Source organism: Corvus hawaiiensis, chromosome 26 (genome assembly GCF_020740725.1).
Source record: "Corvus hawaiiensis isolate bCorHaw1 chromosome 26, bCorHaw1.pri.cur, whole genome shotgun sequence".
Classification (NCBI taxonomy): domain Eukaryota; kingdom Metazoa; phylum Chordata; class Aves; order Passeriformes; family Corvidae; genus Corvus; species Corvus hawaiiensis.
In genome coordinates, this window is record NC_063238.1 from 8970437 (window position 1) to 9042525 (window position 72089).

Sequence of the window (72089 nt, forward strand, 5' to 3'; positions counted from 1 at the left end):
TGCTGACCCTGAAGGCAAATGGAATAATACAGTTTGCACCTCTATGCCCAAACTCTTCCCTATCCAAAATGAGGTGGCCCATCCACACTGCTTATTGAGAATCATTGCCACCTGCCAAGAGATGCTAGACATTCACTGCAAGAAACATGTTCCATGCAGTGACCTCAGTGAGAAGGATGAAGGATCCCTTTTTTGTCTAAAACATAATAGATGACAAAATGGATCTTTTTTTTGTCCATCCTGTGCAAAAGGCATTTTATTTTCTGCCTTAAGTTGATTTTAAAGAATTTCTACTTTGGCATAAACAAAAATAAAATACGTGCTTGTAACCCAAAACCCAAAATTACCTCCTTAGGCAATTACTGAATCTTGGCCTTTCATTCCCCTAAAATATTTTAAGTGAACATAAATTTGGTAAATCTCCATAGGAATTCCCACTCATTGGGAAAGATGAGTAGCAGAGTAAAGAGTGCTCTTCAGAAGAGCAGACTTCGATTTATTCAAGCATCTTATAGGTAGGATCCCGTGAGAGCTCTGAAGGCTAAAGTAGCTCAGAAAGGTGGCAGGTCTTTAAGGACAGTATCCTCTGAGAACAATACTCAGGGAAAAAGAAAGGAGATGTATTAGGACACAGGCTTGGCTAAACAGGGAACGTATGACAGAGCTCCAAAGCATAAAGGCAGTACATGAGAGGCAGAATCTAAGACAGACTACAAAGGAGAAATGTATGTATGTTGCCTGCACATGTAGGGATGACATCAGGAAAGCCAAAGCTCCCCTAAAGTTGGCCTTCCTGAGGGATGTGAAGGCAACCAGATGTCCTGCCATTGTGTTATAGTAATAGAAGGCTGAACAAGGAAAACATGAGTCTCTTTCTAAATGAAGCAGGTGATTTCATGTCAGTTGACACACAGGAGGGGCTGTTTCAGCCTCCCCCAAGGAACAAAGTCTTCAGGAACCCCAGACCTGTTTGAGAAAAGCCAGAACAAGGAAGACTCATTCTTGGTGGAGGAGGAACAGGTTAGGGAACACTGAAACACATTAAACATACACAGTGAATCCTGCAAGAACTGGATGATTTCATCACAAGGTCACTCTTGATTATCTTTGCAAGGTCATGTCATGTAGGTGAAGTTCCTGAAGAATGGAAAAAGCAAGCCTTACTCTTATCTTCAAGGAGGACAAGAGCAAAGAGCTGGGGAACTACAGGCTGGTCAACCTCATCTCAGTCACTGAGAAGATGATGAAAATTTTCCTGGAAACCCCTTTCAAAGAAGAAAGTAATTGGAAGTAGTGAGCACAGATTTATGAAGGGGAAATCATGTTTAACCAGTGAGATGGCCTTCCATAATGAGACGGCTGGTTGGTGGATGGCGGAAGAGAAGTTGTTGTTGTTGTTGTCTACCTTGATTTTAGTAAGGCTTTTGACACTGTCTCATTCTCATCATCACATTATGTTAATAACATAAAAGTTAGGTAAGTGGAAAGTGAGATGGATTGGAAATTGAGTAAATAACTGGGGCCAGAGAGTTATGATTGGCAGCATAAATTCATTTGTGGTCAAATTATTAGTGGTATACCACAGGCTACACCACACTGGTGCCAATACTGTTCAGCCTCACTACTGACCTGGACACTGGAAGAGAGTGCACTCATCAGGTTCACAGATGACAAAAAACTGTGAAGAGTGTCTCATACACCAGAGTGTTACCATTCAGAGGGACCTGGACAGGCTGGAAAATTGGGCAGAGAGGAAATTATTGAAGTTCAACAAGGAGAAACACCAATTCTTGTACCTAGGAAGGAATAAGCCCAGGGACCAGCATATGCTGGGGACAACCATCAGGAAAGCAACTCTGTAGAGAAGGATCTTGGGGTCCCTGGACAGCAAACTGAGTATGAGTCACCAGTGAAACAAAACAAAGCCAATACTATCCTGGACTGCATTAGGAAAAGTGTTGGCAGTAGGTTGAAGGAGATGATCTTTCTCCTCCACTGAACACTGGTGAGACACATGTGTAGCAGTTTGTCCATATCTGAGCTCCCCAATTACAGGAGAGAGATGAACTTACTGGAGTGAATCCAGGGCCGGGTGAACAAAGATGATTAAGGGTCTAGAGCATCTCCCGTGTGATGAGGGGCTGAAAGAGCTAAGACTGTCAGTCTGGAGTAGAGAAGGCTCAGGGGGGGATCTTATCAACTTTTATAAATACCTGATGGAAAAAAACAAAGAGGGAACCAGACTCATTTCAGCAATAGCCACAGACAGGGCAAGAGGCAATGGTTATAAATTGAAAACATGAAATTCCATCTAAACACAAAGAAAGCTCACACATTTTTTACTGTGAGGCTGGTCAAACATTGAAATAGTTTGCCCAGAGAGGTTGTGGAGTCTCCATCTGTGAGGATACTCAGAAGGCAACGGGAAATGGTCCCAGGCAACCTCCTATAACAGACCCTGCTTGAGCAGGGAGTTTGGACCTGATGACCTCCAGAGGTCATTTCCAACCTCAACCATTGTCTGATTTGCAAGTTTCAATAGCTAGCAACAGACACTGAATACACTGCATTTAGAATTTGCATAAAATGTTAATGGTGAGGATAATTAGACTTTGCTGAAATTTTTCAGTTACTCTGATACCTTCCCAGCAGCTGAAACCTCTGAATTAAGTGAAAATGTGAGCTTGAAAAAGCTGCTTTAGATCACACAGGAATTATATGTTATTTCTAACAAGTACAGAAAAGGAAATCTGCAGTCTAAGTCATGCAAAAGTTAGATCAACGTATACAGCTTCAGTAATCAATGTCTGGCTGCTTCTCTTTGCTTCTTGCACTGAACCTGTTCTAAAATCCTCATAGACCAACATAGATTAAATTATGATAATGGTGTTTTCTGCTTTTAAAGTCTGTGAGTAGCTGAACATCAGTTCTCTGGTCTGCAATGCATATTTAAATATAACTTCTAGCATATTTGAAGTGCACATGCAAATCCTTGTAGATATAGCAGGTGCATTTAAATGAATATGAATTCCCTGGCAAAATGTAGATGAGGGTTACGTTGCAAGACATTTTGTGTACAAGAACTTTGGAAAAGTTGACAAAGAGACTTGCTCTATGCTATAGTGAGTAAAATACTGGAAAAGTTCAAGATTACTAAAACTATGGCAATATCCTGCCCACATCATCTTAAACAAAATTACTGAGCTAATGGTAACTGTCAGCTTGACAAAGAAAGAGGGATAGTTTTACTAAGGGAAAAAATGGCCAGACATTTGAACGCTGTTCCAAGTGCAATTCGGGGTCTACTGAAAACTTTGGATACATAAACAAGGAATATCAAGCAGGGGAGACGAGCCTGGTATTCAGACTCAGGACTGAAACAGCCAGTCAACTACTGATTCCCTGAAGGAGTGCAGTTGGAGCACAGTGTCCAGTTCTGCTGCTCCTCCTCAAGAAGGCAGCTAACAATACAGAAAGGGCTCAGCAACTAACCAGAATCCCTGAGGTGTGTTTTATTATGACAAACTGAAGGGTTTCACTTTAACAAGTGGGAAGTTGACAACTCAGTAAACATTAGTAAGAATGATCTTCAGTCTGGCCAAGAGAGGTGCAGTATTGCAATGCTAAGGAGTTGAAACTAACCGGGTTCAAACCAGGAAAAAGTCACATGTTTTAAAAAGTGAGAACAGCTATCATTGGAGCAATTTATCTAAGGTTATGCTGCATTAACAGAGAAATCGAAACATTAGGATTTTCTTTTCCACATACATGATCTAGTTTAAACAAATTAATTCACTGCAGTCTTATGCATTGCACAGGAGGTCCAATTAAATGCTTGCAGTTGTTCCTTTGGGCATTTTAACTGTAATCTGTACTTTGTGACTCTCCTGCCCTCCCCAGGACTGTCGTATGCATGTAAATACTGCTCACACAAGTGCACATGCCTGCCACAGCTACAGGAGGATGAATTGCACACTCCCTCCATGGCACTGTAACCCACATGTTTTATGCTTCAGCATTTGACTTTGGCCCAAAGAAAGAGAGAACAGCTGTTGTTTAGACTCATTAAGAGCCAAGGAGCCCAACAGAGGTCTGTTCCACGCATTGGCTGTGCGTGAGCGGATCGGTGCGGCACTACGGGAGCACAACCCAACAGTTGTTTCCAAAAGGCATGTGCCAGCACCATCTACAACACAGTTCCCCACACCTTCCCTTAGACAGCACACACCATCACCATCTTCATCATTTTCCTATGGTTAACACGGCAAAGACCTTCAAATACTTGCAAATGAGCTATTAACTTAATTAACAGAATCGATGCTGAATTAGAGTTGCATATTTGTCATTTCAAACTCTGGGTCTACCCTGACACAGCCTTTTCCTGACTGTGCTGTATTTTGGGACTCGGTCAACTCTACCTGCTGGTCGTTGCCTGAAAATGTCTTGTGCAAAACAATTGACTTAATGCCTCTTGTCTGCTCTCCTCTTGGCAGAGCATGTGTCCATCTGGATTTACAACCTCCTATGACCACCAGGCTACCTCTCATGACACAACCAATATCCTCACATACACACAGACTGTTTTTATGAAGTGGTGGCAGCTCCTAGGGCATTCTGGTTTTGCCTTATCTCCCTCTTTTATTTTTTCAAGTATCAATCTCTCTTGGTTTATAGCAGATTTTTCTGTGTTGTTCTTGCAAGCAAAATCTAAGGTTGCATTAACCCTGTTTCATTGCCACTATTCTGTAATAGAAGTAGTAAACATAGTAATAAAATGACTCAGTAGCCCTTTTTTTATCAATAGGTATTTATTATTTGAGTGATAGTTTACAACAAATGGACTGAAGAAGAAGGGTGCTCACCTAAACCTGCATTCCACTGCAAACTGATAAAGCCATGTCCACATAGCTGAGACTCTAAACTGTGCCTGCTGTTCCAGACAAAGCAGCAAAAATTACCTGAAATACCAAAATCTCCTGTTTAGTTGTAGCAAGGCTGTCTCAGAGATGTGAGAACAGGGAGGTTTCTCAAACACTTCAGTGAATAATCTGTGTCAAGTTTGGTCTAAAGGGATAAATCTCTGCACCAGCTGTGTCACCTATGGGGATAGTCTTTATGTCCTTTTGCTTTAATTATTCTGCATGTTTTGTAGAAATTCCTTAACTGTTTGAACACTCACAATTTGTTTGCAGCCATTGAAACATCCCTCTCGTCTTTCTCCTGGATTTTCCAGTTCCGAGATTATTTCTTCTGCGGTTTTTTCTTCTATTTTTGATAGACCTTTTTCTGTAACTGCTTAAGAATCACAATACAGGCTGAAATAAAATCCTGTGAAATTGTGAATTAAATATTGTGAATATTGTGAAATAAAATGCGTCCTGTTCTGGTCCCTTCCTTCAACTGACAATAATTTTTGTAAATAAGCTGTTCTGACTACTCTATGCTAATACCCTTCCTTTTTTCTTCCAGGGTTGCATTCCAGCAGCAGTTCTGGCAGCTGTTGTCCACCTTCCATTTGCAATTGGATTGATTTCTGTTTTTCTGACAGCATAACATAAACATGATCTAGCACTAGACTTTGTTACACTGCATTTCTATTAGCTACTGAACCTCAGTCAGGTTTGTATTCAAACCACAGCATCACTGATTTGGAGATGAAAGAACAATTTCTAAAATCCCAAAGTAGAAGCTGCCAGATCCTTCTTAGTGATGACAGTAAGTGGTGCATGGTCAGTTTCTGATTATCATTGATTGGAAAGGTGAAAAAAACAATAAATCCAAGGGCTGAAACCAATTACATTGAGTCCCTCTTTGTCCCTAAATTTGCTGACCCTCTATACTGTCTGGTTTGCCCAGTTCAGTAGAACAAAGTTTCCTTCATCATTTCACATCTTGAGGAAATTGTGCAACCTTCACTAGTCAGCTGAGATTATCCCAGTGATGAAGGCTCAAGTTTTAGGCTATATCTGCACTCTTAAGTAAAGGGAGTGGGAGTCCCTAGTCCCCAAGACAAAGTGGCACAGACTGGTGGATACCCACACTGCTAAGGCCAAACCCACCTTCAATAGAATGGCTTCACCCAGAGCCCTGAGCACATGGCCTCTGTCTCCTCAAGCCTTTAAGATGTAATTGCTAGTTTGTGTTTCTTTTGCTGGTTTACAATACCCAAAATAATATGACAGGTGTGGTATAGGCATCACACACAGCACGTGCACCACTACCCTAAGAAAGAAACAGAGCATGCTGATGGGTTTGGCATCTGGAAACACAAAGCCTTCCAGGATGGTCTGAGATCACCATCCAGCATGAAGGGAGCCAAACCTCTCTGCAGGCCATATTACCCTTTGGGCAGGAACTGGCAGGAACTACTGTAGGACCCTTAGAACCACAGATTAGTTTGGGTCAGAAGAGACCTCTAAAGATCAGCTAATCCAACCCTCTCTGCCTCAGACAGGGACATCTTTCACTAGATCAGATTGCTTGAAAGCTCATTGAACCTGGCCTTAAACACTTCCAGAGACATCCACAAAAGCTCTGGGAAACCTGTTCCAATGTCTCATCACACTCTTCACAAAAATTCTTACTTATGCCCTATCTAAATCTACCTTCTTTAACTTTCAACCTGCTGGACACACCTCTTGTGATAAAGCCCAAGCTATAGCTGCTTCCTGGGGCTCAAGTGCTATTTCTCAAGTCCTGTCCACCAGGATCCCAAGTACTTCTCCACAGGGTGGTTCTCAAACCCTTCGTTCCCCAGTCTGCACTGATATTCCAGATTGCCCTGACCCAGGTGCAAGAGCTTGCATTTGGCCTTGTTGAACTTCATGAGCTTTACATGGGCCCATGTTGGGGTCCCTCCCCCGCCATGTAGCCCTGGGAGAGGGGCCCTGAGGGCACAGACACGGGGCTTCCCTGCCCCTGCTCAGCCTCGTTCCCATTGGTTGGTTTGTGTTCCCTGCGCGGGCAGAAGGACCCTTGGTCCCGTGACTGGGACAGTTCCTGGGCAGAGCCCCGGCCATGCGGCTGGAGAAATAAACATCTCTGAAACAGCTATCAAGAATCTGTCTGTCCATATATATTTCCTTTCCACGGGACTCCTGGTTTGATATATGCGTGTTGCAGTATCCCCACTGCAACAAATGGTGGAGATTTGTGAGCAGAACGATCCCCGATCCCTAAGCGACTGATTTGTGTGAGTAAACCCTGGAAACTTTGGATTCCTCTTCTTGGTTTTGCTTTGCTATTCCGTATCTAAACTATGGAGGAACGTGGGAAGACTCTTGGCTCTCAGAGCCGCATATGGACATTTATCTTAAACTTAAAATGATTCTTGAACAACGATTTGTAAATTTTAGCTTGATTCAAGCTCAAAAAGAACTGAAACACTTCCTGGCATGGTTGTTTAAGAACTTTTTCTATGTTTCTTGGGATTTAATTCTTACCAAGGGCTTTTGGAAAACCGTTTGGACACAGTTAATACTGGAGTCAAAATATATGCCGATGGAAGAATATTTTCGTGAATATTATTTAGTTACCGAGACTGTTGAGCAATGTCAGCTGTGTCCTGGCGAAGGGAAGCCTGGCGCAGGGACCGTGCGGCCCAGGCCACGTGCACTGAGCGCCCTGCAAGCAGCAGCGAGGCAGTTCCCGCGCGCGGGCGGAGCCACGCGAGCCGCAGTGTCGGTGGCGGAGCGAGGCGCGGCGGGAGCGGCGGGACCCGGCGGTGCCCGAATGGCCCCGTGCAGCGCGTGGTGGAGCGAGCCCCGGGAACGCCCGACCGAGAGGGGCGGCACGCGGGCGGCGGCTGGCGGCGATGGCGGTGGAACGGAGCCGCGCCCAGCCGAGACGCGCGCTGGAGCAGGGCGCGGGGGAGTCATCGCTCGGGGGCCTGGCCGAGACGTGGGTGCAGCGCCCGACATCGGCAGCGAAGCTGCGACCAGAGGAGGCGACGCACGGAGAACTGAGCGGCGCGGCCCGGCCCGGCCTGCACAGCCCCGAACGCGACCCCGGGAAGAGCGTGCAGGCACCAGCAGCCCCGACAATTCCAACACGGGAGCGACCGAAGGAGAGAGCAAAGACGCAGCGAGACAGAAAACAGCAGCCACTCGGAAAAAGGAAAAGATCATAGCAACTAAGACCTTAGGGATAGTAAAATGGTATAATGTTAAGCAAAATTATGGTTTTATAACAAGGTGTGACAACCAGCAAGACATATTCGTGCATAGAACTGCTATTAAAAAGAATAACCCTGAAAAATGCATCCCAAGCTTGGGAGATGGAGAGGTGGTGGAATTTAATATTGTACTAGGGAGAAAAGGGTTACAAGCATCGCAGGTCACTGGGCCTGATGGTGTTCCTGTAAAAGGCAGTATATATGCAAAAAAAATCGTAGTCATGTTAGACAGTATCTCCATTGTAAGCCCCCCCTACAGTTTCCCTTTCCTAATCCCACCTTTCCCTTTTACCCTATGTCCTATTACCCCCAGTGTATTCCCAATCCGTTTTTTCATCCATGGTTTCCCTCACAAAACCATGCTTTTGCCAATTGTTTCCCCAAAAATCCCTTTCCAATGCCGAGTGGGGGATGAAAAGGGGGAGGGAAGAAGTTAAACCCTCTCCTGCCTCAGTTTCCCCACAAAGCATGCTCAGAGAGTCGTGTCTCCCTTCTGTCAGCCCTAAGATGTTCCACAGAATCTGTTTGGACATTTAAAGACTCAGGAGGGTGGCTTGTTTTGTTTTGAAACTGTTCTTGTTATGTTTATCCAGTTGTTTTCATTCTCCTTTTATTAAAATAAAACGGGTGAGGTGTTGGGGTCCCTCCCCTGCTGTGTAGCCCTGGGAGAGGGGCCCTGAGGGCACAGACACGAGGCTTCCCTGCCCCTGCTCAGCCTCGTTCCCATTGGTTGGTTTGTGTTCCCTGCGCGGGCAGAAGGACCCTTGGTCCCGTGACTGGAGCAGTTCCTGGGCAGAGCTCCGGCCATGCGGCTGGAGGAATAAACATCTCTGAAACAGCTATCAAGAATCTGTCTGTCCATATATATTTCCTTTCCACGGGACTCCTGGTTTGATATATGCGTGTTGCAGGATCCCCACTGCAACAGGCCCACACCTCAAACCTGTCTCTTCCCAAACTGGTTTGGAAGTGGCCATCTGGAGTGGTTGACAGCAGAAGCAGGGTATGTACTAGCAACTACATTGTATGCACAGCCCAGGCTCACTGTCTGCCTTTTATTTTCTTTTTCCTAAAAGCATGGTTGGTCTGCTGAATGTCTAATGAACCTACCTCTTACTTCTTACATGTATTAACATCTTTCCCTTACAAAACAAATGTAAAAAAAACCCAAAAGGCACATTATTTATAGTAATATTAGGCCTTTTATGTGAAAGCTCTTTAGGTCCTGTGATCTATCATTTTCAAATCATCTTTGAGAACAATGTAGTAGGAGCCCCCCCAGGCTGTCTGCAGCCACTAGGATTTCCCATCTGGCCCACCATCTTTCCTGAAGCAGACGGAGACCAGATGTTTGAGGAATTAAATTCAGTGGGACAGCTGAATTCCAGCATGAGAGTCTTCGGAGCCCAGCTCAGAGAGAAGCACACCACCATTGTGCCCATAAAAGATCGGGCAAGGACAGGAGGGCCGATAATATTGTATCTGCCCATGGCCAGGTTTGTTTGTCAGACAAACAAAATGTTAAATCTGCTCCTTGATTTCTGATTGGGCTTCTAGGCACACAGGCAAGTTATCATGAGACAGAGTGCAAATCACCTCTTGAGTGTCCCCTGGTCCTCATTGAAGCTCCTGATCCCAAACTGCATAGGGAGCTATTTAGCAAGCCCACATTTAGTATAGGAGGAGGGTCTGTAGCTACAGCCTGTACAGAACTGAAAGGATTCAAATGTTTAAATGTTTTTTCCATACAATGTATTTTACTTTATGGTCTATTTGCCTCCTGCTAAGTAGTTGCCCATTTAGGGCTTTAGGATTTTTTCAGCTCCTGTTGCTGCTGCTGTTCTTCTTGTCAAATTATCTTTGAACTCAATGCACATCCCTCCTCTGCTCAGCTTGCTGTGTGGTCTGACTTGTCTCCAAAGGAACGGTCCTAGTCAGGCTTCTCTCTCTGCTAATAAAAAGCCAGTAACATGTTTAAGGGCTTCAAAAGCAAAACACTATGATTTATAAGGTTTGGTGCTGTCTGCCTCCCTTTCTCCTGCCACCTACTGTCTGCAAATATAGAGTTTAACCTTCTGCAGCTGCCTTGGGAAGAGTTTCAGCTCTTAACCAGTTTTCTGCCTGACTCAAGGTCCTAGGTTTGCCAAGGCTGCCATAATCATGTCATAACCATGTTGCAGGGGGCTGCCAGAACTCCGCTCCTCTCAGGGCTTTGCTCCAACTGCTCCTCATTCCATGCACTGAGAACCACTGTGAAGGACAGCCACAGGCTACCCCAGGTTTGTGCCAGGGCCTTTAGAGACATGTTCCTTTTGCAGAGAGGCATGGATTTTGGATGGAGTGCTTTGTGTACAGACAGGAGGGCAGGGTAAAATAGGTTAAAAGGCTCAGAGATATTCAGAAAACAAACAGTGAGGCAGGTGCGATGTGTGTCTAATAGCCATTTCTAAAAAATCCCTATCTGGGGTGAACTTCTTGGTGAATTAATCCAGCAATTGCAAGGCACAGTTTCCTGGACTCCTGGATGTCATGTCCTACCCAAACAGCAAAGTGGAGCTACATCTCCTGCTGCAGGCCCCCGGATAAGGATGTTGGACGTGGACACCCTTGGTCCATCCTAGAAGAAATTTGATAATGGACAAATCGCAAATGCAATAAATTACACTTCATATGAAGGAAATGCTGCCAGAGCTTTAACTGAATGACATTGAGGATAACAAAGTTTACTAGAAAGGCTCAGAAAATGTACTTGAAGGGTAAAAAATGAAGTGGGTTAGTGTAAGACTCTGATGTGGTTCCCCAGGGCCATTTGCCCATCCCACAGTCTTACACCCTGGGATTGTACCAGTGCCATCAAGTTCAGCCGCTGGCACCAGCTGAACAAGCACTGTTTATGCCAGTTTCCTGGTGGGAGTGATTGATTAGAACTGGTTGAGCTTGGTCTGTCCAGAGCAGGTGTGGAGCAAATTTGCCCTGACTCAGTCAATTAACTTTATCAGAGAATCAGAATCAACAGCATGAATATGATAACAATGTGTTGCAGGGTCCATGCTTCTCACTGTGCCCAGTCTCATGCTGATGGCATAATTCTGAGTTTATCACCAAAAATGGTGCCCAAGCCTTGTGATGTGTGAGCACTTGGGTCCAGATTCATCCCATGCATGTGCTTCTGCTATTACACTGGATAATTCCTGCAAAATTTCCTATGGCCACAGTTAAGAGAGGGAGGCAAGGAATGTCCCACGACCTATTTGGTAATCTCAAAAATGTGTCTCAGGGAACCTCTGGCAGTTCAAGCACACACATGTCCAGGTCTGATGGCCAATCAGACTGGTGTAAGGTTGACCTCAGTGAACTGACCTCTCAGAAAAACCATTCTTCACTACACTCTTTAATTCAGGGTTATTGACAAGAAGTAGGGAAGCAACCACTACATTGATGGTGGTTTTTTTTTCTGTGCTAACATGGTCTGATGTTATATGTGGGTGTGTACACGTGTGTGTGTGTGACGCCCTTTCCCTGACAGTGCCTCAGCTCACAAGTTCCCAGAAGTAATCTTACATGTTTTGTAGATCAGATGCACCTAGTCTTGCCTCCAGCCTTACCACTTGTTTTCATGCCCATTTAAACTCAAATAAATCTGTTGTCCAAGTGGTTCACCAGTGAGAGAAATGGGACAACTATGAAGTAAATCAGTTTGAAATATGTTCAGTTCTCCATGCAAACGTGCCTTTGCACAACTGACTGTCACCTTGGTGGATTCAGCCTGCAGGTGTGTGGAATTCCTTGCCTCCAGCAGTCCTCTCCTGGAATAATCAAATTACTCTGAAAAGGAAGCATTGGTAAGTCTCTGTGACAGCCTAAGACAGGACTAAGGATGCTAAAAGCTTTTGTCAGCCCTCAAGCATTCTGTGGTCACTCAACCTTACCCTCAAGAAGGAAGTTGTGTGTAAGCTTAGTGGTACCTGGACTGTTCTTGGCAACTGAGACTGTGTTGCAAAATACTCTGAAAGCCAAGTTCCTCACAAAACTGAACTGTATGGGGTTTTTCTCCTTGGATAGCATATGGCCTCTGTCTTTACCCCACCTTGGTATCTGGCTCAGCTCTTCAGTGGGTGTGCCATGCCTGGGTTTGAATAAAGGACTAACTGAGCAACACCAAGGCTGCCCCAGATGTCAGAGTTCAGCAGCTGGACCTCTCAGGAGCTCAGCAGGGTCTGCACCTCACCTGCTGATGCTTCCCTGATTTTTCTTCCCTGGTCCTTGATGATGCAGTGAAGTAGACTCCTTTAGCTTGCACCAGCCGGCCTCTGCCCACACAGTCAATGAAGTGCTGGGACCACAGCTGGCAGCATTCTCCTCTCTGGATGGAAAAACAAGTTCAAACTCTGTTGCAATGGTCTGGCTCAAAAATATTGTGAGTGTCACAGTGCTAATCAGAGCTAGGCACTGTTACAAGGAGCTTTCCTGTCGGTCATGATCATTTTTGTCATTAAAGGATCCTGTCACTTTTAAAATGAAGCAAGGCCATATGGTATATGAAGCAAGAAAGCAAGCAACCAAGCAACCAAAAGTAAGAAAGCAAGAGAAAGAGAAAAAAAAGATAATAAAGAAAAAGACAGAAAGAAAGCCAGCAAGCCAGGCAGCCAATGAGAAAGAGAGGAAAAGAGAAAAATGAAAGAGAGAGAGAGAGAGAGAAAGGAAGAAAGGAAAGGAAGGGAAGGAAGGGAAGGAAGGGAAGGAAGGGAGGAAGGGGAGGAAGGGGAGGAAGGGGAGGAAGGGAGGGAGGGAGGGAGGAAGGGAAGGAAGGGGAGGAAGGGAAGGAAGGGAGGGAGGAAGGAAGGAAGGAAGGAAGGAAGGAAGGAAGGAAGGAAGGAAGGAAGGAAGGAAGGAAGGAAGGAAGGAAGGAAGGAAGGAAGGAAGGAATTCGGAAGGAAGGAAGGAAGGAAGGAAGGAAGGAATTTGGAAGGAAGGAAGGAAGGAAGGGAGGAAGGGAGGGAGGAAAAAGAAAAAGAAAGAAAGAAAGAAAGAAAGAAAGAAAGAAAGAAAGAAAGAAAGAAAGAAAGAAAGAAAGAAAGAAAGAAAGAAAGAAAGAAAGAAAGAAAGAAAGAAAGAAAGAAAGAAAGAAAGAAAGAAAGAAAGAAAGAAAGAAAAGAAAGATTACTTCCCCTTTTTTATTACAAGCTGTTTCCCCAGAGCCAGTCTGTAGTCAGTATGGTATTGTACTTCAGTGAAGGCAAAGAGAAATAATGCCCAGGAGAAAAAAAAAAGTGATCTAAAAATGGGGAAAGTTCTCCTACCTTGTATTATGTGCAATTCCAGGCACTGTAACAGTGAAACATGAGCTGATATCTCTGTTTCTCTGAACATGCTATGTTTTAGAGGATGTTACTCTCAGAGCTTCTAAACTTTGTGACATAAACAGCAAACCTAATTCTGAAAAAAGCACCTACCACACCTGATTACCATAACCAGGATCACACACCTTTAAATCAAAAGTCAGTTGAGTTGGAAAAGGTTTAAGTTTTTTCAATAAATTACTTTTTATAATGACTATAAAAGTTATATAGTACACAGAGGCTTGCTAGAGGTAGATACTTTACTGTACCTGAATTGCTGGGAATACTTGCTGAGACATAAAGCTGACAATCAGACATCTGAGTGTGTTTGAAAAACATCATCTACCGAAAGATTAAAGTATGAATTTAGCAAAGTAATCCAGGAAGGAAATTCCTTGTTCTTTCTTGTTACTTATCATGGCAACTAAAGGGATACAATGGGAAATGAGCTTACAATTTACTTCAGAAATATTTTAAATATAGGAAGAGTTTGAGAACAAAATAATTTTTCCCTGTTAAATATACGGATTTTGACTCTTACTGAACTGTATTTCAACACACTTTTTATTTTATGCCCTTGATAAGTTATTAAACATATAAAATTGCCTTATTTATAGTGTATAAGAGCATTGCAAGTCATAGTGCCTCCATTTTTCAATGTAGCAACTACTTAGATGTGCATAGATACTAAATGATCTTTTAATTATGAGAGGAAGAAGGGAATTGCTAGGAATAAAAGAGATTTGTTATTCTACAAAAAAGGGGGGAAAAGGAGCAATGATTCTAAATTAACAAAAGAACTATTTGCAATTTTTATGAAAAAGGAAGTCCAGTTAGGCAAAACAACTTCGTAGTCAGGATTGTTGAGAGAATGTCATAGGGAAGGTTGAGGGAGAGAAAAATAAGATGTGAAACTGAGCATATCCTTCTGACGCACAGCATGGGGAAGAAAGGGAATTTACTAATGAGTGCATCCAAAATACTGACAATATTTTAGTGTTCCTGGAGAATTAGTGAGCTCTAAGATGTCTGAAAAGAGGAGCAGGTTACTGATCTTTTAAAATGGCAGGGGAAGAGGAAGAGAAAGAGTGAACCTGTCATCTACCATCTGGTAAGCCTAACTTCAGTCTGCAGTAATATAGTGGAAAAAATATTAAAAGGTAAAAATCTTAAGCACTTAGGGGAGAATGGATCCACAAGCAATAAACAGCATGGATTTATAAGGAATGGAAAGAAAGCACGCAAAAGTATTTTTTTCTTCCTGTAATTGCAAAGTGGTGACTGAAGGGAATACAGTAGGTATAATATACGTGCCTACTAACATACAGATTTGTATGTATGGGCTTCAGTAAATTAAATAGGATCTACCAGTGTGACCAAAAAAAAATCCAATGTAATTTTTGGGCTTCTAACACAGAGGCATTGTGTCATGTACCTGGGAAATGATAGATGTCTCTCTCAGTATACAATACTGATGAGATAGCATCTCGACTACTGCTTTCAGATTTAAGTACTTTCAGTACCAATAAAAGTGAACTGGATGGAGTTCAAGAAGCATGAAAGGAAAAGCAAAAGCCTATAGAAACTGTTTGGTGATGAAATATTAACTGAAAATAGACATCTGTAGCCTAGTCAAACAAGGGTGGGAAGAATAAGCTCAGTGGCATGTTCCTTACAGTGGAAGGTTTCCAGTACAAAGAAAATAGGGTCAGGACTGAAATGGAAAGCTGGGCATGTAGTAAATATTAACTGTACATGGCCAGAGCTTTGGCCCCTGCTCCTGCTGAAACTCAGCCAGACATTTATTGGGGTGCGGAAGTGTAGAATGGGGGATTGTGTTCATGAGGAGGGCAATGGCTTTGAGGGCCTAAGGGAGCTCCTCTGGGGACAGGACAGAAAAGAAGAAAAGCAATGAGGGGAAGGGAAAGAAAAAAAGAGGGGGTGGAGGAGGGGAGGGAGGGAGGGAAGGAAGGAAGGAAGGAAGGAAGGAAGGAAGGAAGGAAGGAAGGAAGGAAGGAAGGAAGGAAGGAAGGAAGGAAGGAAGGAAGGAAGGAAGGAAGGAAGGAAGGAAGGAAGGAAGGAAGGAAGGAAGGAAGGAAGGAAGGAAGGAAGGAAGGAAGGGAGGAAGGGAGGAAGGGAGGAAGGGAGGAAGGGAGGAAGGGAGGAAGGAAGGAAGGAAGGAAGGAAGGAAGGAAGGAAGGAAGGAAGGAAGGAAGGAAGGAAGGAAGGAAGGAAGGAAGGAAGGAAGGAAGGAAGGAAGGAAGGAAGGAAGGATGGATCAATCTCCAACGTCCCCAAACGAAAGCAGAGCATCTTGTGTTAAGGTAGGATCTTCCTGTCTTTCTCCACAAGACTCAGTGTAATGACTCAGTGAGCTTGTCACTGCCTATATACCCTGTGTTATCCCTGAAAATGCAACAGCATCAGACTCTTCCATCCTTAATCGGTTTCAAGTACATGGATTTCCTAGTGTGTCTATGCAATTGAATAGAAAACCCCTCCTGAGAGCCTCCTGACTCCTGTCCAAGCACAAATATCAGCCCACCGGTTTCAGCTTCAAAAGGGACACCAAAGGAATAATTAGTTATCTCCCCATGCCAAAACATGCTTAAGGGGTATTTTACGTTTCAATGTAATTTCTTTTTACATTTTCATGTAGTTTTCTATGGCTTCATCCCTTCCCTCCACCACTGCCACCAGCTCCGCCGCCTCCGAGGAGGGCCATGCACTTCTCCCGATGCCCAGCAGATGGTGCTGTGGATTTTGGATCGGGAGCTCAGCGACCGAGGCTGGGGCCGGGGCCGATAGGTCCCCGCGGAGCCCGAAGGAGACCCCGCGGACACCTGGAGGGTCTCCGCGGGAATCTTCAGGTGCCCTTGATCTCTCTGCAGCCCTCCAGAACTTCCTTTACACCTCCAGCGGTTGCCCCAGAGGCGCAGGGCCGGGATATCAGGGTGGCATTCCTCACCCCAAGAAGCCTCAATTCCGCTGCGCTGGGGGTCAAGTTCACCAACGCCGTTTTTGTCCCCCCGCTAAGGACCAGGAGCGGAGGGAGTGCTTGCCTCCGTTTTGCAGCCCCTCGTCACACTAAAGTCCCCCAAGCCCGGCTGTACACGCGCACCCACCACGTCCCCCCGCCCTGCCCGCTCCCCCTGGCACCAGGGAGCAGGATGCTGCGCCGGGCGCCCCGGGGACTGAGAGCATCGCCCCCTTCTCATCCCCTACAGGCCTCCTCCCCGCAACCCGGAGCCCCCGGCGCCCTGCCGGGCCCCTGCCTGCAGCTGGGAACAGCTCCCAGGCTTGGAGTCCACCGGCCTCCTGGGGCTGCCTCTGAGCAGACACACCTCTGAGGATGTTTGCACTAGGAGCGGATGCAGTGGGGAGGGTAATTTTATTTATTTTTACTGTGTTTTTTCTACACCTTGAACTTAAATAAAGTTTTCTTCACAGAGAAGACAACACAGCTGCAGTTACGGCGAACGAAAGCGCTCTCTGAAGCTTGACTTAGTGCTGGAAAAGCCGGGAAGACCTTGAATGGGGGGCTGCCCCTGCTGCACTCGGCGATCGGCTCTGATCTCCACCAGGCTCAGCGTGTCGGAGGCAGAAGAGACGTGGGGCTCAACCACTGGAAGAAGGACCGGGAAGTTGCAGAAGATCCCAAGCCCTCCTCTTGCTTCGGGGCCGTCCTGCTGCAGCAGGCACACGCCGTACCTCTGCTCAGAGCAGGCAGGGAGAGGCTAACTTCGCCTGACTAAAACCTGTCTGCATTCAGCTCTTGGGCGTCTGACGGGAAAAACTGGAAAGTGTCTTTTATCAAGGAAACTTTTCTGCAAATCCAACCCTGGGGAGAGGGAAAAGGGTATTTTACTTCTCTCACAGGTGGGGAGCGGAACAAAATAACTCTCGAGCAGATCTTGCAAGAGACGCCACAGAAAATCAGCAATCGCCGTGCTGTCCGCTCTCATCTGTATCCTGGGACCTTCCAGCGTCCTTGCCCCCCTGTCCCTGCTTCCCGCCCCTCCCGGGACGGCCCGTGCCCGGCCGCTCACAGCGGAGCCTGGGGGATGCTCCGGGGCGGCCGGCGCAGCCCTTCTGCAGCTCGGCTCCGTGCTGCTCATTTCCCGAAATAATGACCCAAGTGTGGAGGAGCTGGTGGCAGAGGGCTGCGGTACAATTAAACCAGGTAACGAGACGCTGGGCAGATGTGTTTTCATTGCGCTGTAAGATAAACGCAGTGTTAAATGCCTGACAACTTCCCAGAAGCAATCAGCAAAAGTTTACGAGTGCATAAACCTCAAAGACCATTCCTCGGTATTTTTATAAGCGCCGCATTTAAAGCTTCTATAAATTCTTCTGCTTGCTTCCAAACTAAAGTTCCCATAGACTATTAAACAGCCACTTCTTCGTGAGGTGGGGAGAGGTAGATCACAACAGGCGGGTCCAGGGAAGGCGAGAGGGGCTCTCTTTTAGCCTCCTCCACTTTGCTCTCCCAGCTCCCTCCCACACCTCCCACAAAGTAAAGTTTGAAAGAAAGTTGGCATCTTTAGAGATTGACAAGTCACAGATGAGCGCATCAGGAAGATGAAGGGATACATTCATGTCTCAAGAATAGGGGACAGACCCAGAAAGAAAGGGGAAGGAAAGAATGAAAAGCAATAAAAGGAAAAGAGAGGTGGTTGAAAAGACGGGCTGAAGCAGGTGCAAGCATACGAACAGATCCAGGGGCAGATCATGCAGACTGACCGGTGGACAGGGAAGAGCAGAAAAAGCTTAGACGGAGAGGGAGATTTCAGGAGCAGAGGGCAAATCTGAGCGAACGCAGCCGAGGAGGAAAGGAGGCTGCCGCGGAAGTCGCCGCGGTGCCCCCGTCCCCCCGCCCCGACGGCGCGGCCTGGCAGCACCCCTCGCCTCTCGGGGCAACCGCGGCGGCCGCAGCCCCGGGGCAAGGGGCCCCGCTGCCCGCGGAGAGGCAGTGTACATCGTCTCCGAAGCTGCAGAAAAAACAAGGGAGACAGTGCTAGTGAACCCACAGATCAGCGGGAGACATCAAGCCGGAGCCCTCTGTTTTCGGAAGAAATGAAGGGAATGAAATGTTCTCACTAGCCATCAAATTATAATAACAGTATCCGTCATCCTTAAGTGACCACACGAGTTTTACAAGTTGGATATTAAACAGATTAAATAATAATAATAAAGAAAACCCAAACCCCTGTCGCGAATATAAAGCCCTTTGTTTATGATCCCGGGGAAAATGAAGTTGCTAATTGAAAAACAATAAACCTAAAATGCCTTTGGATTAATAATGATAGAGGTTAACGGTGACATCCCTCCCTTGGAAAGAGGGAGGGGAGCGAGGCGCTCGGTGACTGTGCGCTTGGACGGCGACCAGGGACAAGCGCAGCAGCCAAATGGGGCTGGGGGGCGGGGGGTGAGACCCTCCCTCTTCGGAGGGCTCGGCTTGTATGTTCGCCTCTGATCCGGAGACACGAGGTGAGGAAGGTCTGTATTGTAGTCATGTCCTCGCTGATGAAATCTCAGTCAATTACTCTGAAATCTGCAGCTTGGCTTCTTTTCATTCTTTCCAGGTGAAAATTCAAACGTTTTCTGTTGTCGCCTGGTCCTTTCTTTCCTGAAACAAGGCACCCAACTGTTCTGATATTACCATTCAAAAACGGGTTCTGTGGCAAACCTCATTTGTGAATCTATTACAGAGATTAATAGATTATTTCTCCTTTTTCAACTAATTCTCAGTGGGGAAATTTAACCATATGGTAAGGAGAGAATTAGAATTTCATCACATTAGAGCAAAATGTAATGAAAAGAGTCCAACACCTGGGGCCAACTCCGAAAGACACAATTAAAAGGTTTTTAATGAAACCAGAGAAACCAAAAAATTTCATAGCCTTCAGTAATCCTGCCACATAAGAATGATTTGGAAGTGTTGGGAAATATTGTTTTTACTGATGTCATAAGAATGAAAACCTGCCACTAAATACTCTGAGTGCTAACAGAAAGGCGAGAGCGAGCTGCTCGCCTCAAGCATAAGAGGAGTAGTGGGACAAAATTCAGACCGACCCTTGGGTTTCCACTTCAGCTTTTGGAAGAGTGCAGAGGAGAGTGTGCCCGGCTCCGAGGAGAAGCCCCGGGAGAGGAGCAGGGGGTCGGGGTAACCGGATGGCTGAGGCCGCCTCGCCCTGACACCGGCGGCGGCATCCCGGCGTTGGGGAGAAGAGCGGGGGTGCTCCCGCCGAGTGGGGCTCGCTGGAGGGAGGCAGGAGAGCACGGACCTGCAAAGAGTTGGTCAGTCACAATAAAAAATCAATTTTAAAAAGTTTGGTGGGTTTTGCCCTTTCTCTTCCCACCCTCTCTCCTCTCCAGATCCGTTCATTTTCAAGGTAACTGATGGGGCTTTATGTTTTTTATAGGGACACGGGGGATAATCACTCGCAAGCAGCAATCTGCTGCTTGAAAAGGGATAAGGGAAGGAGGAGGGGAACCTCCCCGTAGTTTGGTCTCCGTTTGTTGGATGGGGGGTGGGGAGAGGGAGGACTGGGGACCACCCGCCTCCCAAGGAAGCAAGGTGGACTTTGGCGGTGGGCAGGAGTGGGCACGACGGCTGGGGCTGCTCCGGGGGTTTTTAATTTTGTTTTTTCTTTCCCAGGCGATGCTTTTCGGGAAGACGGGTGGGGGTGGGAGGGAGCTATAAGTTAATGTAAATGCAGGGGGTGGGTGGGCTGGGGTGGGGGGAGAGGGTGTCACTCCTGACTCCACGGCTAAGTTAGCAGAAGTCTGCTGGCAGCACTCGGAAGGAGAAGTGTTGAAGTGGGCTTTTCTGCAGTGCAGGGCTGTAATTTGCTGAAGGAGGCAAAGAACATCCTTCGATCTAAGTAGGGCTTTTAGTGTGCTCATTGATGAGTGAAAGTCGCCACACATGTCAAGCTAAAGGCAGTTGTTGGGTTACTAACAGGACACAACGTCTTGCAAACATATGCGTTAAGCTGTGTATACAGATGGCAGGGAGAATAATGGAGCAGGCGCCTCTTATAAAGCTCTAGCTGCTGCCTGTCTTCAGACCTGGGAAAAGAAACTATTCAGACTCAGGGCCAGATAGCGCCTGGGATTGTTTGTTACCGTTTTAATCCTATTAATTAAAACGTTAACCTGATTGGGTAGAAAGCTCTGTCCCAACAGGCGAGTCTTCTTCATAATAACCTACTCTCAGAGATAATGATGTAAAAGACTCCCCCGTCTGCGGCGGCTGCTGGTTGATGGGTCCGGAAATCTCTTGAAGGTGAATCCAAGCAAGATAAACGGTGGAAGCGGCTCCACTGGCAGCGCACAATGCCCCAGCGCGGCGCCTGCTGAGGGCGAGCCGGAGCCGCAGCCGGAGCCACAGCCACAGCCCGAGCCACAGCCGCTGCCGGAGCCGCCGCCCGCGCCGGAGCCACAGCCGGAGCCACAGCCGGAGCCGCAGTCCGAGCCGCCGCCGGAGCCAGAGAAGGGGCAGCCGCGGCGCCGGGTACGGCGCAGCCCCGGCGGGAGCCGGGGAACGATTTCTGCCAGCGGGACGCCGGGGAGCCGCCCGCCGCGGCGCGGAGCCTTGGAGGAGCGGGCCGAGAGCTGAGGGGGGCGGAGGAGGCGGAGGCGAGCGGGGCGCCGATGGAGCGGGCGCTGGGGCTGCCCGCAGAAGAGGACCTCTTCCACAAGAGCCTCGCCGCCTCGACCAAGCGCATGGAGTCCGCCTTCCGCTCGCCCCCGGGGCTCGACCTCTCCCACCCCCGCGACCGCCAGCCCTCGCCGCTCGCCTGCTACGAGGCGTCGGAGCCCGAGGCGCTGCTGCAGCCCGGAGTCGGCGGCGACCCGCTGGCGCTGCCGCCGGGTTCCGTCTGCGTCAAGTACGGCGAGAGCGCCAGCCGCAGCTCGGTGGCCGAGAGCAGCGGCGGCGAGCAGAGCCCCGACGACGACAGCGACGGCCGCTGCGAGCTGGTGCTGCGCGGCGCCGGGGGGGACCCGCGCGTCGCCTCGCCGGCGGCGGGCGGCGGCGGAGGGGGGGGCGGGGGGCTGAAGGCGGCCGAGGGCAGCTGCTCCAACAGCCACGGGCACGGCGGCAGCAAGAAGTCCAAGGAGCAGAAGGCGCTGCGGCTCAACATCAACGCGCGGGAGCGGCGGCGGATGCACGACCTGAACGACGCGCTGGACGAGCTGCGGGCGGTCATCCCCTACGCGCACAGTCCCTCGGTGCGGAAGCTCTCCAAGATCGCCACGCTCCTCCTGGCCAAGAACTACATCCTGATGCAGGCGCAGGCCCTAGAGGAGATGCGGCGCCTGGTGGCTTATCTCAACCAGGGCCAGGCCATCTCGGCCGCCTCCCTGCCCAGCTCCGCCGCGGCGGCGGCTGCAGCGGCGGCGGCGCTGCACCCCGCCCTCGGCGCCTACGAGCAGGCGGCCGGTTACCCCTTCAGCGCCGGGCTGCCCCCCGCCACCTCCTGCCCGGAGAAATGTGCCATCTTCAACAGCGTCTCCTCCAGCCTCTGCAAACAGTGCACGGAGAAGCCTTAAGCGCCGCCGCCGCGGCCGCCCCCCGCCGCCGCCGCGGACCCGGGGAGCGGCGACAGCCGGCGGTCCGGTCCCGGGCCGGGGGGCGCGGAGGCGGCGGAGGGACTGACCGCTGCCCGGCCCCCGCCGCCCTCCGCCCGGACTCGCCTCGCCTCGCTCTTCTCCTCGGGTGCCGCCGAGACGAGACGGCGACGGGAGCCAGCGTGCGTGCGGCGGCGGGGACGGGGCGAGGGGCCGGGGGTGCCGCGGGGAGGAAGGAAGGCCCGGCCCGGGGGGGGCCGGGGGGGCTCGCTGCGCGTCCGGACAAAGGAGAGGCCGGGAAATAGCAGGCCGGGCTGGGAGCCGGGGCTATCGCCGGGGACAAATCAGAGAGGGCACTTGAACATAGATTTTTTTTTTTTTTTAATTAATTATTATTAGCAGTATTATTATTATTATTATTCTGAGCCAGGAAACAAACAAACTTGAAGTGTAAACTTATTATTTAAGTGACTCGCAGAAACAAAGAGACTGGACCATTGCTATGGAAGACTTTGTATTTTTTATGGTCTCTAAACTTTGATCCTGTGAAAATGCGCAAAGTTTGGTGAGAGTGATTTAAAAAAAAAAGAGAGAGCTAAAAAAAGAAAAAAGAAAAAAAAAACCGATCAAAACCCTTACTCCGTGTGGCTGAAAGTATCGCATTTTTAAAAGATATATTTATGTGCACCTTGTTTCTTTCCACTTTGCAATGATGTATAAACAAGACATGCTATTTATTTGTTATTCTTTAAAATGACCCTTCCACGCCAACGATATTTATCATGTGTTGAGGTCATGGGTCTTATGTGCAGTTACTTTAAATGCTTCTAAAATTCTGTTTATGGATTAACTTAAACTGTGTGCCAAGTGTTTAAAACATTTATTTGCCAACAACATATAACCAGAAATGTTGATGTATCCGAGCTGCTTAGGTTTATGAAAGGTCATCTGGATTTTAAGTTGCATCATCCCTGTATTTAAATTGAGCTTTAATAAATTGCTTCAGTCCAAAAATTACAGGAAAAGTGTATTCTTAATTGCTCAACCAACTGATTTTTGAAAGGGTATTCTTTGCATTATAACAGGTAATAACTATTTACTTTTACAAGGCATCAGAGCAATAGCTGCTACAAGAACACTTGCCAAGCCAATGTTTTCCCAGGCGCTGTGTTTTCAAAGGTATAATTTAAACCGCTTTTAATGTGTATGTAAATTATTCTGACTGTGGATGATTCTTTAAGTTGAAATACTTTAAAATACTTTAGGCTGATTTACAGACGCGCGGAATTCTTCTCTTCCTTTTTCAGGGGATGTGGGAGGTGGGTTTTTGGTTTGAGGTTTTGTTTGGGTTTTTTGCTTTTTTTTTTTTTCTTTTTTTTTGAAAGAAAAATGAGAGATGAAAAGCAAGAAGTAGCTATTTACCCAAAGTGAGCCTTCAGTTTGAGTTTGCATGGCTGGGTGGCTGTCTCTCTGCCATTTGTAAATCAAGATTTTTTTTTTTCTTTTTTCTTTTTTTTTTTTCTTTTCAAAAAACGAGTCCTGCTATTTTCCACTACTTGCAGATAATACAAATTCGGACTGTCAGGTTGGATGGCAAAATAGGAGCCATGATGGATCTGTTGGCAGGTCACGGATGTGTAAAGAGTGATATATATTAAATAGGTCAATCAGATTATGACAGCAATGTACGATCGTTTGTATGTGTATCTATGTCGGAAAGAATCTTTATTAAAATATTTTGAACAAACGCTTGTATTGTGCTGTGCTTTGTTAAGCATATCTATCCAGATTTAAGGAGGTGGATGGTGGGGGTGGGTAGTTTTCTTTGCCTCCTTTGCCTTGCTCTGAGTGCGCCCCAGTACCCTCCCCGTCACCCCACTCCCGGCTCCGCGTGTCCCAGGCAGGGCGGCGAGAGTTCCTCCCGCGCTGCGTTCCTCCCGCTCCCGTGGCAGGCGGCTCCCGGCGCTGCGGGGCAGCCGTGGGGCAGCGCCGGGCCCTGCCCGCCCGTCCCGCGGCCCCACGCCCGCCTCGAGCCGTGAGGCTGCAGGCGCCCCGGGGTAAGCTGCAGGACCGCCCCCCCTCCTCCCTACCCCCCGAGTTCTGGAGCCCCCCCTCCCCTCGTGGACCCTCCGCCCTGCCCCAAACCCGAGGGCAGGGGGAGCAGGCAGCCCCCCCCAAGCTGCCTGCCCGGCGCTAAGCCCGGGCCAGGGGTCCCGGTCCTGCGGCTCCCCCCTCCCCTCGGGCGGCCCGGGCCGGCTCCGGGTGTCCGCGGAGCTGCCTCTCCCAACGGCAGCACCACGGGCGGGGGAAGGGGATAAATATTTTCTGCTCCACTTCCCATCAAAAAAGATTAATCAGAACCTGTAACTTTTCAGGAAACATAACTGTAAAGTGCCACGGAGCTGTGGGAAGGCAGCCCAGAGAGGGTGGGCAGATCAGCCCCCAGGCGCAAGGAGAAGCGTCTCTCAGCATTTACTAGACAAAGGCTGGGTGCGTCTAATTATGATTATTAAAACAATTTCCATGACGATGTCTAATATTATGTTAATTTGAAAACAACTGTGTATGAAAACTGTCGACTATAATACCTAAATTCATTTAATGAAACACATCGTTAAGGCAATTAAACCTCCTGGATGTGATTAAGGAACATAATTACGACACTGTTCTGCGCCATAATTGGGTGTCTTTAATCAAGGGGTAAAGTGATCAGCAACACAGCCATTAGTTTGTATTGTTCTGTCTCTGCTGTCCATCATTCTGATTAGGAATTAACCACCGCCACCAGCTTGGCGTGGTGCGTGCCTGTGTGTGTGCGTATGTGTGTCTGTGTGAGTGTGTGTTCGTGCATTTAACATCGCAGGACACATTGGCTGCAATATTTACCGCTTAATGTCTCTGGCTACCGAGCGGGCTTCCTTCCCGGAGAGGTTCCCTTGGAAGGAGCGGGCGCTGCTCGGCTTTACCCGGCCGTGGGGTGGGGGAAGACGAGCCATGTCCCAGCAAACTCCTGGAGCGACCGGTACCTAAGGTTGGGGAAGGCAAGGGGCTGGAGGAGGCCCACGCCCTGCCACCCTGCTCCCCTGGGCAGGGTCCGAAGTGTTGCGGCCGGGCCTGGAATGCTCCCCGCCAGCGCTGGGGAGCGAGGGCGGCCGCCGCCGTCTATGGCACACGGAGCGGTTTCTCCGTTCACCGCTCTCTCGCCTGCCTCTGCTTCGGAGCGACGGGACAGCGGAATGAAAATCTTTGTCACCCCTGGCTACCGCTGCCGCCCGATTTAGGGCTCTCTTGCTTCCTCTTCTCTTGCTTCGTAGCGGGGCGAGGGGTCCGTGCCGGGTAGAGGTGCTACCACTCCCCTGTCGCGCTGCACCGAGCATCCTCCCTGGGAAACGGCGCGAAGCCACTGGGCCAGTCCCTGAGCAGGTCTTGCCAATGCAAGCGTAATGTGTGCCGGGCTGGGGGGAGGAGAGAGGCTCCCCCGCCCCCCCTTAAAGCTTGACAGATGACTTAGCCAGAAATGAACATGTACCCTTTCAAAAGAGCTTCTTCCCCGTTCACAACTGCCCCACCGAACCGATCTCCCTCAGCCTCATCCGGAGCTCCCTCTGCCCCCGCCGCCCAGCCCGGCTCCCTTCCCCGGCCCCTTACCCCGGCTCGGAGCCTGAGATTGTCCCAGCATGAGTGACATTGGCTTTCCTAATGTAATGACTTATGAAAGATATAATCATGTGTTAAATTGAATCCTCCGCTTAACTGTTAATGGTGTGCTCTGGGCACATTTACGTATTAGATGCTATGGTAACTAATTACCACTAGAAGAAGGGATAATACACTTTCCAGACTTTGACAAATAATTATGAGTGTTCACATCCCTGCTAGCAGCAGTTGCAGCGGATCTGCTGGAATGAGTAAATGAATAAATGAATGGGTAAGTGAACTTGTGTGCATGGAGGGGACTAGATAATGAATAGTGGTCAAGTGAGTTTTCTTATTAAAACCTTTAATGAAAATGTGATTTAGGGTGGAAGGGGGAAAAAAAAAGTGCGACGCTGCCTCTAAACGTAATTAAATCGCGTAATATAAACATCAGAAACATAAATAAGTTTGCTTTTAATTAAGCCGCAGCAGTCAAAGTAAATTATCCACGTGCTCGGAAACTTTACAGCAATTAACACCTTTTTTTTTCTTGGTGGTGGTGGTGGTGGCGGCGGCGGAGGGAGGCTATTGGGGGGTAAAACAAACGAGCCGGGACTCCGCGACTCTCTCCAGGATCATTTGTAACTGTGATCGTATCGCCCCTGCCTACAGGCCAGAGGGATCCTGAGGCTCTAAGCAAACGGCAGAAAAGCTCCTTGCGGAGCGGGACAAAAGTTTGAGGAAGTCGCTCTGGGCTCCGCGCCGGCCCCGGCCCCCGCCGCCCGCCCGCTCCGCGGGGTCGCTGCTGCCCCTCGAGGCCCAGCCCCCGCCTGGGAAGGCTCCGGCACTGGCGGAGCCCATGGAGGGCGTAGGGCAGGTTCTCCCTGAAGTGTTGCGCATGGCTTAGGCAGGCGCCGCAGGGGTTAAGCCGATGGTGCCCGCTCCTACCCTGCCATCCCGCCGGGGCAGGGGCGAAGGCGGGAGCCGCTGCCGGGAGCGGGCGCCGGCTTGGCTGCCCCGGCCCCCAGCCCCACTCGCGGGCTCCTAGCAGGCGACGACGCCGCAGAAGGGACATCTGCTAAATGAGCACAGAGCTGCAGCCAGCCCAATTTCCCCGTGGTCACTCATCAGCTCGGTGTCACCCAGCCCGCCCACACCCGCCCCCGAAGCGCTCCGGAGGGGAATTTGGTCTGGTTCGGCTGGTTCGCCAGCCTCGGGAAGGGTTAAATCCTTCCCCAAGCCCCTAGTTGCCCTTGTCCTCTCAACCTGATTCAGAGACGTGTAATAAAAGAGGAAGCAAATTTATGGTCTGTTTCAAGCACTTTACTGCTGTATTTTTAAATTCATATATGCACATATAAGAACTATGATCTGTGAATAATTTGAAATGCTATAGGAAAATGATGTATTTTAGATCAAACATAACCGTTTTCTTACATAATTGTCTCGGATTAAAATAAAAAAATAAAGATACATTTCGAAGAGAGACAAAGCTGAAAATCTAATGACAGCCATAAACTGCTAGACAGCCATAAATTAACGTCTTCATCAAACACTGAAGGGATCAGTGCTTATCTAAATCAACAATTATTTCTTCCGAGAAGTTGCAGAACAGATTGCCCCTTTAATACTATTTTTAAATCTTCCTAATTGAGGATTAGGGAAAAACAATCGCCTTTCCAGAGTAAAACTCCTCTCCACCAGCCGAAGCCCTCCAAACTCACCGAACACCCAGACCGTTTCCCATGGAACCTCCTCGGGGGTCCCGTCCCCTTGTCCCACTGCAGCATCCCTGGAAGCTCGTGATGCTTTCAGGAAGGGGCTGCAGGAGTCTTTCCCCACCCCCTTCTCCCCTGATTTTTGTCGCGGGCCGGGCAAGGTGGGAGCGCAGGGAGAGCAAGCCGGCGCCGGGAGCCCGGCGGGCAGCGGGCGGGCGAGGGTGCGGGTCCCTGCCGCCGCCGCGGGCCGGGGGCGTCCCGGAGAGGAGCCATCCCGGAACGGCAGCATCCCCCGGTGCTTCGGCATGAGCTCAACTAATGCGCATCCGCTTTTCAGGTTCAAAGCTTTAGCGAGGCGGCACTTCTCCCAGCTGCAGCCACCTGCGAATCCGGTTTTCCAAGAGGCTGCAGTAAAGAACTCATTTTAAAAAGGCAACTGAAAGATACGTTGTGAAGAGAGGCGATTCATTTGCTCACAAGATGGAAATTAGACAGGAAAGGACTTGCTGCCTGTAGGAGGTTAGCGAGTGACTAAACTGTTTGGAAGAAAGAGGTAGTTGGAAAGATGAGCTGATGGGGAAGAAGTCACTGTCAAAAGTCATCACAGGGTGTTTGCTTACTGACTTTTACTCTCCCTGTAGCCAGAACTTAGATTTTTATTCAACTTTTCTGTAGCCAAAGCTGCTGGTTTTGAGGAAAAGTAAAATAAACCAACACATTAGTGTCAAAATTGGTTTAACAAATCTCTGAAGATAGAATCCTGCAAGGCTTCTAGTAAGAACAGCTGAAGCTTAGGCTTCTTTTGATTATTTATTTTGGTGTGAATAGTTTTGAAGACAAGCACATTTCTACTATTATAAATGATGTACTCATACAACTTCAGTACACGAAATCCCAGGAAAACCTGATGCATAGAATAAACACAGTACTGGTTTATATGATGACCAAGATCCCACTACAGCTTCCTTGCTTTCAATTTAAAATGGAACATTGTCTACTTTTTAAAATACACTTTTATATATGCAGCAACCATTTCTTCATAATCATTGCTAATTATAAACATAGACAATAACTTAAGGATCACTATACTTTCATAAGCATAGCTTTAACGTGTGTTTTTGTAGAGAGATCATTTTTCTGATATATTGTGGGTATGGGGACATGACTAGCCAGGGAACATAGGCTGGTTTAGATAGTAGACAGGAAAATACTTCACTTTCTCTGGTCTGGAAGTTAGAATAGCTCTATTCATGTGAGTTAAGCATATTCATAAATTGCTACCTTGAACAGTTTTAAAATACAGTGCTATGCAAGTAGGATCAAGAGTATCAAATACTAAATAAAATACAGTGTTAGGGGATCTTACTAATTCCTTCCTTTCAAGCTATCTTTCAGACCATTATGGCAAGCTCACTCAGAAAAGTGTCCTTCAAGAAATCTCAAACAATGCCACTTTTTAATTTATAATTTCAGTAACTTCTAATATAGCCTGGAGTTAAAACAATTGCACAGCTACACACGTACTTATCAAATCCAGAAAATGCTGCAGGTCTGTCTTCTCTAGGAAGTATCTTCAATAACCCTCGCAGACATACCTGACAAGCATTTCTGCATGAAGGAATGGAGAAACACCGATGTCTTTAGGGTACAACCTTCATATTAAATACCTACTTGTAGAACTCAACAGCTACAGTGATACCTAGAAAATCCAAGTTGTGCTTTGCTGGTGCAGTGCTGTGTATTGTAACAATTTCATTCATAACCCCCTTTAAAATGAATGATCTGTGAAGACAGAATATTTTACACTAGGTACTACATCTTGTACTACATGGAGGTTTGCAAAAGCAAAAGCTTAGGAGCTGTACTTAGGAATCACTAGTGGACTGCAGATCTTTATGCTAATTCTGAATAATGTTCTAAGAATGTCAGAAGCACCACTTTTTTTACCTCATCTGATGAGAACTGGCTTATGTTTCATGGGGGGGGGGCCTGTGGTAAAAAAGACATGATCATTTCCAATATTCTGAGGTCTTTCTGCATTCCACTGCTGAATTTAAATGGATTTTTTTATTTTTTTTATTACAGAAATATCTGTCAAGATCAAGTAATAGAAAAATGCAGTATGTTGAAATAATAATTAAAAAAATAAAGCAATAGTTATGAATCTGTGAGAGAAGTATAAACATAAGCTGGAAAAAATACCATGGACAATCATTCAATATTAAAATAGATATATTCCTTTTTATTGTGTCCTTGAAATACAAAATTCCCTTAAGATGTTAGATTACTAAAATAATGACATTTTGATTTTCTTGCTTAGAAGTACCTTAGTGGATCTAGGAGCCTGAACCCTGGATATTAACTGTTAAAGCAGAACCTAGCTGTTGTTCATCTATATACAAATTGTCAGTTTGCACAATTAAGAGCACTTCACAATCTCTCAAACGACAGAAAGTTCAATAATGACAAAATAAAAGATCGTGTATAATTCTACAAGAGAAATTCACACATCAGGAATTATACATAAAAATAGCAGTGCCAAAAGTAGTGACATGCAGCTAGCTTCAAAGCATAAACTAAAGAACAAGTCTTACATGGCTATATTATTACATTAGGACATATTGACAAAGATACGAAAATCTAATTCGCAAACAGGTACACATATACTAGATGGTTTCCTAAATAATGGAACATTTAAAAAGTTTACAATAGCATCTAGCAGTACTAAGCGTCGGCATGAAAATGGAGAACATACGATCTGTAAATTAAAATAAGAATAGTAATTAAAAATTACATTTTAGCATTCACATTAGCTCATGACAAATTAACTTTCTTCTTGGGTGCTATAATGGGCCGTATTGACTTAAACCTATTTTTTTAATGAGGAAAAAAGGTGCTTATATATATTTTTTTTTTAATAGCAGAAGATGCTATTGATACAGCCATAGATATCAACAACTTACAGTCAGAGGCTGGTAGTGACCAGCCAAGTCACATCTCAAACTGATGGGTAAGTGCACCATTTCATTGAGGAACAGCAGAGAAATTCAGGAGGTAGCTCTGTACTCCTCCTGCCTCATCTTGCACCTGGCCAGGCCTGTGGCTGCCCCCAGCAGACACCGCTGGGCTGGCAGGGCAGACCCCCCTGCAGAAGTGGACAGGTGGGAGAGGGAAGCACAGGTCTGACTGCCTCCCCCTGCCCTGCCCTGCAGCCCCACCAGCACCTGAATGCTTGCAAACAGCACTGCTGTTTCTGCTTAGATGATTTTGCCTCTTCGTGCTCCAGTGACAGACACTCAGAGCTGCACACTCCTGGGTCCTGCAGCAGAGGAGATCATCAAAAACGGTGTTGTGCCCTATGTAATGAAACATGCTCTTCTTGGCACAGCACCCTGCAGCCAGCTTGGCTCAGCTGGGACTTTTGGGGATGCTGCACCCTTACCGTGTTGTGCTGTCTCAGCTTATTGACCAGGAATACCAACACCAGGGGCCTTTCAATCCTGCTCCAGGAGACGGAGTCACTCCTGCTCAGACCAGCTGCTGGCTCTCAATATGTCACCTCCTCAGCTGCTGAATGCACAGACCAGAAGGGCTTAACCTCTCCTCTGTCCTGCTCCAGCTCTCATGACTTTACATGGGGGTGAGGTTTACTTCCTCTGCAGCCGAGGTATGCCAAGGTAGTGATGCATTGCATACCAGCAAAACTAATCTACCAGGAGTATGGGTTACCAGGGACACAATTCCAGGGCAGGCTGGACAGATCCTGCTTTGCGTTTGATTATTTTGGTTCCTGAGCAAAAACAGCAAGCAACTTTTATCCTAGCAGAATGCTGGCCTCTTGTGTGGTGCTCTCTAACTCTGATGCAAGGCCTCCAAGCGCCTTCACAGAGGTTTCCTGCAACTCCTGGGAAAGTTTCTGACCATTTTCTTTTTTTTCAATTGAGCATACCCTACAGATTTAATTTGCTACTTTGGAGACAATCTAGTTCTTTTTTTAATTTCAGAAAAATACTATACAAATTGATCAGCAATTAATCTGAAACTACTAATGATTTGCATGTACTTTTGGCACAGTCCTATTATGCCCTATCAAATTCTGCAGCAGCCAGTGACACTCTAATTCAAAATCCTAAAAATAGAATACAATTATAAAAAAGAGGCTTCTGTTTAAAACAAATACCCACTGTTATTTTCACAGTTGCTTCAGGTTTGTTTTAAAGTTGGATGCCAAAGAAGGATTCATCATAATTGTGGTATGAGACATTTTACAGCTTACATTTAAGCAATAATGGAATACAGTCAACAGTGTAATGATATCAACATTCCCTCTCTCAATAAACCAGGATCTAATGTCCAAACTGGATTGTGAGCTACAGCTGAGTACTTCTACAGAGTAACTACAGGAGTAAGTAACCTGACTACAAGAATGTCTCCATAAAAACCAATTTTATTCTGTGGCACAAAGCAATAATCAGCTTTTGCTGTTGATTAAATGTTGAAGTAAAGTTAAAACATTTAATCAACTGCAAAGCCCATTTAACGTAAGTGTACTCCAAATTTGTAGACATTATCAATACTATATATGAAGAGAAAATGTTTCTCCAATAAATCCCACAAAATCACAATTTTCTTCTTGGAGGATTTGGAAGGTGACTGTGCCAATCTCTAAAAGCCTTTCTACTGATGCTGGTGCTTATTTAGGGTATATGCTTTACACAAATAACTGAACTGAATAAATAATTCTTAATATGTAGGTAGTAGTTTTCATCCACAGGCCATCAAGTGCTCTACAGATGAGTAGAATTTCTGATTTTGGAAGACTTACTCTGGCACATCCCAAAGAGAGATGTTTTTTAGGAACACAAGGCAAGGCCCACAGACATGGCTATTCTCCCATCACAATTATCATCTTGGCAAATTGAGACTGGACAGGCACGGGAATCCTCATCAGTCTCTGAAGTGATGGCTGGGAAGAGAGACAGGGTCTAAAATCTCAGATCTTGTGCACTAGGAAATTATTTTCCAAACAAGAGCGGGGCACCCAGTGAAGCAGGCTGGGCAGCCAGTATAAACTTCTGTGGCTGCCCAGGGTTTTCATTTGCTCAGATTTTGGCCCCAGGGAAGAGCCTATTTTCCAGTTTGCAGATGGACAATTCTGTTTCCAAACACAGGTCACACTACTCTGCCTATGCATAACGTGGGCAAAGTAAAACAACATCAAAAAGCAGTTTTAGATACCACACTTGCCCTTGAAAACCTCTTCCTCTTTTGCCTTTTTGGAGAAATGAAGAAATATAAGAAACGGTCAAAACAAATGCACGAACATGTTACTGAAAAACAGTGAGAGAAAGAGAAGCTAATTTTTGAGGTGATAAAATAATTTCAAACAGGCTTGTATATTTTCTCCCTGAAGAATATGCTTCTTGGGGGGGGAGGGGGGGGGGCTCAAAAGCCAAAATAGATGATTTAGGCTTGATTGAGAGCCTATTAAAATCAACAGAACTCCCCTTCTGACTTTAAATGATTGCAGGAAAGAAATCACATATTTTAATTTTTTTGCACTGCACAAAAAAAAAAAAAAAAAAAAGGAGCAAGAAAGCAAAGCATTCACCCTCAGTACATAAACCTGAAGTTAGAAATGTGTTGTCAGTAAGACATTCTTGCAAATCATCCTCCACCACCCCACACAACTTCCATCACCTCTCCCAAATAAAAGGCTAAGACTCTCAAGACCATTAAAGAAATAAAGTAAATATAAAGTTAGGATAATTATAACTAGAAATTCTTTCATCATCTAGAAATAAGCTCCCCCTTTCTTGTTATTATGCTTCTATGAGCAGATGCTGATATTCCTCTAGATGATGAGTGTATGGGACCTCCCAATCTAACCCTGTGACAGAGGGCTGCTGAGCCCATTTCCCATGCAAGTGGCCTGGATTCATCCTTCCTCTAAATCCTTCTCATCTCACCGCCAAGAGCATGGGGGGATGCACCTTGTAGAGATGCTGGGCTATTTACTTGGCCAGACTCTTGTCATGTCACCTCACTTCTCACAACTCAGGCAGGAAAAATTGAGGTTGCACATCCTTGCATCTGGTCTCTACCTCCAGCCCAATGGCTTTTCTCCTTAGAAACAAAGAGGAAAGAGGTAAAAGCAGAGAGGGAAAAGCAAATGTTTCCAAAAATATAAAGCTGAGTGATGAAACAGAGCAAACATGGAAATTAGTGGAAGGCATAAAAGCAGCTGCTCAATTTCTTAAGGACCTTAGCTTGTAACGAAAGGCAATATCAACGTCTGGCAGGAGGATACCAAGGCCCATGCGACTGTTATCAAGTCTGACAGATTTGTTTTCTGCTAGTTCTACATCAAAATGAGACAATAGTATGAAAAGAAACATCTTCATCTCATTCATTGCGAGGAACCTCCCTGGACACATGCTGATCCCAGAGCCAAAGGGCATTAGGAAATACTTCAGTTTTCTTCCTGCCTTGTAGAATGTGGTTTTCTTCTTGCCATTCTCTATGTATCGATCGAACTTATACTCCTGAAAATGAAAGAGAGAGACAGCATGATATGTAACAAGGCAGTTACATGAGCTGCTTTCTTTGCACAATGGTAACACGCCTGAAACCCAGAAAATAAGATAAAGACGAAGACAAGGAGCTGACAGCTTCTTCTTTTTAGTTGGTTCCCTCAAGTTTCATTAACTCACATTATCTTGCCTGCAAAGAACACTCTTTAAATCCACTTATTTAGCTTAGTCCTTTTACATCAAGCTCCTTCAACTTCCACATCTCATCCAGCGAGTGTCTGGCCTATATTGATTGTAATTAGATTTTGACCGCTTTGCAGCAGGGACAATGAACCTTAGTGGAAGGACAATTTTCTTGTAAAGCATCATATGCACTCAGTGTGATACATACATCATGAATAAGGATAATCTGCTAAATTCTGCAAATGCCTATGAATAAATTAATGCATTGCACCAATTTTGCTCCTGCAAGCTAGAGCAAAATCCACCCTTCTCTTGCACCGAATGGTGCAGATTGTTTGAAAACTCCAGTGCTTTGCAGTCAATTTTCCTTTCAGTTGGAGATGGTTGCTGCTTAATTTGCCACATCTTACCTTCAAATATTTTGCTCTAGAAGCTGTGAGCAAAGCAGGACAACTGCCAGTGACTGACCATTATAAAGAGGGTGCTTTCAAGTAAGGCTTGAGTTCACACTTGTAACCTACATTCCATAAATTGAACATATTTCTAACTATTTTTGAGTAGCAGGATCCCTGTTTAGAGATAATTTGTGTTTTTGAATGGAGGAGATCTGGCATCCTCACTCAGTCAATGGCAAATTAACCACTTACAAAACCCTCCTGCATGCTTTGAATAAAAATGACAAGCACTTCCTGCTTATGGTCACTCATTAGCATTTGTCCTGCTTTGCATACATCTGCTATAGCAGCAGCCATTTGGAGCTGCCTGGGAACAAGTCAGTCAGACAGAAATCGACCTCAACTGATTAAAAACCCCACACCACCATTAAAAATACACTGATAGTGATCTACCCGTTAAATTAAAGGCTCTGAAAATCATGCACTCCAGGTCTTGCTGTTGAGAAGCAAGTGTCAGGGGAGGTGGTCAGTGAGAAAGGGAACGAGTACTAGGTGCAGTGGGATGTAAGTTTGGGTGCTAAAGAACAGGAGCTTGTTTCACTAAATGGCAGAGGCCTGGATTTTCCACAAATATAAAGGTGATTCTATGTCTGTATCCACTGACAAGTAATTATTTTCAGTCTCTTTGAACACCCCAGCCAAAAGGAAGCATGCCTTTATTTTTTCCGCCAGGAAGTTATTGCTTCATTTGAAGCAGCACAGTAACAAATGAAAGGCCAGAATACCGTAAGATTTACTTCCTGAATTCTAAGTCCTTCTGGTCTAAAAAAGCATCTCTAAGTATGAACTGCAATAGCTTAAAAACCCAACCCAGAGCTCTTCACTTTGCTCAAACATTTTCACACGGTGCACTTCTGGTGTCTGGAGCAATTAAGAGCTGTGTTATTGAACACACAGACACACTGGGTCAAACCTTATGCTTTCTTTGTCATATTAAGAGCTTTCTGAGACTTGTAATTGCTTTTAACAAAAAATAAATTGCTGTCTAAGGAATAGGGAAAACAGAAAACAAGTGCGAGACAGGAATGTAGCCAATGACAGTGACATCGAACTCAGGCTTGTGCTGCTGAAGCCCCTTGGGTTGAGTAGTGTTTCCTTACAAGCTAGTTTACTGGCTAAATAAAGCCTAATTTTTAAAAATGAAGGAACTTTCAGCCATGTGCAAAGTCTCCTGAATGAGACATGGTGGCTGACAGCAAGGAAAAGGTCAAGATACTGAGCAAAAACAGGCAATGAAGTTCTGTGTGGATGGGCTGCTGCAAGTATCATGAAAACTGAGCAATCTCCTGCGATTGATATAAGTCCCTTTCTGTCACATACTGTATTTAGCTTTGTTTGGGATGTCACCATAGAGGGTTTCCTGCAGGGTTTCCTGATATTTACTCTATGGGTTTTTCAGAGTTCATTTACTGAGCTCTATAACTAGCTGAGTTGGAATTTAGGGGTTCACTTATACACTTTATAGAAAACTGACTAATTTATTTAGGCCTTAATGGATGGAGAAAGAGGTCAGAAATATATGCTTACACTTACACAATATGGTGCCAAAGCAGAAGATAGCTTGAACTTAAATTTATGTATCCAGGAGAAAAAGCATTGCTACAAAATTATCTCGTCAAGCTGCCTGTTTTCCCAGGAAAAGTTTTCCCTAAATACATGACAAGCTCAAGACTGCACCTTTCAAAAAACTCATTCTCCATCTCTATCTGATCCTCAGTAGTTATTGTTGAAAGCACACTGCATATTTTAAGAACCAAACAGAACAGTGATTTCCCCACTTTTCGAGAGGGCCCATGTGCTGAAATCAATGTACTGCAACGTGTGGATTGCTCATTCACTATCAAAAAGATAAAATATATGAACTAAAGCTGTACTGTGAAAGCTGAGCAGAGCTGATACTAAGCAGATATATCCAAGCAATGGAAATATGGTAATATATTCCGGCAATTATTGGATAAGGGAGGAGATCAGTTTCCACACTGATGCTTTTGGTCTAGGACCTAAACAAACAGATGGACTTTTGACAAATCAATAACATTCTCCAAAATAAAGTGTTAAGGATAAAATGAAAAAAAGAGAGCTTATTTGTTAGCTGTTATCTGTCCTTTTTAAGGATAAAAATATTAATCAACTATTTGCCAGGAGATTAATTATTTTTAAAACCCTAATTTTCTCTGCAGGCTTCATCTTCATTTTTGGGTGGGGACAGCCAGCAGAGCTCCCCTGAATGTAATTTTCATTCCCACGGCTCCAGCGTTCATCCCAGTGACTATACCTTACTCCTGCTGACTCCAACATGCTCCACACCTCCTCTCACTGAGGCTGGCAGAGCTCCTACACAACGAAATGCTGTCCTGCACCAAGGAGACACTTGAATCTCATCTTTTCTTTGCAACCTCTCGTCTTTAAATTCCTGGAAGGGAGAGCTTCAGAGAGCAATGTCTCTAACACGGGCTTTCTATAAACATGTAAAAAAATCCAGTTCCTTTCTTCTTTGCCTCAAATGCCAAGGATGGAAATCAGTATGGCTGGGAGACAGCCATTTGCTTAGAAAAATAGGGGTGAGGAATGGATGAGGTAAAAAGCTCTTGCCTCTCAGGCAGACGAGCCATTTAATAGCGTCAGCGTGCACCCTTGCCCTTTCTTGCTCTTCCTCTGTGCCACCCTGGGCTGGGGACAGCAATCTGGGGAGCAACCTAGCTGAGAAGAGGACTATTCAATTTGCATTCAGGTGGTGAACTTCTGAAGCTGTATTACAGCTGAGGCAGGGTGGATTAATTTCGAGTCTTTGATATTCATTAACTTGAGCGTCAGAGAAAAATACAAGGAGATGACACAATTACCCTCCGAGCTTCGCTGCAGAGCAACAGCTTTACAGTCTCAAGTTCACAACACTCTAATTGATCAAGAAGGGGTGAATCCCTACGAAGGGAGGTGAAAAAGCATAAGGCTCAAGTAAGACACTGCTATTATAGGGCTTCAGAGAGTCAATGATGCTTTGCGGGCACTTAGCTAAATGGCCCACATTATTTGCTATTTAAACCACCTTCTATTATTCAGCCCTCCTTGGGTATCAAATGATCCACTGCCAAACAAAGCCCACATTTAGCCTAAAGTTTATGGTAGTCAATGTGCAACTGTCAATTCCTTTGAAAGCAGTCACAGTCAGTCTCATCACCATATTTCTCTCTTCAGGCCGTGAATCCTTTGACCTGCAGGGCCCTAGAAAATACATCTGAAACTAGGAAGATTTGTTCCACAAGAAGGAACAGCAGTAAAAAAAACAAACCAACAACCCACAGATCACAAAAGGCTTGGCTGCTTCGAAGTGCCTGGAGTAGGAAGAGTAGCACCAGCTGAATGTTTACCTTAGGATCTTCATAGACCTCAGGGTCCATGTGCAAAATCTGCGGGTAAAGGGCTATCCAGTCTCCTTTCCTCAAAACGACTTCTTGATTCCCTTCAAGCTTGAGAACAAAATCCTCTTGGCTGATGCGGATGTTCATGGAGGACGAGCACATTCTTAAACTCTCGTTTAAGGCACTCTCTGCGATTAAACAAAACGGGGGAGGGGGGAGGCATCAGAAATATGGGAGATGACTGGAAGTTATACATGGCTACAGCTGCTGATTCTCCAGGAGTTTAGTAGGGCAGGCTAAAGGAAAAAAAAAAGGAAAAAACCACACAAACAAAGCCAAACAAAAAGCAGAGACCAGGAGGAGGCAATAAACAACCCCGCAGGGTTGGGGTGGACCAGTCAGGATGCTGAACCTCCCAACGTGATTCTCACTGATGGTGATGAGAAATCCTGTCAGCTGTAAGGAGCACCAAGTTTTGGGTGGAAAGTCATTATTCAGGCATCATGTTGAAAACAACACAATCAAAAGACATGAACACTTTATGCGTTTACATATATTTTGGTGGTTGCAAACAAATACCAGCGAGAGCATCCATGGAGCTGTTTAGCTTGCCTTTTGAAAGCTGTTGGATGTAATGGATTTCTAATGTACATTAGAAATCATTCTGCTTGTTAATTCTGTAGTTATTCTGAGAATTTTCAAATGTATTTTCTTTTCAATGCACTATGCTGCCAAATGATAGTGTCTGTTGTGGTCAGAGTGAATGAAAGCAATTCATTATTTGCCTGGTAATTTTAAGAGAGAAAGACACTTCTAATTGGCCTAGAGGAAACAAAACATAGTCCTTTCAGGTTTGGGGAAAGCAAGATTTCTGTCTCCACCATCACATCCCGGAAGGCTCCAGAAGCTGAATGTCCTTGCTTTCCCAGTGGCCTTCACCTTTTGCTCCTAGCACGACAGATTTTATGGCTAATTTCCGGCAATTTATCCTGGCAGTTTGAGGAGGAATTCCTTTGGGAATAATATGCATAATTTGCATAAATCATTCTGATAGCATGTATATCAGCATGTAGCTCCTGTCTAGGGCTGCATCTCTCACTTTGTAATCAAAACTGACTATTTTTCCACCAGCGTGTATGGGCACTGTTATATGTGACTTGATTCCTTCTAATCATTAGTGTGAAAAATAGCCTAAAATAGGGTTTCATTTGCATGTAATAATCCATTTGTGTCTTCATTTATGTTTTGTGATATCAAATAAGCCTTCTCTAAGTGTTCACCAAGGCACTGCAATTGCTGCACCCAAAAGGTTAGTTTATTAGAGACAGTAGCTACCCAGTGCAGATGCCTCTGAAAAAAATAATAACAAACGTTCTTTCACTAAAAATTAAATCTGGTGCAGCATGCATAGCAAATAAAGTGGCCCTGGATGCTTTCTTGCAGGAGGTTTTTCCTTAAGCATGCATTTGTCTAAAGAAATGAAGCTGCGGTCAGCTTTGTGTGGCCAGCGCTGTGATTCAATGTGACGTACAGTGAGTCTGTGCATATTCTTTTGGACTGCCTTCGTTACTATAATCAGGCAGAGTCAAATCGGCTTGTTGGTGACGAAGCCAGAAAAGAACCCTGGTTCCAGAAGATGGCCTCTACTGCGGATAGCCACAAGGCACCTGACACGATAGATTTCAACTGGCAGTGCTCTGGCAACAAAACTTTATGCGGTACAAAGGAAGGGTCCAGCCTCCACTCCAGCCTGCCTTCAACCCGCGGAAAATGAAGCTGGTAGCTTCATACCAGTCCACCATTTGGAAATGGTGGTGACATATGTAGAGACAGCAGAAATCAAATGAGGAAGAGGGAAGAAGGGAAAAAAAAAGAGAAATAATTATTAAAGTGCCATGGCAAAATAGCAGGTTTACATTTAACCACCCAAGCAATGCGGTCACATCCTATCGGTGGACATCCTCCCAGAAAGCGCAGCAGTCCCTGCCTGCTGCCGGATCTCAAATGACAATTGGGCAGCATATCTTATGCAGAAGTTAATCACAATAATGGAGCACAAAGTGTGGCTTAGCGGTCAGATCGTAAATGACAAATCTGTTTTACCTTCCAGTACCAGTTATGTGTGGAAGGCGAGCTTGGCTCTCGCTCTGAGCGATCATGCCGATAATCATTAGATGACAAAAGTAATGAGTCACATTATGATCAACAAAGGAGAATGGAGCTTATATGGCTTTGCAGGCTCACATTAAAAAAATAGACAGTCAGCTTTCCACAAATGCCAGAGCTATACATTGAGAGGAATGACAACTGCACAATAAAACTGCAGCCTTTACTTGCAGTTGTCATAGTTCAGCAGACACCAGCCATTGCTGCTGACAGACCAGCTGGGTAGCCTGGGAGGCCTTCCATTCTGCACTGTGAGGTACAGTAAATTATCCAGCACGGTAGAGCAACATCTGTTTCTGTGCTTGTGCCGAACAAACAAGGCAATTTAAAGCATACCAAGGGATAACCAAGCAGCAAATGAACATGACCCTCATTTTTTCCCCCCTTCTTACACACATGAGATGCTAAACTTCACTGTGCAAGTGCTACATAAAGAAGCCAGGCTGTTGTTTGATAAGGTGTTGTCAGAGAGATTTTACATATTTTCTAGAGAGAGAGAAGGAGGGGGGAAGAGAGAGATATTTCTCATAGTATTGTTATTCTTAGAATCCTCCCACTTCTCTCTTCATTTCTCTTATACTAAAGCTAGCACTCAGCTTCCAATTCATTCTAGACTTTTTTTTTAAAAAACTGTTTCAATATACTTATAAATATTCAGTCTTTAAACCCTAATTTGCTATACTTAGTTCACATGCCTTCAAGCATTTGTCTTCCAATTTCCACTGAATAAATGCGTACTAATGAGAAATAGAGCAAGCTGCTGAGGCAAAGCTGGGTGACTTGAGCCTGGCCTGCCACCAGCTTGTGATAGGCAGGCAAATTGAGTTAAAATGAAAAGTCTTGTCAGCTGAAATACAACATGGTAGCCAAACAGCAAGCTGTCAATCATCCAGCCAAAACAAGGGACTGCAGGTAATAAAAGGTCATTGCGAATCATAAGTGCATTTGGCTTTAGTAGGCAAGTTAATTTTAATTAAACATGATCTCTATCTGTAAATGTTTTATAAAACTTATTGTGTAATAATGGATTGTTAATTTTACACTAATACAGAGCAGGTAATAGGGTACAATAATTATTAGAGTGTATTGTAGGAAAATAGCTATTGAGTATGCAAATATTTGGGGGGGTCATTTACCCACGGGCATCTTGGTGTGCCAACACAAACGATAATCTGAAACAAGTACATTTGCATCTTACTAAGAACTAAATGGCACTGCCCAGACCATTCCAGAAAAATATATTTATTTCTTTCAATTCAACCAATGATTTTAATGCTTAGCATTTGTGTTATGACTACATACTCTGTATTAGGTCTTTTTGGGTGCCTACCCTTTCTTGTGCACGAAATAATTTTTCAAGCTGTGCTCTTTTTGCAGGAATATCTGGGATTCAGCAATGACCTGGAGCAAGAATACTTCACCATATAAATGAATGGACTAATATTAAACAAACGAACTGACTAAACATGCCTAGCATTAAACATGCACTAAGTACATCTCTGCTTTACCCTTGGCTTTTCCATTATAACCAGTTTAATTGACAGACCATTTTCATGTGTCCTTTACCATATGAGAGTTCTGTTGTGATCTACAATGTCTAATAATGTATGTTACTCTGTGTGCACAAATACACACGTTTGGATTTTGGGATTATATTGTTTTATGTAGACAATACAAAGAGTGCTTGCCCAGAAATGCCATCAGAAAAAGATAATCAGGGCCAACATTTGCTAGCTTATTTTGGGTTGAATGTGTTTTGGTTTTTGGTTTATTTTGGTTTTTTTTTTTAAATAAAATAATCACATACCTGTGCTTAGAATTTAGAAGTAAATCCGACCATGTTGTTCCCTAGACCCAAAGAATCTGACCATAATAACAATGCTACTTCCTGAGACAGACTTTTACCAATTGTGCTTCTTCTCCATAGCATGAAGAACCAAAAAAAGTCTCTTGTTATAGTAGGCCAAAAAGAGGATGGAGAATCAGAGCACTTAAAACAGGAGAATGAGATGACAAGGTGATGAACATGCAAGCATCCCACCTGGTCTGCCTCACTCGAGAGCAGGGACACAATCCCAGTTTCCTACGCTCCGGGTTGGCACAGAGGGAACGGAAAGAGGAAAAGCTCTTGGAGGTTTGGGGTCAGTGGCCTTCCTGCAACAGGGGAGTTTTTGGTGTGCAAGCAATGCAATTTGGGACCTTCATCCCTCCTACACACTTATTAACAAAAGATCCCTTTCCCCTTTCCGCTGAAGCACGACTCTAATTCTCCTATGGTACAGATTTTTTCTATATTATTATTTTATGGGACAGTATCGAGCCGTTTATGACTTAAAGTGCCAGAAGAATTGAAATCTAGCTTCTGTTCATATCACATTATGTTTGACATGATTATAAAATTTAACAAAAGTGTTACAAGAATACTACAAAGTAGGATGTGGCACTTCCCTCTTAACACATAAATCAAATGCTACCAAGGTACTTCAAGATTTCAAGAAGCAGAGGAATGACACAGTTAATGTTTTTAAACTGTTCATACTGTTTTGCACCAGATGGTTTTAGCAAACTACATGCTTTTATTTTCCTTAGTCCTACACTTTTGGGGAGCCTTTTTCCCCCTTTTTTTCATTGCCATTCCCATCTCAGTCTATAAATACAAACCAAATTCTCTTTTGATCTTCTTGATGCTTGGTAACTTATTTATTGGTGTATGCTAGCTCTGATGTGAAGTAGTTTTACTTGTGTTCCTTAAAAGTCCATTAAATGCTTAGAAAGTCATGTTACTCATCAGAATTGTCATCCAATATCTCCTCTACTTCAAAAGCATTCTCAATTTGTTAGAGATAAATCTGCATCAAAACAGCTATGACTCCAGATGTAACCAAATTAGTAGACTTATGATATGTAAGATTAATATTAATGCTCTAACACAAAGGAAATTAATCAGCCTCAATTTTATATTTGTACTAATCAAATCAAGTTTGCACAGAGATTCTTGAGACATGCCACACTGGATGATCCTGGAGAATGGCAACTATTACAAGGATCCAAACCAGGCCCAGAATGCACTGCTCCACCACCACCTCTTGACACAGTTTTGTTTAAGAGTGGAGCATCAGTTCAGGTCATGAGCTACCAAGATCTATAGACATGAGCTTGTTTTGAACATGGGATTGGTTTTGATATTTAACAACAGAGGATTATTGAACATTTAATCTTTTATTCAGCTGTTGTCTAACCTTGTAACGCTACTTGTGGAGACTTTCAGATGCTTAAAGGTTAGGTACCTATGTGCTACACCCTCTTTCCTCCCTTGGGCTATTTTCACCATTTCTCTTGCCAGTTGTCTGTGCACCACCAAATGAAGTGAAACCAAGAGCTGATGCTCTGAAGGCCTATACAGCTCCTGATTCAAACAACTTCCAATGACCACTGGTAAGGGTCTCCTTCTGAACCCCTGATCCAGAACCGGAAGACGTGTAGCTCCCTTAAAGCTCCCTCTTTTGAATAAAGTACTGAAAACACCATTTCTACTCTGCAAATTTTTATCTTCTTATATTTTATTTGGAAGCATTGCCCAACAGAAGCCTGCTTTAGAAGCCTTTTTTGTTTGGCTGAAGAGAGAAAGAAATTGCTTGCAGAAAAAATACATTTGCGGTTTAAATACGCTATCCCCCTTTAATTTCAGAAAAGGGTCTTTCTTGGCAGTACCATACAGAAGTATTTGAAATGCATTAACACTTCGGCAGATGCTCAGAATCAAACAACTTAATAGGCATCAACTTTTTTCCAAATAATTGCAAAGCTTCGATTTAGCCTTTTGCATACCTTGCATAGTTAATTACCTAGGCTTTAATGTTTACATGCAATGAGAGTATCTACAGCTATAAACTACATAATTTATAATTGATGTAAATGGGTGTTATTATGTCAATTAGGCAGCTGTGTCCTCCACCTTCTCAGTAAACAGAAATGAGTGATAAACCGAGTTTGCCGGGAGAGCCCCTCTTCTCTTCCTAACAGATAAAAATAAATTACCTAGGTAGACCAGGTTGTCCAATTGTTCTCTGGTGAGGTGGATGTTATATGTGGGCCCTCTCTTTTGACCTGTTGACTGCAGCAAATGGTCAATCTCGTCACGCACCGCTGCAAGAGCTTCTGGGTGCCGCAGAAGATAATACATGGCCCAGAATGTAGCTGGAATCGTGTTTCCCACAGAGGCCCACAGGAAGGCAAAATGATGTGCTGGGAGAAAATAAGTGAAAAGGAAGATTAATAGCGTTTATTACACTGATTAGATTTGCAGTGTGCTAATTAAAAGATGTTAGGACACAGACCCAGCCAAGGATCAGTGAATGCTAATGAGGACCAATAGGCTTCTGAAGTCTAATTTTCTGCTTAATGAGAATAGTTTGAAATGTAATGTCGGGGGGGTGGGGGGAATAAGGGGAGGAAATGCAGCTCAGTTATAATCTTTCTCATTATCACCATTAAGTATCTTGTTTTACCACCTCAGCACAAAAAAAAAATCAATTATCATAGAGGGTTGTTTCAGAGTAAAACATTTTATCATTAGCCAATTAGAATGAACATAAAAAAATTTCAAGGTCGCCATTTTGCCTTTTTATTTCAAAGGTCTATAGTAAATTATTTTATTTTAGACAAGCAATCATTCATAAGTTTCCTACCTGCTTTGTCATAATCTCCAAGCAGCTCATATTTCTCAAATATATCTTGTCTGGCTTGGACCACTTTTGACCCTCCCAGCCATTTTGTCATGTTCTGAAGTAAAAAATGATGTATAAGCTCCTTCCGAACCTTCTTGGTAGCTCCTAGCAACTCAATTGGTATGTTTGCAGCTAAATAGGGAAAGCTGGCATCAAACTTGATAAATTTGTCTCTGATTTCACTAATAACTTTGTGGCCATCTGCAGCAGGAACTCTTCCATATAGTGTTACAAAACTGGCTTCAAACATTACAGAGCAGCAGAATTTGTACATTTTTTCTGTTTCCCAATCTGTTGCTTGTGAGCATTTCCATTCAAATATATCCTGGAGATTTTTCATCATGTGGTCAGAAATGATATCCAAAGGCTTGCCTTGTAGATACTGGTAGATTCTGTGCAGGTTTTCCTTGAGTTCAGGGAATTTTCCTTTTGACAAGGCTGGGTAGTCAAAAGTTTTAGATGCCATTTTATTAGCAAATTCATGAAATTCAAGTTGCTTGCTATTTCGGATGACATAGACATATTGAAATGGGTCCATGATAAAGGTAATATATCTACCTGAATAGAAGAAAAGAAAATAATAAGAGACGTGCACTTTTATAATCCGGTGACACTTCCAGAAACAATAACTGAAAATAAACCCAAGTTGTGAAAAAAGCATGCAGAAAAAAAACCCAAAGCAAAGATACGTGAAGAAATCTGCAAGGAAGGAAAAAAAAAGATTAAACAAATTTTATTTGAATTTTCTTTGTCAGGATGCAGATTCCGCCTGTGTACACTTTGCAGGCTCTTTTAAAATCCGCATGAAGCCATTTCCACATAGACAGTTTGTGTCAAGAGTTGTGTGTGATCCCTGCAATTGTGGTGGTCTGAAATAAATAATTTACTACGCTGGTCTAATTCATGAAAATACAATGTGGAGTCGTAGCAACATTTGGAAACTGTAGGTTTTCACCAGCAGAAAGAGAGAAACACACACCTTTCACCTGCAGAGAGGAAAGTGAATGACAGGGGCGGGAGTGGAAAACACGCCACCTAGGCAGCTTTTTTCCAAGCCGATGACACAGGAACTCGTAATCTGTCAGTTACAGCTTTAACTGCATGCTGCAAACCCCCAACATTTAAAGCTTCTCTCACATCTGGTTCTTTTTCCCTGAAGCTTTGCTAACTCTTGGTTAAGAATGTGCTTAGTATCCATAACACGACTACCTTAGTTTATGGATGTGAAGTCATAGCTTACACTGTAGCAGGCACCATTTTTAGCATGGGTTCTACTTTGGGGTACACACTGTCCCAGTGCCAGCATCCATTGTGTCAGAGTGTACTGCCAAACTCCTACCCTTCCCAGGGTACTTAATGAGGTGACACAGTGATACCTTCAGTTCCTTGTACAGAGGGATAGGATTGCATCAAGTTAGATGCTTTTTCAAACTGTCCCTGCCAGAGAAATCCTGCAATTTCTCCCTAAACTTCAAGTCAACTGCTGAAGAAAAGCATTTGGAAGAACTACCATGAATCAAAACACTAACACTCCCAAAGCTCAATTAAGTTTTAGCTCTTTATAGATGATTCTAAATTTAGAGTTCCTGATTCTTAACTTGAATGAAGAGGTACATTAGGGAAAAAGGGTACTTATTAAAATGCACACTTCCTCTGCGAAATATCCCAGTTACAAACTCAAGGAAAGAGCGAAGCTTCCAGCACTTACAGTCTAATTCTGTCTCACTAAAGGGACAAATCTCCTTTGATTTTAATGGGAACACTACATGCTTAACTGAGGACCAAATCTGGCTCTGTGACAGATGTCCAGAGATAAGTAGTCACTACCACTAAAAATGTCAAGTATCTATGGTTACCATATAGTGATATTTGAATTATCATAGTTATTTCATATTCTGATTTATATACACACACAGTGCTCTATGGTATTTGGCTACACTCTGGACTTTCTCTACAATTACCAGCTGCCATAATTTCCCTCCCAATTACATCAACTGCAACCCTAGTGAACCAGTAAGGAAACATAAGGGATATATCGAGACAGAATATGACCCTTTTTCTTTTTTGTCAACAGTGTGTGAAGGTTTTTAAGATACTCATGGATTTTGTTTTACTGTATCATAATCAACCATAGCTGTAAATTTAATTTTAAAGAGTAAGTATATTGAGAAACCAGCATAAAAGAGAGAGCCTGAATTCTCAGTCCCTTTTTGACCATTTCTTTCCTTCCAGAGTACAGAGGCTAACAGGAATTTTTCGTCTTGACCTCTGCAGGATCTTTGTTAAGAGTCCTAGAATGACTCTCTCCAGCTTTCACCCACGTTCATGCTCTTTATTGAGGCTACCATCTTTGTGATCAAAGCTTGGAAAGAATGCCCATTGGAGCAATTTTTAATAAATAGATTTGGAGTGCTATTAACCCTAAAGAAGAAAGCTGGCTTCTTAACTTTGCATTTACAGGGTAAACAATTTAAGTTAAGATTTTTAATTAATATTAATTTAAACCATCTGTCCACCATCTGCTTATTTCTGATGCAAAATATGAGTTTCTTTGTGATCTTTAATCAGACACTTAGCAAACGCACATCAATTCTTATCATTTTTAAGTAAGAAAATGATTTTCAGCAAATGAGTTTTCAGACAAACAAACTATTTTAGTAATAATTTTAAATCAAAACTCACTCAACACTAGCACATACTTTGGAAAAAAAGTCCCTGAGAAAAAGAATATTACAGATCCTGTTTTTATTATTCTCATCAGGTTCCTGGTAGCAAAAAGTAAGTATGTACCAAAATATAATTCATTTTGTAGAATCAATTCAGGCTCCAGACCACACCACTGCAAGTCAACAGCATATATAAACACATAAACCAAAATATTTCTTGTTGCTGCATTTAGTAAAGGCCTAGATAATCAGAAAAGTGGAACCCCTCTATAACAAAGGCAGCTTGTTTACATATGCCATCGAGAATCTAATTTTAGATCTCTTAATTAGAAAGGAACTAAAACCTAGGGCTAATTAATGGCAGTTAGAAAGTTGTGAGAGTGGGTATGGGAACCTTTAACAATTACAGTCATCCCTGCACACAGATGCACTACATGGCTACACTGCTTACCCCAGTCTCGTCCATACAGGAACAGATTGCTAATTACAAAACTGTGCCCCAACACCTCCTCTACACCCTGAGCAGCAAACATCCGAAGTGGAACAAACTTTCTCACCTCAAGTTATGATTTTAAATTTTTTAAGTGCCAATATGGTCCTTAGTTTTGCCTTTTAAATCCTGTCGTTGTCCCCAGTGAGGGTGCTTCCCACTGATTGTCCCTCGTGATGTTGTGGACCAATAAATTAAAACCTTTCCTAAAGTTTTCAGTTATTATTTGGTATTTTAAAATGCAGCTTTCCCCTGTACTCCCATGTCCTTCCATTGCAGCTAATACCAAGACTATCTTTGGAAAGTAACCTTTTCTGAAACCAACCCAAAATCTTGATACTCATGAGTTTCCATTAGTGTACTAGAAAAGGTAATGCCAAATCAGCCAAAAATGGAGGCATACTACAATCTCCACAAATCAGGTCGCCTTAAATATTGAAGGTATTTAAATAGAAACCACTAGAGACTAAGCCTTTCCCTGTTAGTTTGTAAAAAAACCCTTCAACACCAAAAACTAAGTAGACATGTACATACAGAAATGTCACATTCCAACTCTGAATACTTGAAGTCACTGAACTATTTTATTTAATACAGTAGAAACAAGTCAAAACAAGAGATTTATCATTGTTTCCGCAAAACACCGGTTTTATTTTTTTTAATGGCTACAGAGAATTCATACTTCACTATCCAGTCCTTCAGCCTCCATTACACACATGCTGCAAATAGCTTGGTTATCTCCATTTAGTTTCTACAGTCTCCTAGAAATAGAAGATTGATGTGGAAAATATGAAAATTGTCAACTTTGGTAAATCTGAGCAGAGAAGCCAGTATTTGTATGATAGTTAAGAAATTACTCTAATAATGCATTCTGGAGCTTTTTAATGCTAATGATGAAAGACAAGCATTTCAGATGGCATCTAATGATGGATGTTATTTCAGTAATGCTTGCAGGAGGCTTCAGCCTGGTAAGGAGTTAATGTAAATTACCTTTGCCTAGGAGAGAAAAATGGGATACGTTACTTTAGGTGTATCTTGCTTTAAAGAAAAGAATGACTTAGCAGCAGTCCTTAGACCTTTGAAAAGGCAAACGTGCATAGTCAAAACCACTAAGATTATTTTATTAAAAGGTGAGTTAGTTTCAGAGAGAATGTTGCAGAGTTCATTATCACTCATTTCAACTTGAGAGGGAAAGGACACAAAGTTTAATCCCAAGAAACAATGGCAAAACTGTTTCAAGCTTTTTAAGTTGTTACCTAGCCGTCTGCCTATGCTGCTGACCCTTAACAAGCAGAGAGGCTTGGGAAGTATGATCATCACAATGCCACAGACTCTCTCTCTTTCCCCTCCTTATTCTTTTCTTTTCTGTTCCTTTTTTTTCCCCCAAGACTATCGCATTTATGTAATCGTCCTCTTATTAGGGAGATTCTGCTGAACTGCTGACAATGATGTACAGTGGTGCTGCGCTGGCATGACGTTTGGGGAAAACGATTCTGCTGCACCACCACACAAAACCAATTAGAGAACTATTTTCTGCGACAGGTCAGGAATTTACATTGTTTCTCATAGAAAGATGTGCTTTTTAATTCCTTTATTAAGATGACATCCATGTCCCTTGCGACTTTTAGGGATGACAATCATTTGCTCATCACATGGGAAAGTACAATCAGCAAAATCGCATTACCAGTACGGGGCAATGCCAGAAACTCCAAGCATCGTTCCACATTTTCCAAATGAGCTAGTTTGAGACCCAGTAATTAGAACAATATATATTGATAGAATTTTTTGACAGGACCTTTAGACATCCACCGGGGGGTAAAGTAATGATAGTCCACATACAGCTGGCTACGCTATGTTTGCCGAGCACAGAAACATCATCTTTGTCAAATCAGTAAGACATACAGAAATCCTGCATGGCTTCAGATCAGGACATGACAGGAGGTACTAACTAGCTTTGGTTTCTTCCCTGACTTGCGGATGACAAACTGTTTCTCTTTAATGAAGTCCTGACGGTCAGCAATTTTTTACTGAAAAAGAGAACTTCAAGTGGTGTCTCTGTTATGACGGATTCACAAAATCAAACATTTCCCTGCACAAGACTGAAGTGATACCTAGAACTAACTCCATTTACCTCAGTCTTTATCAAGGGAAGCTTGGCTCAAAACACTTGAACATAGGGGGATTATCTGAGATGGAATTTGGTTTATCATGCAAATAGAAATTTCTGAAACTACACTCATAGATTGCTTAAACACAAATTTCTAAACACAGTCTTGCATAAAATAATAAAGAGGCAAAATAAGGAAATATTTGATTAAACACTTTTAAGACTGACGTATGACTGTATCTGGTTTTATGAATGTACTAAGATAATATCTGAATTGTAGTTATTAATCTGTAAGAAGCCAAAACTGTATTATAGTGTGAATTCACATTAACAATAAAAAAGACTGTATTTCAACAAAAGTTGGTGTTATACTGTGCCAAACTCCCTTTCAAGTTGCAAAAAAATCTGATCATACCAGTTTCCAAAAAAAAACCCTTCTAAATGAATTTTAAAAAATCACATATTTAATACAGCAAAAATTTTCTTCCAAAGGAACAAAAGGACAGATTTTTTAAAAGGAAGAAAAATTTTATTAATTAAACACTCAACTTGCAATTAAATTAATTGACATTTGAAGAAAAAATAATTTGCATTGCAAAATATTGCTTATATGGAAATATAAAGCTAATTCTACTGCCCCAGAATTACAAAGCAAAATTTGTACTTTACACGTAACATTTTTGTTTCAAACTCCCTAAAACTGCAGGAATAACTAAAAATTAGACTAAAGTTGATCATTTGAACAAGGATATCAGCATCTAAAGCTGCAGAAGATGATTACATACACCTATATTAATAAGAGCTTGCCTTTCTGAACACAAGAAAATACTGGATTTTATATTGACTTTAGTAAAAAGTAGATCTCTATGGATAGATAGATAGATAGATGTAAATTTATATATTTCACTTTCATTCAGGATTCCAGTTTTATTCTGTTTGTCTTCCATAGCTAAGTGTCTGTGTGAAATCACTCAAATGTTTGTATCCAATCTAGCTTAGTAATACAGTTATAAATACAGGAAGCAGCAAGGTTATATCATACTTTATTATATTGTTATTTTCAGCAAGCATGATCAGAGTAAGAGGCTGGCAACGGGAAGTTTCTGTGTTCCAGTCCCGATTGTATCACTGAGTCAATGTGTCATTCATTCCCTTGTGTTCCTGTCAACCAGTTGTAAAATGTGTGAGAACAAATTCTGCACTTTTTTTCTTAAGTGTTTTCTAAATTTAATCTGATATTTTTCTGTGCAGTGTCAAGATGATGTTAGTTCTCCCTTCTTTAGGAAAAAACCCAACAATATGCAATTAAATGTGCTGGCAAAACTTATGTTCATACAGTACATACCTACAAAATCTGTCAAAATACATATATACTTATAGATGTAAATAAATCCACACGTTGATAGTGATATTTTATGGATAATTATTATGATTACAGTACATGTAAATCTGAGGGATTTTTATGGGTCTATGCTAGAGAAAAATGTTTTGGGTAAGGAAGATTCTAAACTACACATTTGGATTAGTATTTAACCTCACTGAGGGAAAAAATCAAGATATATACTAAAATATTTCTCACCAGCAATATGTACAGTGAAAATATCTCCAAATTTCTTTTGCTGATCCAGTAAGAATTCGTAAGCATCTTTTCTAAAAATCAAAGCTTTTCCAAGGTAAGGAATCCAGCCATTTATTAGTGGGGGCTCTCCAGTCTTTCTGTTAAAAACAGAAAAAAAAAAATAAACAGGAGTTAACTTTGGCATGAGAGCAACTCATCTTTATATCTATTTATATATTACACTTAGATCCACCATTTACATATATAATTCCTGCAATGTATAATATGTTGTACAGAAAGTTTTTCAGATATGATGGCAGGTTAAATCTAATCACACCTCTGAGCACTGAGGGCTCCGTGTGGTGATTAGGAAAAATAAGTGAGAGAAATTGAGACGTATTTAACTACAGGTCGTCCAGTTATTACCATCAAGTTATGAACACAGAAAAATGACATTCGGTAGAAAATCTCCCAGCAAAGAGTTATCTCATTTTCAATATTTGGCATGTCAGAGGAAGATGTATTGGAAGGCAATTATGACAGATTTAGGTAAATAGGACGCTGACACACCACACAAAACAAGTATCTTTACAGACAACGTTTTAGTAATTTCAGCTTACCAGCAAAGAGAACAGCCATTCTAACTAAATATCTTTAAAATATGGGATAATAATACAGGCTGAACATTAACTATAATAAATCTTAGTCTCTTCATATTTATAGTCTAAGATAGGAAAGTGTATGAACAGTTTAAGAAGAAATTCCAGGTACTGATGTTTGCATCCCAGTCTAAAAAAGCAGCCACAGTGAACATTAGTTATCTTTACAGAACAGCATAAAATACCTTTTAAGAATCTACTAAGTTATATTTTTCTTTAAAAGGAAAAAAGCTTCCCACACTGTCCTACTCCTGACTGCAAGTAAATATCTTTCGTTCATGATGGTCTTTAGTTGCTTGAATCTGATTTACAACAAAGAAACATAAAGCGTGCTTGTTCTGGAAGGGATTAAAACAAATATTCGCGAACAACTCTGCTGCTACATCCCATCTGTGAAGGTGACTTATACTACATGCAGAACAACTCATTCTGATTAAACACAAGATATTTACTAGCTTGGATCTAATCAAAGATCAAGGGATCACAAGCTTTACTACTATCATACACAGCATGGATTTTTATGTAGCTGGATTAACCCTATCATAGTCACATTCTTCCTTGAACTGCTGTAACACAAATAAAAAAAAATTACCATGGTATGCTGTATTTACTTTTTATTTTACTTTCATAATTAAAACTTTTTGAGCAGGAAAATACAAGCCAGAGATTTGCTCACTTACTTTAGAAAAGCAGTTATAAATTTAATTTACAGATAAAGAGATGTGGCTAAATCAAGCTGCACATTTTGATCTCTTTCTGTTTAACTGACTACTAATTTCAGATTTTAGTTTCCAAGAACATCCTTTTGTCCTCTGGAAAACCAGTAAATCTTCTTGTCCGACAGTCTCACAGACAACAGTTTGCTGTGCCTTTTTCATTTCCTTAAGTTTTGTGGCTTTGGGGTTTTGTTTGGCTGTTTTGTGGTGTGTTTTTTTTATATTGAGGAGAAAGTAGAACCCCTCTTTCTTCAGAAACCCCTCCCAGAAACCACTGCATTAATCATCCTCTAGTGGTCAAATAACATTATTATTTTCTCAAGTGGTCCAGAAAACTTGTAATGTTTAATTCTGTATTAAGTGAATAAAAGCAAAGAACTAATCTGAGATTACATGAGAAGGGTCACTAGCCCTGGAAGCATAGCAGCCAACCTGATACCCTCAATTATCCCTTCCAAGCCTGTAAAGAATCTGGATGATTTACCCATTTTTTTCCCCCCAGACTATTAAGTCCCGAGAGTGTCTGCCTTTCACTTCCCCGGCTGGACACTACCTCCTGTAAGTAGCATCCTGACAAATATTTAGATAGGCTTTTTGTCATCTTCTAATTGAATGCATCTAATTTCACCCTCCATGTTCTGTCATTCGGTCAGAAGCTGTATTCTTCACAAGCTCTCTGCCAGATAAAAAGAAGGCAGCTCAGAAATCCAGGGGTAAATTAACTTAATGCTCCAAGTCTTCGGGATCACATCAGGGAGACATTTTGCTATTGCAAAGACGTGAGGGTCATCGTTCACTTCAGACACGTTCAGCTCAGCAGCAATAAGCTTAACACTGTTAAACACTGTGTCAAGGCTACGCGGCTTTCAGAGGAAAATATAACACCAGTTCAACTTACGACCCACAGCAGACTGATAACAGAAATGTGTCTTCATTTCTAGCTTTCTGTCTCTTTGGAAGATGGAGGTCATCTCCACGACTTATCGATGTCTGCTAACACACGGTGAAGAAAAGAGCGGTGCCTGTATTTTAGTGCCTCCCCAAATCCAGCGCTTCTCTGCACAAACTTTCAAGCAGAGCTAACCCCATTTCCTGAGGGACTCTTACCTGCATCCAGGGTATCTCCACAAGCCGTTGTCAACTTCGGATGCTAAACGGAACCATTAACAAAGCCCACAGAAACTTTTACTGCTTAATTAATTTGCTCGTGAACTTTAACTCTGGACTCACACTTCACAGAAGTTGTAAAATTTGATAATTAGGCAAGATATTACAAGCATTGAAGTTATATTTTTCTCATGACGAATATATATTGTTGTACCAAATGCAAAATATAGCTAAGAAACGTAAAAGAGCACTATAAAGTGTTTTGATGGAAATTTCAGACTGCAACTTTTCTAAGTGAAACATTCAGAATGACTTATATTTTATTCAGGTCTAGTCTAGCTGCTTAAATTCTAATTCACTTAACAAACCTCATGACATTCCCAGGTCTTTTCACTCTACATACTGGGCTGGTTTTGCTTATACAAAGGAATATCTTTACTTGTCTGAGAAGCCTCTGTGAAGCCAGTAAGACTTAACGAACAAATTTCTCACATATGTGAGTGAATTTTACAAATAAAGCATCAGCAACATGTCCAATGCAATCTATAAGTAGACGGATCAGTTACAAAGTGGAGGGAGAGCAACACAGTTGTATCATCCATCATTGTTAAATGGATAACTTCAAATGGCATTATGCAAAAATCAGCTGGCTACAAATACAGCCCATAAATAGAATGAACAGATTTTGATAACTGTAATTTTTCTTTGCTCTTACAGAGAAAAGATAATTCCTTGTTAGCAAGTAATAGAGTTGCAACATCTACTTCACCAAAAAAAAGCAAAGTTTGAGAGTTTGTTTACAGTTTCCTTAAGGGAATATTTTTCAGCTCACCTAAAACACAGAAGGCACTGAGTCAGGTGTGATTATTTAGCTGCTGAGGTAAGGCAATACTAAAGATATGGAAGCTGTATCTATGTTTCACTTATGCTAAGCAGCAGTGATACAATAAAGCAGGAGAAAAATGGGCTTCAACGTAAGTATTTTGAAAAATATTCAATTTAAAAAAATATTAAATTCAATGTCTCTAAACACTGTGTTTTCACATAGTGAAAGGGAATTATTTCAGAAACCCCAATGCAGTCATTTGTAAAGGTCTCTGAAAATTACTTTTTTTTTTTAGTTATAAAGAAAATACTCTAAAGATTCACAAGCAAACAGACTTTGGCAACATGATCTCTCAAGGAAATATTATTGCTTTATAAAAGCACACAAGACTATTCTTTTCTTGGTTACACCATTTCAACATCACTGCGCTGTGAGGCATTGGACCTGTGTAAATGAGAGGAGAATCTTTCTCATCTCACTGGTTATTTGTATTCCAAAGGAGCAGATGCCTTTCAAATTATGCAAAAACCCATGGCGCATCTTGTACTATAGCAGATGAACAGGTTAATTTTTCTTTTTGCACATAATAAATCATAAGTGCTTTAACACCCATAGTCGCATTTCATGAACATAAACCTTCTGTTTAATAATGTCTGTTTACAACTAGAATCAGACATACAGTAATCTCTTGCCTGGGATAAACATTAATCCAGATCTGTCTAGAAAAATTATACAATTCATTACCATAAGTAATCTCTATTGTGCCCCATGCTTAACCTTCATCTTTTTTCCTGTCCTATAATCTTGCAAATCCACTGGTGGTGTATGATTGGCATCTGGTGTTAACGCAGCCTTCACTGCACACAGCACAGCTGAAGAAGCCCGACACGAACACGTCACTCTGCAGGGTAGCGCCGGTTCAGCTGACCGCTTTTCACAACAACTTTCACCAAAGGCAGAAAAAACCCCACAAGCCGAGGAGAAAAAGGTCTAACAATATCATTTGCCACAGAGGGGTCATTTTCACTTTCCAAACCATCGTTACCATCCACAAAAGCTCAAGGTAGTGCTCTGATTTTTCCATAGTATCTCCGGACAAACCATCACATACCATGTCCAAGCTGGAACACACCACGTCAGGGGACTTTAAGGAATGGAAATGGATAGGTACAGAGTAGAACAAAAGCTATTATGAACATGTCAGAGCAGTTAGAGATTATTCACAGGCTCGATCACAATATTTAAGCAACAAGACAGTGTCTTTCCAGGGGCTTAGGAACACTCTAACTGTGAGGAAAAGAATGAGGCCAAAGGCTTCAACCCCAAGAAAGGTAATCCCCAGAAATGTGGTGTCTGGAATGTCTTCTTGTATTATGAGAGAGAGAACACAGGAAACTTAGGACAGGAGAAAGCCAGTGAGTCTATCTCCCTATTTTTTTTTTTTAATTTAGCAGTTTTCCCCCAGACCTAGGTGCTTTACACCTAAGAGGAGAGAAAATAAAATTTTCTTTCAAATATTTGGCCGCAGTGCAATATTTGACATTTATAAAATTATGTGTGTCTTAAATCCTCACCTTAATTATCTGACTCAGTGATCTCCTGGAACTCTAAATTTTCCAGGTCAAATACATGCAGTATGAAAAAGCATTCCCTGCAGAACAAGCCCGATGAGAGGTTTAGCAATATACAGTCTTCTACCCTTGAATTCTCAGCTTAAATACTTCCTGTGGAGGTAAAGACATTGCTCCAACCTGATCACTGTTTTCAGGCTTGTGGGGAGTAAATGGATGTATCATCTTGAGAGAGACATGGATTGAGTCAATGAAAATGTGAGAGTCCTGCATAAAAAAAACCTCACACTGCCACTGCCTATACTTACACCTAGGTAAAGTGGTTTCATGCTGCAGTACTGATAACCATCTCTTTTTCATCAGGATAAAGATCACTGGTAAAAGAAAAGGAGAAAAGACTCAGGAAAAAGTAGTGAATACACTTCTGAGTACAACAGGGAAAGAAGAGTTTATCTGTGCTCCCAAAAAGAGCAGTACAGCAAAACAGACTCTAGTGGTAATGTGAGACAAACTGGGAGAAATGCTGACAAAAGAAATTCAACCAAACAGAGAACTTTTACAGTGATTTTTTTTTCCACAGAAAAATGCAATCCTTTTGTTGAAAGTTTTTCATGTCAAAAACTTCAGTGATTTTAATAAAAATACATTTTTTCTCCTTTAAAACCATACAAGGTTTTGTTGCTAAGATCTTCAACTTGTGCTGTAATCATTCTCCACAGGAGAATCTTCTTTTCTCTCTGTTCTAGTAATTTCATTAAGGTAAACCCCAAATATTAAAAAAATACCAAAACTCAATAACTCATTCAGTAACTCTGAAATATCACTCTCTAAGAAATCTTATTCCTTTGCAGTTTAGGCTAAATTATCTCGAGAATCGTACGTTGACATTGTACATAACAATTCTTCACACTTCAAACTGTGTTGAAGGACATAACTGTAAATTCTACCTCTACTTGTAGTTACCAGTTGGGACATTGCCTAAAAAGCCAAAAGGCAAGTAAATGCCATCACAGGAAAGTAATCTGAACAGTTTTAAAATGGAAACCCACCAAAAAAGAGCTTGTGGCTCAGGCTTTATTAGAGGCTGAAAATTCTGAGAAATTTTACATTACCAAATGTAATGTAAATTTTCATAACAGCCAGGATAGGAGTCATGGTGAAGACAAGACCTGGCCAATGTGACAATAATTCATCAGCATTAAAAATTAATACAGATTTAGTGCTCACAGCCTTCATTTTGCAATCCCACTTTGCTTCTTCTCTGGGTGAGGGCAGTGAGAGCAGCCACAACTACTCAACACTTTCCCTGACCAAGCCCAAGGTTATTCTATTACATTTTACATTTGAGGTTATTTGTCCAGCCAAGGACTTTTCCTTTCTTAATTCAGCTTTAATCAAAGAAAAATAGGCTTAGAAGAGATGACAAGAGGTTACTTATTTCATACCTTGTACCCCAGGTAGGGTGCTGTGCACTGGTATCTTATATTATTCTATGCCCTTCTTGAAGATACTCAGTAACAGTCTCTACAGTCTCCCCAAGCAATCTCTTTCTCCTCACATCTAACCTTTATCTTCATGTTGTACCTCAAGCCCACTACTTCTCATTCTGCCTGCAAAGGATAAGAGAATAAATGATTCCCTTCACTTCTGCAGGAACGCTTAATGTATTTAAAGGTACTTATTACGTTCTCATTTAGTCTTCTTTAGGTTAAACAACCTCAATTTCTTTCAGTATTTCCTGATAACTGTTTTCTAGACCTCTACATACTTGTGTCACTTCTGTCTTGATTTTCTAACATTAACCCACACCTTTCTCTATGGCAGTGTCCTGCACTGAGCACAGCAGTGCAATCACCTATTCCATCTCAAGGGTGACACCCTTTGCCTCCCAGCATTACCTCAGCTTTCTGTGCAAAATCACCACCATGTTAATAAAAATCCAACTTGGGAACCATTACAGCTCTCAGCCTTTTCCCAGAGAAAAGACTGTGCTCCCATCCAGATGCTGTTGATTAGTCCTCTGTGTTTTCCAGTTCACCATTTGGAATGCTGATCCCTCCTTTGCAGGCTTGCAGACACTCCTCTTTAGGTATTATCCACAAACATAAACACTTTTTCCCCTCGTATTCATGTGAGAAGGATGGGATGAGAATTTGAAATCCACCTGTATTTCCTTTTACTCCTATTAGGAATGTATTTATGCTGCACGTACTTATGAATTTACCAAAGAGAACCCGATGACTTTTATCTGATATCCCCCTCTTTCATAAGTCATTTCTGCACTTCAGTATACTGCTTTGCTGCAACACATGTTAAAACTGTACACAGTAAGTAGTTCATAGTAGGAAATCATATTAACCGTCTGGCCTGGAAGTGACAAGTGAAGTGTGGATAAGAATGTCAGCACTCCCCACAGAAATATATTCAAACAGGCAGAAATCATTCCTTACGTAATAAAGAGCAAACAAATAAATTCAGGAAATCTCAGAAACAGTGGTGGGACATTATCACATTTTAAAAACCCTGGTAACAAGGAAAGAGAGGAGAATGCTAGATGAAAAGATATTGCTGCTTCTGTATGCAGCAACAGTGTTTTCTTTGAGAATGCAGTATATAATTTCAGAAGTAAAAAAAAAATTATTAAAAAAATCAAGTGTTGTTTTCTATAGAACTGCACAAAAGCTAAATAATGCAGGATGATCATTAGAACAAAAAGGGTAATGAAAATAGACCCTTCATTTAATATAACTGAGCCATCCAGAAGTTTGGAATCTTGGTTAACCAGACATCTTTTAAGTTCTCTATAATCACCAAGAGAAAAGGAGCCTTTTGGAAGTATTGGTCTTTATTAATGATACAGATAGATTAGAATTGCTCACTTAGGTAGCCAAGATGATGACTCCCCTAGATTTCCCCTAACTCTGTCTTGTCTCTTCTCACATTTGTTTTTTGATGTCAGTTTTTATGACCCACCCAGATTAAAATGTTTTTCTCCTGGCCCTGATTCTTCTGCATACTTCCACCCTGGCTGCCCATCCCTCTTGGGATGCCTCCATGGACCTGCCACCACCATTCAGCCCCTTTGCCCACCCACTGTCAACTTTCTTCTCAAACCAAGCTCCTGTTCAGATCTGGGAAGCCTCTGCTCTCATCTCCTGTAATATGTTCTTAGTCTGGGTATTGCTTTCACTTCCAGTTCATCCTCAGTCAAACCCCTTCCTGAATCCTGGCCACCACAGCCACCACAGTGAACCACAGCCATACCACAGTGGCATAGAGAACAAGTAAGGCTGTTGGTGAGTCTTGTCCAGTTTCCTCACTGTGCTCTCCTGTCTTCCCACACCCATCTGTTGTCTGCTCTTAGGCAGAGACAGGAACAGCCTTTCTACAGTGCATGTCTGCATTGTTCACTGCAAAATTCACCCTCAACTGTGAGATCAACTAGTACTGATAAAATCCCTCCCTCTCTCCACTTCCCCCTTCAGGGAGTATTAGCCATTTTCAAGAAGCAAATACAATTCATTCAGATGCATGTGTGTGTGTACACATGTATTTATCAACACAGATTATGTGTATTTAAGTATACTTATTTCTATATGCACACACATATGCATTTATGCAATCCTATTTATCATAGGAAGAACTGAGTGGTGCTGCAATTTTTTTTTTTTTTTTGGTAGCAGTAACACAAACACTTTATATGCTGTAACATATAACATATAACACAAACACAAAGTTTTATTGTAATATTTTGGGGGTTTTTAACTGTAATTTTTTTTCCCCAGTAAGCTTCTGATGTTATAGCCATGATGGCATTGTGAGTATCCATACCACCTTTCTGATCTGAGTGCATTATATACCATTACAGACCAGCAACAGAACACTGCAGAAAACTGCTCCCTCCCTCACTCTGTCTACCATGCACAGAATTTTCAAACACCAGCAACCCACTCCTGATTTATTGAGGTAATTAACTAGAAAAACGGGGCCACTTACTCTGCCTAAAAATCTCCATGTGCATAGCTTTAGAAGAAGAAGAGATTTTGCATTTTATCTTTAAAAAAAAAGATGCAATACAGATGAGAAGACTTTTAATTAACAATTTCTTGACTCCCACCATTATGGCCATACATTCCCCAAGTGGACACACAGAAGCACATGGTGATCTGCAAGCAATTTCCCTCCTCTCCCCCATGAGCTTCAGATGTCACACATTTCACTAATTGTATAACAGAATTAACAGTCAGGACATATTTTGCTCAAAAATGTATTGAAAAATTCCAAAGTATAGTCTCAACAGTTGGATAAACACAAAAATGCCCCAGGTACCTTATTTAGTTCACTTATTTGCAAAGAAAACTTGAAGTTGATATAATGAGAGAAGGTAACTAATCCTGTCAGTAAGGCATATATCACAGGAAAGCAGAATTTGAATATGGTACTTAGGTCAACGTTTCAAAAGCTTTAAAGTCTGTAAGATGAACACAGTATTAGCAGGTGTTCTTCTCTTTCAAAGATTATTCAGTTATTCATATTTGCTTTCCAGATACTTCTTTTCCCTCTTTTCCTTCCAGTGCTACAAGTGTATTGCACATGTTAAGAGAAACAGTCTTGTAATGGGATTCCCCACAAACATTCATTCTCTTCTGCCTCATCTCCTTCTGCCACCAGCCTAGATTAACATCTCTGTTTCTCCATCTGAACTATTTTAGTTCTCGCAGCAGAAACTGCAGGTGATCTACTTCAGCAGAAAGCATGCTGCAATCTGCACTCTTTATCTTTGGCTTTTCACTAGCTGCAACAAGTCTCTCCTTTTTTCCCCCTTCCTAGATGTGCTTTTTTACTCATCTTCCAAAACTTCTCATCTCTGTTATTTATTTCACTTGTACCTTTCCCTCCTTCTCTCACCCTGAGGTCTGCTCTGCCTCTACCCCTGCATTCAAAAGCATATGGGTCTTTTTCAAATCACACTTTCTCATAGTCCATACTGAACTTAACAAGCTGCCACAATTAGGGAGCAACAAATGCAATTAATTGCAAATTTATTTTCCTAGGTCTGGGAACCTAGGAAAATAAATACTTTTCACATAAATGTACGTATGAGGAGCACCTTTCTATAATTCATACTACACACCATGAAACAGCAATCTGATGGACTCTCGGGTCTGAAGTGAGTGGATATGAAAAGTGCACCCTTTTACTAAGCAATCTTGGGAAGGAGTAGCCTGAAACTAGATCTCTCAGTACAAGGGGAATTCTGAAGTATCTGAAAACATTTTTATTTTTAAATTAAAAAAAAAAAAAAAAAGCCCTTAAATATATTTCCCACAAAACAGCTGCTCCTCAATTTTATTTAGCAAATATCAAAATGAAGCCAGTCACAGCCTTCTCGACTTGCCCACAGCTTTTCCAAGGATGCTGAGAAGGACTTAACAAGAGGGATGGTGGTGCCCTGTCCTCCTCAGGCAGATTTGCAGAGCAGCCTGCAGCCATCCTCAGCCACACAGACACTGTGAGCTGCGCAGTGTGTCGTGTGTCTCACAGGCAATCTCTGCCCGACCTCCCCCTGGGGTGCTCTCATCTGCTTTTCCCTCTCCAGACCCTAAAACTCTGCTAAGCCCATAACAGATTTAATATGTATTAATTTAAGAGCATCAGTGCACTGCTGGAAAACAATGGTTTGATGCTTGGAAAATATATTCCTTTAATTGGTCTGTGGCTGCCCTTCTTAAATATTTATGTAAACTCTATTGTGTTCAAGGGCACAAGGGTTAAACCTAAATGAAGCTTCTACCCTTGTATTTGTGTGAGTTCTCTCAAATGTAATCCTTGCCAGTTTTAGGCAAACTAACTAATTTCAGTTTTAGGTAAATCAAGAATAAATTTTCATTCTGTTGTCAAAGAAAGTAAAATATTTTTAACTGAAGATCATAAGATGGAACAGTAACTGGGACAGTGTAGGTCTGAACATGTTTTAAATCCCTTTGCTATGAAATATGGAGTAGAAAATAAAAATGAAATTCTCAATTTTTTTAATTAAAGTGAGCAAATGTCAACTTGGGGACTGTAATCAGAGACATTAGAATTGCAAATGAATACTTGTTTCATTTTTTTCCTTAGCTGTTTCCTGCACAAAATAATATTTAGGTTATAAAGGATCATCTTTCTGAAGAATCCAAGACTTGGCTATTTATGAAAATATATTATCTTTTTATTTTCTTTTTTCAAAACCAGATACTGTCCAACTGAGTAATTTCACAGAATAATGGAGTAATTTAGGCTGAAAAAGACCTTTAGGATCATCAAGTCCAACTACTGCCCTAGCACTGACAAGTCTACTACTAAACCATGCCCCCAAGTGTCACTTCTACACAAGTATTTCCAGGGACTGTGACTCAACCACTTTTCTAGGCAGCCTGTTCCAATGCTTGACTGCCCTTTTGATAAAGAAATTTTCCTGACATCCAATCTATACCTCCCTTGTGGAACTTGAGGCCATTTCCTCTTGTCCTACCTACTGTTACTAGGGAGAATAGATTGACCCCCACCTGGCTACAACCTCCTTTCAGGGAGTTGTAGAGAGCAATTAGGTCATTCCTGAGCCTCCTTTTCTCCAGGTTGAACCACCTTAGCTCCTTCAGCCTCTCCTCACAGGACTTGTGCTCCAGAACCTTCACCAGCTTCCTTGTCCTTCTCTGGACATGCTCCACTGCCTCCATGTCTTTCCTGCAAACTAAATACAAGAGCCCAAAACTCAGCCAACCCATGATGAAAAATGGGTGAAACAGGTATTGATCTGCTGGCTCTTCCTGTTTTTCCCCCATCATTCCCTGCAAACAGAGAACACTACTTGTGCACCTGATGCATTAGATAGTTGTCCCAAGCCCTGAGGTCTCTCGACTGCCCCCAGACTTCTTGTTGAGACTTTCAGGCTACCACCTGAAAAAACAGTAGTGGATGATAATCTGAAGTCCATAACAGAGTAGGAAGGTTTCTCTTCACATGTTTAAGCTGGGCCCCAGGAGGCAGCAGACTTCCCGAATAAGTGTGTCCAGTCTGCATGTTGGGCCTTCTGTTTCCATCAGAAGAGTTTCCTATGACAATGACCTGTCTTCTTTCTGTCTGGAAGTGGTTTTGACAGAGGGTGTAGGCTGACTTAACCTTAGTGACCCGTGCATGCTAGATGAACCCGCGTCCTCACTATTGTCCAGTTACACTCACAGAGCCTCACCCCTGTTACGCCAGACACCTGAGGAGGTGAGGTGGTCACACAGGTGATGTTCCTGCTGCACCGGGCAGGAACTTATTCCCATTGCTCCCTATCCTGTAAGTCACTGTGTTTAGTTCAGTCCCTGTGTTCAGAGAGGACAGGGAATCCTCCATATCACATGGGCTGTTGTCTGTTGGGCCTGTCTCAGGGAAGACAGGATAAGATTTCAGTAGTCTGTATGTCTGTTTGTTTGTCTATCAAACTACCTGATGCTCCTCAACCTGCTCACCCCCATCCCATTCTAATTTGAAAATTAGAAATTTTATTAATGAAGTGTTCAATATTTTGCAACCAGCTACTTCAACTGGGTACCATTACAACTGTTTTGGAGCCCCACATAATTAAATGCTGATTCCCAAACAGCAGATGAGGCAGCTGTCTATACAAGAGACATAAAACTCACAGAAGTGTCGAAACTTCATGAAATCCTGAAAGTTTAAAACATTTCTGTTGAAGAGATAATGCTTTAGAGGTTCTAATGAAAAGAATGTGGATTCAGATGGGAAGCAGACGAAGACTTAGAACACCTCTTCGACGTTAATCCATGCATGTGAACTCAGGACTATAGGCTGGTGACTCACCCATTCATCATTCCCCATGCTGAAAGGGTTTCAAGACTGGCTGCACAGCACTCATCTAGCACAGAAGGCTGTAGGTGTGGGTGTTTTAGAGTACATTCAGAGATGGACTCTCATGTGTCTTGCTATGTGACCTAGCAGCCAGACCATTTGCACCCCGAATTGTATCATATGACTGGTGCCAAATAGACAAAACTGTGCCGATTTCTTCCTAGGAAGGACCTCAGTATTGCTTGCCAGAAGACAGTTGGATTGGTAGGAAACCTGAAAATCCTCTAGCGCAGGTTGTCAGTAAAGCTGATACGAAATGCTGGGTCTTGTGGATGCCCTGGATATCAGACCCTGCTGGGATGAGCCACCTCTGACAGATCATAGATGCAGCATGCAATCTTATCTCTATCTGTATACTTCAATCCCAAAACATGCATTCCCATTGTCCCAGTGTTTAAATATTTCCAATTTTGTCAGATTCTGTAATTTTTGTTTGTTCTGACTGAAAGCTATTGTGTCTTACGAGTACAGTACAAAAACGTCCTTTATTCCAAAGGATATGAGGGTATCAACAGCATCATAAACTGCTGGAGAAATATGGAGTCACTGAAGTCAATATTAAACTGAGTATTCAGTGGAAAGATTTCATACCCTGTGCTGCACCAAGAAGTCAGGCATAGGGTTAGTCCTGAATTTTGTAATCTACATGCTATCCCATTGCTCATACACAACTGGTGACATCTTAGGGGTGATGAGGAGCACATCAAAGGCATGGCCAAAGGGTGCATTGGCCATGCTGAATTTTGTTTTGAGGGTAGGCAGAAATCCTGAGTAGTAAGTTTTCCTAGCTATAGCTCTACTCTAATTATAAACTTGAGTTGTCCATCACCAACAAGCATTCCATATATATATATATTATGTACCTTTGCTATTTTTCAATTATGAAAAAATCCCAAGAAAATGAAAATTAGAAACAAAAGGTTACCAGTAAAAATTTTTAACATTTCAATTCCAACTATTTGCACCATTCTGATCCAATGTAGCCTTCTGTTAATGATGCATCTGTCATTTTATTGACACCCTTAAACAGCTTTATTCTCTTTTCTAATTAAGAGACAAAGCTGATTATGTCAATCTATGAACTGGCATCTGAGTGCTTTTGTTAAAATGTAAGAAGCAATGAATATGCCTATTGTTATGCTAAAACAAAAAACTTGGGAATTTTTACTGGAAAACCCAAGATAGCATAATATATAATGGCTAAATTAGAACAGATTCTTCCTATTCATGCAAATGCACATGTGATTGTATTATATAATTAAATGGAGATACTCTGTGAAAAATTAATTCCCAGTAATAGAAAATATAAAGCAAAAGTGATACATAATATGCCTGACTAAAATATGTGAGAAGAAATCATCAGATCATAAAATATCAAACAAATAAATGACAGACTAAGCTATCAATGCTCAAGGAAAAATTAAGTTATTAAATAATCCAAAATGCTTGCATGTCAGGACATGATTTCAGCTCCATCCTGCTGCTAAATCAGAGGTACCTACCCAGTAGGCTCTTTGAAGAAAATACTGTGGATGGGATGAAATGCTCACCATTGTAGGAAGGTCTTTATGTTTGGATTGTCACAGGTAACTCTGAAACCATCTCCCACACACCACCATGAATTGTTGCAATCTGTCCTACCTAAAAAGGCCAGGGAGAAGGGAGCAACAGGGAAATCCAACAGAGTCAGATGACCTTCAATATTTTGGGATGTTAGCAGTTTTCAGACTTGAAGATAACACAGAACAGTTTTCCCCTCAGTTGTGATCAAAGGCAGCAGACAGAGGTTATGTGTCTCTTCTGGCAGCACCAGATCTTCAAGACCACTACTGGTGCTGAGCTCCTGGCAGGAAAGCACTGAATCCTTTCCAAGGAACTCTACTGATTCCATGTATGCAGCTCCTGCTGACGGTACTGGGTGTCCTCAGGACAGAGCTTAAAGTACTGCAGTCTGACACAACTCTCCTGGCATCAACTGAGCTAAAAGAATTTACACCCTGAAGATTTAGTCTTCAGCTGCTGACTGTGTCAACCAGTGTTGACATACATCCAACCAACACATGCATATTTCCTGTTTTTCCTTAAAAAATTTCTGTTCTAAACTATCAGAAAAAGCCAAGACATTATAAGCTATTGTATCAAGGGCATTACATTTCATTATAGCTTCTGTGCTCCCTCACATGCACACCACACCTGTGGGTACAAACTACCATTCTTCTACCATTTGCTCATCAAGGGATCATATCCTTTTGTCTCAGGTTACAGGCAGTGAACGGAATATCCATGACCTTTCACTTCGACTTTCATGGAGGTTTAGTCAGCAGGGAAGGTAGCACCTCACACTTTTGCTAAAATAGATCTTCAAGTACAAGCTAAAACCTTTCCACAGTATATGTGCAGGTTAAGAATATGTCTCTGCGTAACTTATGGAGATGTCTACTACTTATAAGACCAATGGTTTTGCTCAGTACTTCAAAACATCACTCTACTTCTGTTGCACATCATGAAATACCCAGTTGACTGAAAACAAAATTTTGGGAATGCTTTTAAGGAACTTTTTAAAGGGATAATAATTTTTCCTCTGCTGCAGGATCTCCTCTAACAGTCCACTCAGTAACCTGCTGTGACTAACCAGTTTGGTAAATTTCAATTCTGACTACCCACTAGTAAGGTTGGGCTGTTCACTGTTTAGTGAGAGAAAGGGAAGGTTTCAGAATGTATGCCCTTTGGCTTGGGAAGGTCTTCTTTTAAGATGGTCATGGTCTTCTTTTAAGCCACAAGCATTTTGCTCACACTGAAGTAGTGAGATTGATATATTTACAGAAGAGTTTGGAAACAAATTACACTCTTAACTGTAGCTTCCATCACATGTAGGATCATTCAGAGGTGACTGACAACAGCATCAAACCATCACAATATAAAATGCAAGTATCTGGAGTTGGGATTATTGATTGCTGTTATTTGTTCTTAATATTATTTAGAATATTCCTCTTAAAAAAAAAAATGAAGTAAGCAAATTAAATCACAGCCTCATGTTTTTCTCATAAATTGGGGAATATTTTTAGTTTATAAGAGCAGGTAAATAAAAACAAAATTAAAATCATGAGCTACACTTAATGTCATAAATCCACATAGCAGTATTAACTTAAATACTGCTACTGCTAGGCCAGATAGTACTGGGTAGAGACAGTATCTCATTAACACTGATACAAAACTGACTGTGGTGGTCACAGAATATGAACACTTGCATGTGTGTAGGACCTACAAACCACCTACAAACCAGTCACTAACAGATGAGATTCCCATGGAAAAGGGACTCTATATAATCTGAAGAACTCTCAAAAAATGCCTTTGAAAATCAGATTAATAAAACCAAACCCTACCACTGCACCTGGCCATGGCCCAATCACAGAATTCTTCTTGCCTGTGCTGGGATCAGTTCCGACCACAGCCAGCCACTGGACCTCTGCCAGCCACAGCAGAAGCAGGGGTCTTCCAGCAGAACAGGCATCACAGCCATTTCCATGCTTTTCCTTCTCTTCTTCTCCCCTGACACCCCCTCACCCCCCTCCCAACAGCTCCTCTGGATGGGCTAGAGGACATGGCCAAAGGAAGGGAAGTGCAGCCAAGACTTTGCTATGCCCCAGCAACCCCTCTCTGCTGTTGCAGGGTCACTGGCAGCCAGAATGATTTAGAGCAGCCTTCAGGCTATTCTAACTTACAGCGAGGGACTTGACTGACTCATTGCTGCTCCAGGACTGTGGGAACATAAAGCTACCTTAAAGCCATTTCAGTCATCCCTGCTTCTGAGCTGTGTTATTTTATCCCTGCCTGTGACTGAAAAAAACCTGAGAGTGCAGCTTGTTTACACATCTTGCAGCTGCAGCAAGGGGTGGTTTCCTGTGCCTTTCTTCTGCCTTTATTTGTTGGGGGGTTTTTTTTTGTGTCTGTTTTGGCTTTATAGATAGCACTGGTAGTGTTCATAGCCCTGCACTCCATCTGAGATGGTGATTTATGGCAGTCTCTGCTCTATTGATTGGTCTTCCAAAGCTGAGGCGCCCGTCAGCTGCAAGGCTGCGGGAAGGCATGCTGTGCTGGAGTTTGCTGTCTGCAACCAGGACAAGCAACATTCTTGTGGTTCCCATGCGTGCCATGCACATCAAGAATAATTTTGTAATTTAGCATCTTAATTTTTACAGAATCAAATGCTAGTGACAAGCCCAACAGAAGAGAGATCAACTGATTCATTTCATTGCTTATCAGCTTTGCTTACATTTAAACTCTGATGGTATTTTGGATTAAATTTCTGCATCAATAATCTGTTTTGTTAGGCACAGAAAATATCAAACTACATTTATTCTACTAATTCCTGTAGCATTCATGCACTTACATATACTTCCATATTCTCTTTCTTTTTATATTTGACATTTTAATTTAATGCTCTTCATTGCCTATTTTTCACACTTACCCTCTTTGTCCTTTTCTTCTGTAATACCTTTATTAAATGAAATCTTTTTATAAAAAAGTACTTCCATTTTTTAATATTATTGCTTATTCTCTATCACTATCTAGATTTAACATTTCATTAAGCAGACAGTTTTAATTTTACTTTTCTCCAACTGTTCTTTCATTAGACTATTTCTTGTCTTAACTCTTTCATTTTATTTTTCTCTTCTGTAATTTGCTTTTACCCTGCCTAATGGACTTGTCTCTTTTGCAATTTGCTTTTACTCCCTGTTACTCTCCTTGTGACTTCTCTTTGTTGCTCAGTGCTGACAAGTGTTCTTCCCCATCCCCTGTGAGTGACAGTGACAGCATTTGAGTGGTAGCTGGCAGATTTAGGAACAGTAAGTATCTGTCTGAAAAGATTTTATTTGGTTTTATTTTTATTTTGACTATAAAATCAGACCTCTCGAATCCTAGAGCACCAGGGGGCATTGTTTCATTTAGAAAATAAAAATTGTCGTGATAGCTATTAACTTCCCAACAAGTCCACTGCAATACCAAACAGAGCCAAAGGGGGAAAAAAATGGAGCTATTAAGTCAAATGCAGCAACCAAGAAGGGTTACAGGTCAAACGTTTTAGTGTTTAAAAAAGGGTATTATTCTGGAAAGCTGCTCTACAGTGAATCAGAAGGGCTGTACCCCTGACCTCCACCTCTGTATGCCTCAATGTTCAACTATAGCATCAAGGAGGAAATAAGGGACTGGGAGTTACAATGACAGCTCCACAGCAGAAACATGAATTTCAGCAACAGTGGAAAATATTGACTGAAGTATCTAGAAGGAGCAGGCAGTGACAGCCAAGGGAAATTACATATAAATGTAAAGAAACTGCGTGAACTGCCAGTAAAATGAATGGAAATGTAAAGCAACAGGAGAATGGGGAATGTCCCTCAGGTCCAGCAGCTACATTTTAGGGAAATAATTAATAGGCTGCATTTCATAATGAAGTGCAGGGTAATAACAAACATAAGTGCAGCTTCACAGCTGGCTAAACTCACAATAGCAACAGGCAATTCTATTACCACTACTGAAACAATCCTGTTTGCCAAAGAAAAAGAGAAAAACAAGGCAGCAAAATTCTCTATAATTATGAGGGAAATCATCTATGTAACAACTTAACTAATGCCCAGAAGCTGAATGACTCACAGCATTAAGAAAATTAGAAAGGGTGCTCAGTAGTATTATATAATTCAGGACACGTACATTAGAATAACGTGGTCTTACCAAGCCAGCAACAAATTTAAGACCTATGCAATACAGGGCTCCAAACTCTGCAGATCACAAGCAAATGATTAATTCAAACCACTCTGCAGAATTAAGTGTGTAGCTGTTTACAGATTATGGATCTGCAAGTCCAAAGATGGATTTTTGTTATTTGGATGGGGGGTTTGTTTCTTTGTTTGTGGGGTCTTGTTTTGTTCTGGGGGGGAGTTGTTTTAGTTTTATTTTCATGCGATTTGATGCTTGCGTAGCCTCAAGAGTTCTTGCTCTAAGTGTGTTTATACAGAAAATAAAATGAAATGAAATGTAGCCACCTCTGAACTGCCTGCTGCAGGTGAAGACCTCCTGATGGAACTGATGGACAGCATTGTCTGAAACACGAACTCTGCTCACACCACCAAGTCTTGCTACAGCTCTGTTAGCTCAAGTCATCTTGACTCAAGCCCAGGGCCAGGCCACATACAGACCAGAAATACAAACTAAGAACAAGCTAGATGTCATTTACCTAAGCCCCTAATTTCCAAATAAGTTAAATTTGGGTAAAAAATTACCCCTTTTTTAGTTTGGACCCCATTTATAACAAGAAGAATCACAGATGCCCTTGAGCAATATGTGCTGAACCCCACAGGAACTCCTGAAAATTCGTATTTCTCCTAGGTAGAGGCAGAGCCCAGGAGATACTGTGCATGCCTCAAGGTAAAGTCAGCTGGAAGGCAGCAGAAATCAGGTATCAAGTTCAAACTTGTACAGCAAAGTTCTTACAGAGCAACTATTTCATAAATCTCCACTCCTTTATATTGTCTTCAGCTTCTGAGCCTCTGCTGCTCTGCATCCCAACAACAGGGCACCACCTGGCACATTGTGCTGCTCCTCTTAACAGCATATTGATTCTCCATAGAAATGAGAATCACACATCAGACACTTCATGGTTTGCTGTAGGGACTTCTAAAGATTAGAGAAATACATGTCTATGTATATATAAATACAAATAAAACAACCAACACATCAAACACAAAAAGTTCCTTTTATCCCTCTATATTTCATGATTTCAAGTTTTTTTCCACTACTTGCACAAATACATTAAGTTTCTTTATTTTTACTAATAAAGATCATGCTGACCTCTCTCCTTTATAATGAAGAAACAACAAAGCATACATTCATATTACAAGTAACACATTATTACACACACCTATATAGAGCTAATTCAACTCCTGACATTTTCCTTACTATCAGTGCTATATTTTACCTACTTGTACATTATCATTTTATTGTGGCAACTCATATGACTTTAAATGCTCATTTTCTTGTTATATTATAAGCAACCTGTTGAAGTCTAATTGAATACCAGATAAGTAATTTAATCTTGAGCTTCTACTGCCATCTGTAATATTAAGAAAATATTGTAGGTAAATTATAACCATATACCCAATTGGTTGAGAGTTTACAGTTCTTCAAAAAAACATTCAGCACCACAGCTTGCAGTAAGTCTGTATTATTTTTCATATAAACTATCAACAATATCTTTTATTTATTTTCTTGTACATTAGCATTTTAAAAATAAGTGTTTATGTTTATTGTTTCCTTCATTAATATTTGTTTTGGAAATAATATGGCTAAGTTTGAAATATAATGCTTACAATTAACAAAAATCCACATTCAGTGAATGCTTACCTGTGGAGCTAATGTATTTAAAACACAGGTTAAAGCTCAAAAACTGGTGGACACAACATCATTAACCCATCATCTAGATACAAATCCACCTGTGAAATTTGGAAGCATTTGGAAGCATTTTATATGCAAAGCCTTTGAATACATTTAGGGTAAGTCTTAAAATCTCTATCTGAAACAACCTTTTAGGATATCTAGAGAAAGATCTGTGAACAGATCTGCATTTTCAAAA

At 42.4% G+C, this 72089-nt stretch overlaps 2 protein-coding genes and 2 long non-coding RNA genes across 4 annotated transcripts; 2 read left to right on the plus strand and 2 right to left on the minus strand.

The window, feature by feature from the left end:
- Positions 1 to 16884: 16884 nt before the first annotated feature.
- Positions 16885 to 20722, minus strand: LOC125317272. Its single transcript, XR_007199988.1, has 2 exons — positions 19588 to 20722; positions 16885 to 19141 (listed from the first exon to the last, which is right to left on the minus strand). It is a non-coding gene; the product is annotated as an uncharacterized LOC125317272 (long non-coding RNA).
- A 232-nt stretch (positions 20723 to 20954) lies between these two features.
- Positions 20955 to 23836, plus strand: BHLHE22 (basic helix-loop-helix family member e22). Its single transcript, XM_048287028.1, has one exon. The coding sequence runs from the start codon at positions 21172 to 21174 to the stop codon at positions 22069 to 22071; it is 900 nt and encodes a 299-aa protein (XP_048142985.1). The 5' UTR covers positions 20955 to 21171; the 3' UTR covers positions 22072 to 23836.
- A 1718-nt stretch (positions 23837 to 25554) lies between these two features.
- LOC125317016 lies at positions 25555 to 41789 on the plus strand. Its single transcript, XR_007199927.1, has 2 exons — positions 25555 to 26017; positions 36795 to 41789. It is a non-coding gene; the product is annotated as an uncharacterized LOC125317016 (long non-coding RNA).
- On the minus strand, positions 29658 to 56926 carry LOC125317015 (cytochrome P450 7B1). The gene is made up of 6 exons (XM_048286593.1): positions 56872 to 56926; positions 51706 to 51842; positions 44828 to 45424; positions 44178 to 44384; positions 37983 to 38161; positions 29658 to 33988 (listed from the first exon to the last, which is right to left on the minus strand). The coding sequence occupies exons 3-6, from the start codon at positions 45402 to 45404 to the stop codon at positions 33692 to 33694; spliced, it is 1260 nt and encodes a 419-aa protein (XP_048142550.1). The 5' UTR covers positions 45405 to 45424; positions 51706 to 51842; positions 56872 to 56926; the 3' UTR covers positions 29658 to 33691.
- Positions 56927 to 72089: the final 15163 nt, after the last annotated feature.

Excerpts from the sequence above, each read along its gene's own strand:
- BHLHE22 (XM_048287028.1), top strand. The coding sequence starts at position 21,172 with ATGGAGCGGGCGCTGGGGCTGCCCGCAGAAGAGGACCTCTTCCACAAG.
- LOC125317015 (XM_048286593.1), bottom strand. The coding sequence starts at position 45,404 with ATGGACCCATTTCAATATGTCTATGTCATCCGAAATAGCAAGCAACTT. Across the intron at positions 44,385-44,827 it reads TGGAGATTATGACAAAGCAG|CACATCATTTTGCCTTCCTG; the intron begins GTAGGAAACTTA and ends ATTTTCTCCCAG. Across the intron at positions 38,162-44,177 it reads GGACAACCTGGTCTACCTAG|AGAGTGCCTTAAACGAGAGT; the intron begins GTAATTTATTTT and ends GTTTAATCGCAG.